At 42.7% G+C, this 72089-nt stretch overlaps 1 long non-coding RNA gene across 1 annotated transcript; it reads left to right on the top strand.

The window, feature by feature from the left end:
- The first annotated feature begins 12796 nt into the window (after positions 1-12796).
- LOC133388550 (uncharacterized) lies at positions 12797-46705 on the top strand. Its single transcript, XR_009763860.1, has 3 exons — positions 12797-12878; positions 44795-44925; positions 46490-46705. It is a non-coding gene; the product is annotated as an uncharacterized LOC133388550 (long non-coding RNA).
- The last annotated feature ends 25384 nt before the right edge of the window (positions 46706-72089 follow it).

Here is a 72089-nt window from a genome sequence, read left to right as displayed (position 1 = left end):
TGGTGTGAGAAGACGGTGTGTGGCTGCGGAGTGGATATGATGAGTCTTGAGGGCCAGACAGAGAAGCTTGGAGGGCTGCATTCGACCCCCAAGCCTGTGGTTTCCCACCCCTGTTGTAACACATCCTGAGCACTTGTTGTATGCTGCCTCAGGAAGTCTGAAGAGGTGTTTGCTACTGTCTTAAGCTTCTTTTTTTTCCAGTCTGTGCTGAGGAAAACAGACAAACAAACCAGAAATCCATTAGAGATAATTCTCTCCCCTCCTGCAGTTCATTTTCCTTCACCACCAACAAAAATCAATGCAAAGAGGATACTTTGCCTCTCCCGTCTATTCTTTTATAGCAAAGATGAAGCCTGTGGCCCCGTTTCTTGCTATTTACCAGAGGAGGTTTTTTTTAAGTAACTTTTCACACCTTTTAAATACATCAAAAGCAACTGGGAGAGTTATTGTTAGCACCTCTATTTTATTATTAAAGGACCAAACTGGAGGCTGGAATTTTAATTGACAGGTAGAACTTTCCAAAGCAGCAGGAGGTGATCTTATACTCCTTGTTTTTGCATTTTATCTTTATCTACCCAACATTTCCACGAGTCAGCATCAATCCCTGCAGGTGGATCAGGTTATCAGCTCTCAGAAGAGGCTCTTTGGCAAGGAGAATGCCTTAGTTTTCTATTTTATTTCTTAGGCTGCCTTCTCTAGCTGTGATGGGCCATTGGCATCAGTCTGAGGTGAGCTGGAAAACAGAAACTGGGGGATAAGCTGGTACCCAGGAGGACTGAAGAACAGTCAGGGCTGGAGGTCAAACCAGGAGACAGGACCAACAAATAACCAAAGATATCAAAGATATCAGAGCCTACCTAAATGGATCTAGTGGCCTGCCTGGGTGGGTGGAGTTAGTCCAACGCTGGAAACTTTTTCACAGAGAACTTGCAGTACATGGGGCAGCCCCTGATGCTAAGTTTTGCTTGACTTTGTTTCATCTCATGCCACAAACAAGAGAGATTTTAAGTTTGGTTGCCTTCAAGCTCTGCTTATAAAGGAGGCATCTTATGGCTAGCTGCTGTTGGCAACCAAATTCCAGACTAAATGGGTCTTTGGCTTGATTGAACAGGACATTGTATGTGTGTATGTGTGTATGCTCAAAGAATTAGGGGAGGAGCCATAACTCAGGGATACAGCATATGCTTCACATCTGGATGGTCTAATGCCCAGACAGCTGAAAAGGTCACAAATGGCCTTTGCCTGAGACCCAGCGCTGGCTTAATGGACCATGGGGTACTTGAGGAACACACACTTTGCCATTTTTAAGGTAATAGTTGTGTGCACAAATGGGCAGCCAGTCCTAGCTTTTGGAAACCCAGCGGCCAATGAACCAAGAACATAAATTCAGATTGGAAACCACTGAAATACCGACTAGAGGTATGATATTTTAGTGAAACTGAATAGAAAGAGTAGAGGGGCACATCGGGGCACATTACACAATAATTCTTAGAGTTATTACAAATCATAAGTTGTTCTGAAATTGTTTTTAATAAAATATCTCTCCCTGAACGCTGTTAGGTCTGGTTCTTTCTTTGGTTCTTTCATTCTTGCTTGCTTGCTTGCTTGCTATAGCAGGGTGTGGATCATAAGCAGCAGTTTTTGTTTTTGTTTTGCTTTTTAATTCATGTATTTACTGGTGGGTGGGCATGTTAATAACAATTTTGCTAGGCTAGTAACTTGTGTAAATGCTTTTGCAGTATTCACTCCCTGTTTGCTTATTTGAACCACTTTTGCCTCAGTCCAAATTAGGGTTGCCAGGTCAGAAGCATCCCAAAACCTGAGATTTTAGGGGCGGGCCCGAGTGATGTCATGGGACGGGCCCGAGTGATGTCACGGGGCGGGCCCAAGTGATGTCATTAAGCATGATACATTAAGCATCAATCACAGTTTCTTGGAGCGTACAATTAAAAAAAATCTGACTGGAAATTAAGCTAGACATCTTAGCTAAAAGATGGAGCCTGGGTAGGGAACATTTAATCTAGCCTACTTGCTTTTGGCAAGAAGGGTTTAAGTGCCTTCAGACCAGGCCAGTCACCAGAAGGTCACTGTAGGAAGAAAGGAGCCTGAGTAGATATAGTTTGGATTGTGCTGTTGGTAAACCTTAACTAGGGTTCCTCTGCAAAGACATCCATATCCAAGCAGGGTTGGCAACCCCCTACCTGGAATGCCCTGCCCTCACCTTTTAACGTGGCTGCTCCAAACTTCTTTACAGATTTGACCCTTCATTTCAGAAAGAGGTCTGAGAAATGAGTAAGAGTAAGAAGATTCTCTACCCTTTCTGTCTGCATAGATTTCATCATTTTTTCATCATGTCATCATTTCATTTGTATGCCACCTTTCAACATAAAATTGTGCTCAAGGCGGCTTACAGCAAGGTGAACAAAAATACATCTCAAAATCAATTGCTCTGGGCCAGGTGGGATGCAGTGGCATCTCATAGAGGACACCCTCCCCTTTCATGGGGTATATGATTTGTCCTGTCCCAGAGCAGATTTTGTGGTGGGCACCCCCAGTTACGTATTTTTTCTATGCGTTTTTGTCCATTTTGATTTTGCATAGGTACGCTTCGCCATGCCCTGCGCCCAGCAGAAGCTCTGGGCCAGGCGGGACGCAGTGGGATCTCGTAGAGGACACCCTCCCCTTTCCTGGGATATATGATTTGTCATGTCCCAGAGCAGAGTTTGGGGTGGACACCCCCAGTTACTTATTTTTTATGACATCATTATGTATTTATGATAATATCAGAAACCTGATGATTTTTATTGCATAAATGTATTGTTATTCTTGATGTGGAGAGTCCCCCGATCACAGTGATATATCATACAGGGTACTCCAACATATATTTTGGGGTTCAGAGACATGTTAAGTTTGGTTTGAAGTTGCTGTAGTTGTCAACTCTTCTTTTTTAGTGTTTTGAATTTTCAAGCAAATAAGGAACTGGGAACTAGGAGCCAACTTCAGCGTCGTATCAGTTAAATAGATTTAACAGTTGTGGGGCAGCTGACATTTTGGTGTATATTTCGGGAACCAGACCACCTAGAAACTTAATTTTTTAAAAAAATTGAAGATGAGAGTCCAGAGATTAAGGCGCATCAGCTGGAGAGCTGGAGGGACTCCCAAAAACCAGAGACTCCGGCCAAAAACCGGAGACCTGGTAACTCTAGTCCAAATGTCAGGGCTTGTACATGGTAGAGAGCCTTCTATGTGAAAGCCATTTGAATGGAAAAAATGGACACCCAGTAATTCACTTTGCAAATTCCTATACAAAATGACTGGATCCAAACCTCTTTGACTAACATGCTTATCAGAATTTAACTCTCCACCAGGTTTCATGCTTCTCCAAATGTTTAAATACATCAGTGTGTATTTCAATACATGCTTTTGAGAGAAAATATACATCTAGGGTTGAATCCATCTATGTTCCACTTAGAGTAGGCCCCTTGAAATTAATAACCTAAATTAGTCATGTCCATTAATTCCAATGGTCCTACACTGAGTAGGACTCATATTGGATATAAATACCCTTAAATACTATTTGAATAATGAGAGAGAAAAAGTTTGTATATGTATTTAAATGCATATATAAAAAATACAGAAATATATGTTTATATACATATTTTGCCAGGATCACAGATTACTGTGGGAATAGAATGGAATTATGGGTAAACACATGTGGAAGAGATACGTGGCAGTATGGTGTAGTGGTTAAAGTGTCAGACTAGGACCTGAAAGACCAGGGTTCGAATCCCCACACAGCAATGACTCTCACTGGGTGACCTTGGGCCAGTCACTGACTCTCAGCCTAACCTACCTCACAGGGTTGTTGTGGGGATTAAATGAGGAGGGGGAGAACCATGTTTGTACACCACCTTGAGCTCCTTGGAGAAAAGATGGGATGATGATGATGATAATAATAACAACAACAACAACAACAACAACAACAACAACAACAATAATAATAATAATAATAATAATAATAATAATAATAATAATAAATAGCAGCTTTGGTCATCCTTAGGTGGGCCAATGTTCTGATTCTGTGAAAGCCAGCCTCATATATTTATGGCCCTAGGTCAGCTTCTAGAAAGCCTGTCAGCTTTCTACAGCTCCCATCATCCTTCATCATTTGCCGTGCTAGCCAGGTTGATGGGAGCTGGTAGTCCAGAACACCCAGATGGTATCGGAATGAGGAAAGCAAGACGCCATATGACAACTATTGACCAAAGTTAAACACTTGCTTCAGTCTACAGGTGGAGAGCTTTAGTTTCAACTATGGCAGAACCATTGACAGATAAAACCTCCCTCAGGAGAAGTCCACAGACTGGGTAAATAAATTGTGAAGTGTCCATTGGGGTCTCTGCCTCAGGACACCTAACAAAATACTTTAAGGAAAAGCTGAATATGTGATCTGTCTTTTTCGATTTGACCTTGGCATCTGACACCTCCTTGGCAAGTTGGCCCTGGCAGATGAAGCTGTAGCCCATTGGGAAATGGGATTGATTTATTATGAAATTGATCTCGCTTCCAGTCCTGGCCTGATGGCAAGGCATTAGTGATAATGATATCCATTGCCTCAGCACTTTAAACACAGGCACACACACACACACAGCCAAAAGTCTTCCCAACAGTTCTTTACTGCTGTCAGTCTTTTCCAGAGATGACATACAGAATACATGATGACTTTCACAGCCCCAGAACTCTGTGCATTATGATTCACATTCTGGTTACTTCAGAGATTCCTCTACATCTGCATACAGACCAACCCTTTAAAGTGGATTCAAAGTACATCCCCCCCCAAAATCCTAGGAATTGTGGTTAACCCCTCACAGAGCTACAATTCCCAACACCCTTAATAAACCTCAGTTCCCAGGATTCTTTTTTTGGGAGGTTGCTTTGAATGTGCTTTGGTGTGTGTGTATGCAGTCTACATATGCTGCCTCGGGAAATAGGGAACCACAAGTGGGACCTGAAACCAAATGCTTCAGTGAGGAGTGCTTTTCTTCAAGGTTCCATCCCTGCCCTCTCCCAGAATACTCTGTTCCATTCGCCATCCCCGTAGTTTTCTGTATTCTACCCTCCTCCATCAATCAGCCAGCATGGCCAATGATTATGCTCAGTCCTCATAAGAACATAAGAAGAGCCTGCTGGATAAGGCCAGTGGCCCATCTAGTCCAGCATCCTGTTCTCACAGTGGCCAACCAGGTGCCTGGGGGAAGCCTGCAAGCAGGACCCGAGTGCAAGAACACTCTCCCCTCCTGAGGCTTACAGCAACTGGTTTTCAGAAGCATGCTGCCTCTGACTAGGGTGGCAGAGCACAGCCATCACGGCTAGTAGCCATTGATAGCCCTGTCCTCCATGAATTTGTCTAATCTTCTTTTAAAGCCATCCAAGCTGGTGGCCATTACTGCGTCTTGTGGGAGCAAATTCCATAGTTTGACTATGCACTGAGTAAAGAAGTACTTCCTTTTGTCTGTCCTGAATCTTCCAACATTCAGCTTCTTTGAATGTCCACGAGTTCTAGTATTATGAGAGAGGGAGAAGAACTTTTCTCTATCCACTTTCTCAATGCCATGCATAATTTTATACACTTTTATCATGTCTCCTCTGACCCGCCTTTTCTCTAAACTAAAAAGCCCCAAATGCTGCAACCTTTCCTCATTGGGCTGTTTTGCCCCCTCCAATAGAATTATTCTGCAAATCTTGGGGTTCCCTCCAGCCTGCTGATACTTCTCTCTTCTGGGTTGATGGTTCCATTTTGGCTACATAAAGATCCACACTTGGAGAATGATGATGACACGTCATTAGTGACAGCTCCGTCGTGGTACTCACACGCCTAAGAGGCCTCTCAAGCATTGAGCTTGGAAAAGTTACTTTTTTGAACTACAGCTCCCATCAGCCTAATCCAGTGGCCATGTTGCCTAGGGCTGATGGGAGTTGTAGTTCAAAAAAGTAACTTTTCCAAGCTCTGTAACTACATAGCTTAAGGTGGCTCAGCAAGGCATTTCTTTTTAGGTAGGCGTTTGGTTATTTGCCTATACGGACCTGTTGTTTCTGTATTATCATAATCTTCATCAACTGGCTAATGCTAGCAGGTATTCATCTAGTATTATGGTTCCAATTTTATGGGACCTGTATCCAGTTGAGGTCAGACATGTCCCTTCCTGTTGGACTTCCAGCACCTACTGAAGGCTTGTTTTAGTTCCAACTGGTGCACTGCTGAAAGATCACTGTGATTAAGCAGTATATAAATTGTTGAAATAAAGAAATAAAAAAAATAGTGTGCAATTGTATGTGGGGGGGTCACACCTTCTGGCCTCACCCTCACATCTTCAATGTCCTGTTGGCACAGAGGCCTACTCAGAGACATTTAAACACGCATAGGCTCCTCCTGCATGAGCTGTACCTTGCAACAATGAGGAATATGGATCACTCTTAGGACTTTAGATATGTTTGGTGTACACCAATGGAAGCAGGAAGCAGGCCCCTCTGCAAATGAGACCTTGAATAAATGGAGGTTGGGACATGGCCACAAAAGTGGAATCTCAATCTGCCCTCAATGCAATTAGTGACACATCAGAAAATGCATCTGCCTGGGGCTACTGTCTTACAGCAATCATGGTTTTATTGTTGTTTGCATTCTTTCGTTGCCTTTTTGAGCATTTTCTGAAAAGGCAGCATACAAACACTGTAAGCAAATGGCAGACCAATGATCCATTAGAATGAGAAACGCATCAGAAAGTGAAGCAACTGCTGATGTTGGATGGCTACTGTTGCATGCATTTAATCAGGGGAATCTGTTTGGGGCCACATACCAGTGGTAGGTGGGGCCACAGTCAAAGGTGGGCAAGGCTGTAGCCTTGGGTGGTAGAAGAGAGCCAAAGTTGGGTGGTACCATAAGAAGAGCAGTGTAACTGGATCAGGCCAAAGGCCCATCTAGTCTAGCATCCTGTTTTCACAGTGGTCAATTGGGTTGCCAGGTCAGAAGCATCCCAAACCTTGAGATTTCAGGGGCGGGCCCTAGTGATGTCATGGGAGCAGGCCCTAGTGATGTTATGGAGCAGGTCCAAGTGAAGTCACAGGGGTAGTCCCTAGTGATGTCATTAAGCATGATACTTAAGCATCAACCACAGTTGCTTAGAGCATAAAATTCAAAGAAAAACATTTCTCTGATTGGAAATTAAGATAGAAACCTTAGGTAAAAGATAGAGCGTGGATAGGGAACATTTAATCTAGCCTACTTGCTTCTGGCAAGAAGGGTTTAAGTGCCCTTAGGCCAGGCCAGTCACCAGAAGTCCATTGTAGGAAGAAAGGAGCCTAGTGTTGTGGAGATGTTAGATGGGAGCACTCAAGAAGAAAGATGAATGCCCCTGAAGGCTGCAATTCTAAACATATTTACTAAGGGACTAAGCCCCGTAGAACTCAATAGGGCTAACATCTGATTAAATATGGTTTGGATTGTGTTGTTGGTAAAGCTTGACAAGGGTTCCTCTGCAAAGATATCCATATCAAAGCAGGGTTTGCAACCCACTGCCTGGAATGCCCTGCCCCTACTGTTTAACATGGCTGCTCCAAACTTCTTTACAGAATTGATCCTTCACTTCACTTCAGAAAGAGGTTTGAGAAATGAGTAAGAGTAAGAAGATTCTCTACCCGTTTCTGCCTACCTTGTGGGCTGCTAGAAACTCACTTTGACAGCCAATCCAACTCCAGTGCGTAATAATTAACAGAGAGAAAACACACATGGTTTCATCTACCTTCACAGACAGCAGCTTGGGAACAACAATTAGATCCACACTTCCCAGTATGTGAATTCTCTTTTACCGCTACTGGGAAAGAAACAAACTGTCATGCAGTTAACATAGTGTATCATCAGTAGGTTTAAAGGAGTTGAGCTGAGCACATGGAACCACTGTTGTTGCTTTTATGGATGTAAGGGAGTGGAGTTAAAGATAAATGAAATGAAAAACAAAAACAAAAGACAGTGATGATTTCCTAAATGCAATACCATATCAACCACAACAAGATTCCTATGAGTAAGGCAGAAAACTCAGTGTCCCGCAACCAGTCAGGATTTCTAACCAACAACCAAAACTAAAAAAAAATCCCAGCAGCCAGTCAGCCAAGGTCACAGGAATCCCCACGCAGCACAACCTGACCCGGGGACTGCAGTTAGTGCAGAATGCTGCGGCACGATTGCTGACATGAATGAGACCCTATCAGCACATAATACTTCTCTGAAATCTGTACTGGTTGCCAATTTGCTACCAGGCCAAGTTCAAGGTGTGCTTTCCATGTTATGAGTGCCACATAGTATTTGTTCTGCTCTTGTAAGAAATCAGTTCTTTAGTGTGGCAGCATTAGGCAGATGACATTAGGCAGATACCTTCATTGTACTCTTTTCAGCACCTGCTAAAAACATTCTTGTTGAGGCAAGCCTACCCAGGCATGTAGACGCTTTTGTGTTTTTTATCTGTTTTTAACTCATTGTTGGTTTTATTTCATTGAATATTTTTAAATACCTGTCTTTATTTTGCCAATAATTTTATTTTAATTTCTTTTGTAAACCGCTTTGACATTTTTTACAATAAAGTGGTATATAAATAAATTAGATAAATAAATTTTGGAGTCACTGTGACCCTTGGGTCTCTTTCCACTTTTAGGAACAAAGGAATTTGCCTTATATCAACTCAGGCCATATGGTACCATCTAGCTCAGTACCGATTACATGGACTAGCATTGGCTCTCCATGTTTCCAGGCAATAGTCTCTTCCAGAGATTGAATTTTGGACTTTTGCATACAATGCACATGCACTAGCACTGAGCTACAGCCCTTCCCCTGTTTTAAAAAAGTATCTTTTAAAATTGTTCTTTTCAATTCATTAATGAATGCACATCATACCTAGGGCAGATCCACACCATTCATTTACAGCACATTCAACACACATTTGAAGCACATGAACCACACCACAGAATCATGGGAACTGTAGTTTGTTCAGGGTGGTGGGAACTATAAGTGTGAGGGGGGAACTACACTTCCCAGGATTCTTTAGGGGAGGTCATGAGCTTTAAATGCAAGTTGGATGTGCTTTACATGTATTGTGTGGATCTACTTAAAAAACTTTGCCTGCATGTAAATCGTTTTAATTATTTTTTTAAATGGAAATGAGCTATAAAGTATAGTGGGTGACCATGGGCTACTCACCATCTCTGAGCCTAATCTGTACATCAGGATGAAAACAACAGAGGGAAACCATGACCACCCCAAGGAAGAAGGGCACACTTAAAATGTAGAGGAAATAATAATGTACAACCATAGTGTGAAATCAGATACTTACTGGGACATAGTATGAAGAAATATTTATATAAGCATGACTGTCAAATATGTTTATTATTTACACTACCTATAAAGATATTTATAGTGCAATCCTATGTTTGTTTATTCAGAAGCAGGTCCTAATATATTCAATGGGACTTACTCAAACAGGGAAGCGTGCACAGAACTGCAATTTCAAGTGATAAGGAACTTCACTCACCCAGGCCAAAATTCAGGATCCTGCCACTTTAACCTGTTTTGCAACTGTTTATACTTGTTTTTATGGTTATTGGCTTTTAAGGGATTTATTTCTTGTTGTGAGCTGCCTTGTTTCCAATCACCAACACTACCTAAAAGGGTTGTTGGGAAGACTCCATACACACACACACATACACTGGAGACATAGAAATACATACACCTCCATATAATAGTTTATTGAAAAAACCAGTTGGTCATTGCAGAACATAAAAAAAAAATCAGTATTAATTTCCTACCTAATAAAAGCAGTAATACCTATGTAAGCCCTACCTAATTACTTTAAAAAATAGGAATCGAAGGAGAGAGAAAGGTTTACAACACAAACACAATCTTTTGCTATGTTCACTCAAAAGTCCCATTAATTTTCAGCACAATCCTAACCATGTCTACTCAGAAGTAAGTCCTATTGAATTCAATGGGGTTTACTCCAGGTATTGTGGGATTCCAGCTTTAGTCCCAGAAAAGTGAGTATTGGATTAAAGCTTCATATTGGGAAGATTTTCAAAACAGTGCCCTCTTCAGCAGCCCAGGAAAATTTAAACTTGTTTGACTCCTGCAAACAAGAGAGGAAAAGACTTCTGCTACTGCTGAAAGCTATATAATTACCCAGTTTATAAGATTTTTAGAGAAGCAGGAAAAACCAACAGTTTCTGGCCTTGCAATGGGGTCTAGCTACTGCCTGAAGGTCCACAAATCCCTTGTCAATCACAACCCTGACTTAACTTATTGGCTACAAACCTGAAAGGGTGGGGTTAGAGTAGCCAGCTAGGAGTTCATTTAACAGAAATTTGGGGGACGGCTGATGTTTTGGTTTACATCTTGTGAACCAGACCACTTTATTTTTAAAAAATGAAAGCTGAGAGTCCAGAGATTAAGGTGATCTCCAGTGATCTGGAGAGGACCCCAAAACTCCAGTCTATGGGCAAAAACCAGAGTTCTGGAAACTCTAGTGGTCAACCAGATGCTAACGGGAAGTGCACAAGCAGAACCTGAGTGCAACAGCAACTGTTCCCACTTGAGATTCCCAGAAACTGGTATTCTGAAGCATACTGCTTCCGACAGTGGATGTAGAACAAACCCATCATGTCTAGTGGCCATTGATAGCCTTATTCTTTATGAATTTGTCTACTTCTCTTTTAAAGCCATCCAAGTGGCCATCACTACCCCTTGAGGGAGATGCCTTTACCACTTGGAGCATTTTATGAAAAGGCAGCAGATAAAAGTTATGAACAAATGGTAGATGGATGATACATCAGTAAGAGAAACTCATCATCCCTTTTCTCTCTCTCTTGTGTAACTTCTTTCTCTCTTGTGCATGGATATGCTCTCTCTCTCTCTCTCTCTCTCTCTCTCTGTGATGCTGCCATTCCCCCCTCCTTGACAGCCACATGAAATTAGGCTAACAATACTGTGGCCATTCATATCTCTCAGACACACATAGACACAAACACACATACATCCTTTGTATGAAAACCTATTTTGGATCATGACCAATGGATGTTCATGGGTTTCCATTGCATGAGATTTTTGTGAGTTGTCAGAAAAAAACATGTAAACCACAGTTAAGTAGCCTTTTGTTTTCTTGGATTCCTGGAAACCTACACTTAGCATCCCTATTAGTTGCAATTATCTGGCTGTATTGATTGTCCTGTTAATGTTATCTGATGAACAAGGGCCATCTTTAGCCTGCAAGCTAATGCTGCCTTATGTCAGTTTTAATTTGAGCACCTCCAAATTGAAAGAGATCTTTGTGCAACCTCCTGGCTTTATCCCAGCCACTTAGCAGCATCCAGTGTAAATGAAGGGCATGTGCTGTGTGCCTCTTCTCATGTTTCTTGATAGACCTAGCTTGGCTGAAGCAACTGAGCATGTTTAACCCCAGTGCTGGTAATGTGAATTATACAAATTCACAATCATCTTATTTTTTGCTACAGTTGCAAAGCTGCTCAACAACTTGATCACTGTTGTTCATTTGGACCACTTTTATGATGCATTTAAAATTATTGCAATAATGAATGACAGACTGAGATCCAAATAGCCTTCCTTTCATGGAGGATGTACCAATCAGTAACCATGACAATAAATGCAATTTCCAGATTCAGAGGCACTATCCCTATGACTAGCAGATGCTGAGGGCAAACAGCAGTAGACAACTCTTTCCAATTTGCTCTCTGCTTGGAAACTTCCAAGGGGCATCTGTCTGCCCCTGTTGGAGACAGAATACTAGACTGCATGGGCCTTTGGACCAATCCAGCATGAGATGTTCTTAGTGGGGAATGGCACATGTGAGTTTCTCCCGCTTCTGAAATCAGCCATCAGGATCAATCTCGATCATCCCCATCTCAAAAAAAATAAAAATAAAATCAAAACTGGACAAGATGTATGAAAAAGGCAAACAGAATGATCAAGGGTTGGAGTAACTTCCCTACAAGGAAAGGCTAGATTTGCTGGGGCTTCTTATTTTGGAATAAAATATTATTTGCAGTGCAATTCTACCCATTTATTGTGTTCCCTGGGGCTTATTCTCTTGTGTGTTAAGGACTGCAGCCTGAGATTGAAGCCTAAGGTTCATAACATTATGGTAGTGGGCATAAAATGAAATGAGAAATGAAATGAGTCTCTCAGAACACTAGAAATCAGGACCATCTGATAGAATTGATTGGCAGTAGGTTCAGGACAGCCGAAAGAGAAACACTTCTTAACACAACACATCATTAACTTATGGAATTTGCCACCACAGTGACGGCCAATCATTTTAGTTTTCGTTTTTAAGGAGGGCGGTGGCAACTTTGTGAGGACAGGTCTTTCCCTAGCTCTTAGCCATGGGATTTAACCTTCATGTTCAGAGGTGGTGTGTTTCAGAATACCAGATGCTTTGGAAATCTATTGCCTGTTTTTTCATTTAATATGCTGGTAATATCTGGCACTGTAATTTTATTATTTTTATGCTGATAATGTTTCTATTTACACACCTCTCGTGTTATATATATAGAATATATGTATATTCTATTTTTTACGCTTAAAAGCAGGGGTGGCCCTCTAGAAGTTGCTAGATTTCAATTCCCATCATTCCTGACCATTAGCCATGTTGGCAGGGGCTGATGGGAACTGGAGTCCAACATTATCAGGGAAACCACAGGTTCCCCACCTTAGCATTAAAAGTATGATCAGCAAACCAATTAGGGCTTCTTGACCCACAGCTGTAACTTCTCATGACATGGGACGGAGGAAAGCAGCCTCTGCTGAACCTGTGCTGTTTTGAGAGGTAACATTTCTGTCAGAGAGAGAAAAAGCAGTAGCCTTTGTTTTTCTGGGCTCGTTGTGCAGAACTTTCTATATAACCCAAAAGAAGGATTCGTCATTTTGTTCTTGGCTTGTTGCCATTATATCACTTAATTGATTTTTTTCCCCTGGGAGTTTTCCTATTGCCATAGTAACCCTTATCAAATAGCTTTCCACCATCATCTCTGTCGCTTCCAGGGTGCCTTGTCAGGAGAAAGCTCTGCCTCTCCATGGTTTTTCTGGGTAAAGGTTAGCTGGTTTTTCATTTCCCGTTTTTCCTCCAAATTTCCTACTGTGAAGGTTAGGGGTAACATATATCTTATTTTCTTTGAAAAATCAAAATGGTTGGCCAACTCAAGGATTCAGTAGGATGCAGAGACTGAGGGCAGTTTACACTTGCTTGTGGTCAGCAGTGTAGTGGCAAATTCAGAAGTGCAGGGTCCGTTCATGATAATCACAGCCATGCCCCACCTCTTTTGCTGCTGAGTTAAGAATTAGTCCTTGTTAATGCTTTCTTCCATAACAGACATCCCTAGGAGCCAATCAGCATGGAAAGGAGCATGTTAGTTACTGAGAAGAGTCTTCTCAGTGGCTGCCTCACCACCTTTCACTCTGATTGACTCCAATCAGAAGGAAAGGTCAAAGAAGCATGTTAGAAGACTCTTCTCAGTAGCTAACACACTCCCATTTCATGCTGATTGGCTCATAGGATGCTGGAGACATTGGGACCCTGCTCCCAAAAAAGAAAGAATCTAAAGACCCCAGATGACTACATTCCTGCTTGTGGTCCTTTGGGAGTACATGAGACCACTGGCTGACCCATGGTCAGGTCAGGATCAGATTTAGGAACAGGAAATCAAAGTGACTGTCTCAGGCCCCAGATTTGGGGTGCATTGTGCCCAGGATGCATCCATCACAGGCTATCCACACAGAAGGTGAAACTAATAAATAAATAAATAAATAATAGTACAGGCAGTTGGTCTTCACTTGTAAAGTTATCCATACTGACTTGCATAGCCAATGGTGGCTTGGAATGGTACCATTGGGACTGGTAGGGTGGAAGGCAGGGAGACCAACAGTAGGTGGAGCTAAAGCCAATGACAGGCAGAGCCCACTAATTTTAGTTTTGTTCTTATACTCCTCCCTACTAAGTTCTACAAAGGCTTCCTAAGGAGGAAGAAGCTGACAGTGCCAGACCCTGTACTGGCTGTCATTGGGAAGGCAAGTGTCAGCTGGGTGAAGGCAGAGTGAGAGCGGTGAGGCAGTGCCCCATTTCTCCTACTGGAACAGCCTCCACTATGCACAGCCAGCATTGCATTAATGTTTGTTTTGTTTTGTTTTAATTACCAGGAAAATGTAAGGATTTTATAAGTCAGAGGTGGCATGCTTCTGAATACCAGTTGCTGGAAGCTGCAGGAGAAGCGACTGCTCTTGTGCTCAGGTCCTGCTTGCAAGCTTCCCATAGGGCTCTGGTGTGGCCACTGTGAGATCAGGATGCTGGACTAGATGGGCCATTGGCGTGATCCAGCAAGACTCTTCTTGTGTTCTTATGACGGGTAAATCAGGCATGCAAATTGTGCATCTATTTGTAGTTGTGGGTTATAAGTGCAATGTTGTGGGCTACAAATGTGATAAATAATAAGACATTCAAAATTTGAACAAACCAAGGGGGAGCACCAACAACATACCCCATCTGGGGTGGCATTTTCTTTCGAGCTGGTGCTGTGCCAGGAAGCACTTCTGCCAAAGCACCATATGTGTGAACTGGCACCTCCATGAGAGGGGTGTGTGATCATAGGAACACAGGAAGCTGCCTTATACCGAGTGACACCACTGGCCCATTTAGCTCAGTATTGTCAACACCAGCCTTTCCCAACTAGTGGGCCACCAGATGTTGTTGGACCACAACTCCCATCAGCCTCAGTCAGCATTGCCAATGGTCAGGAAAGATGGGAATTGTGGTCCAACAACATCTGGTGGCCCACTAGTTGGGAAAGGCTGGTCTACGCCAACTGGCAGAAGCTCTCCAGAGTTTCAAACCATAGACACTTCCAAGCTCTACCTGGAGATGCTGAGGATTGAACCTGGGACCTTCTGAATGCATAGCAGATGTTCTACCATTGAGCTACACTCCTTCCCAATGCATAATAAGGGTGTATGTTAACAGCGCCAGCCATGAATTATGGCCTGTCAGATGCTAGTCAACCCCTCTGTTTTTGCAGTCAGAGGCAGCAAAACCAGGAGGTATACTGAGCCCCTAGTCATGGCCAGCCCTACCATTAGGCAAAGTGAAGGGACTGCCTCAGGCATCAGATCCTGAGTGGCAGCAGCAATACTGCAAGCCCCCCCCCCCCAGCCATTCTTCTGTGCTGGAGGACAGACTTGTGTGCCTTATGCAGCCCAATGGTGAATGGTGCCCATAGGTGCCCACAAGGTGAAAGGTAGGGAGGTCAACAGGAAATGGATCCAGAGAGTCAATGACAGGCAGAACCAACTAAGGCCCCATCTGAACTATACATATGAAGAGGTATCATCCCACTTTAAACTGTCATGCCTTCCCCCAAGGAATCCTGGGAACTGTAGTTTGTTAAGGGTGCTAAAAGTTGTTAGGAAAACCCTCTTCCCCTCACAGAGATACAGTTCTCAGGATGGTTTAGCAGTTTAATCCCTCTTCCCAGGAACTCTGGGAATTATAGTTCTGTGAGGGGAATAGGAGTTTCTTAACAATTCTCAGCACCCTTCACAAAGTACAATTCTCGGGATTCTTCGGTGGCACCCTATGACTGTTTAAATGTATAGTGAAGATGGGGCCTAATTCTAGTTTTGTTCCAATCTTCTTCCCTGCTGAGTTCTAGAAGAGCAACTCCAAAGCCCAGGAAGAAGAAACTGACAGCCAGTGACACCTCCTGGGCTGGTTGTAAGTAAGAAGGCAGGGAGGTGGGGGATGCCTAAGGCAGAGGGAAGTTGGTGGGGCAGAGCCCCATTTGCCCCAATAGACCAGCTTTCACTCACGCAGCCTGTTTCCTGCCACCTCCAACCTGCTGTCTCAGGTGCAGCAGAGGACCCTGTCCCATCACCAGTGTTGAAGCGAGATTCAATGGCCTGTCCAGTTGAGTTCTCTATGTGGAATGGGGCCCATGTGTCTGCCATTTTGCTTTCACAACAGGCAGGAAAACGCCTTTGACAAGCCTGACCTCTACTGGGCCACCATCCAGGGCTCAACTTGACTTGTTCATCCCCTGCTCTAGTCCATGAAACAAAAATTGAAAGCTATTTTAGTAGGACAAGGACAACATTGTGCAAAGAGAGATATCCCCCTTCTTCTTCCCATTACTTATCCTTGCTTCCCCCCACCCCCCTTTTTTTTAGCAAAGTGGGGGGGAAGACACCAAGGTTTTCATCTTGAAAAGTCATCATTCAGCTTAACAGCAAGAGAACCAAATTGCCAAGTGCTTTGGTTCAGAAATAAGAAAAAAGGGAGGGAGAATCATCCAATGCCAAAACACAGCAAATGTGATTACACAAAGCCAAGAAGACCATAATTAGATCATTACCATGGAAACAACCTAATTACATGGGTAAGGCAGGAAGGCCCGAGTTGTAGATCTGAACAAAATTTTGCTGCTGTTTGACAGGGCAATTGCGTTATGTGGGTTCTTTCCTTTTTTCATCCCTTGCCTTGTATATGATGGAACTTCCTCAGAGACCGTCAAGTGTCTTGAATCAATAATTGTTTAAATGGCACTTCAGAGCAGGGGTGGGGGACCTTTATCAGCCCAAGGGCCACATCTCCTTCTAAGCAACCTGCTGGAGGCCACATGCTAATGGTGGATGGAGCAATGGTTGTAAATGTTACCTCTGTGCAGCAGGCTAGTTTCTACACATACTGACTTCTCTGTCCTCCAGGCAAGCAAGAGGCATTATCAGAGTTCAAGGACACATTCTAGGCTGGTGAAAACACTCCGGGAGCATGCACAGCAGGAGTGTGGCCTAGGGAGAAGAGAGGTGGCTGGGGAGGGACTATGGGCTGGAAAGAGTCCTGAGGGCCAAACAGAGGTCTGGAGGGCCACCCTCAGCTCCTAGGCCTGAGGTTCCCCATTCTTGCTTTTGTGTGAGCATTCAGGGGCTAAAACTGGTCAAGGGCAAGGAGCACACATGCAAACCTGCTGCTCCCAACATCCCTGTGTGCATTACCCAGGCCATTCAGTCTCTGATCTACCCCATATTGACAGAGGAAGGTCTGCCAGGGGCTCTTACTCATGTTTGCTTGAGCATGAGTAGAATGCGTTAGGTGATCGGGTTTATTTATTTATTTATTACATTTATACCCCTCCTTTCTTTTCATGATAGAAACCCAAGGCACCTTACATATGGTTCCCAGGTGGTCTCCCATCCAGGCACTGACCAGATTTGACCCTGCTTAGCTTCAGCAAGGACCTGGCCTCATGTGCCTTCAGACCAGAGCTGGGTTCCTTCCTTTATTGCTGGGAAATGATTAGGGTCCTACTTTATCACTGGGATATACCTCTTTCCTATCCACTGATTCACCATTCATGTCTGGAGGCAAAGGCTTGCACAGTCTAAAATGGCCCAGAATTCTGAGTTCTATAGCATGTATCCATTTGAAGGGTGGAGTTTTTTTGGTCTATGTTTTTGTTTACCGAATCTCCATTATTTTGGTATGTAAATACAAATGCAAATGGTGTGCAGATGGGATTGCCCAGCCCACACTCTTCCATGGGCTTTTGTACCTTTAAGAGTTACATATAAGGGGAAGTCACTGTTCCATACACTCTCTCTTCACACACAATACACACACACACACACAGTCACTACAGGCAAATAGACTTCTATTCCAAGGACCTCTCAAGCGTACAGAGTTCAACCTACAGCACTGCCTAAAACTGCTGGGCTCGAGCCCATGACTCTCCCATCTGACCAGCTCTATGCTCTGCTCCCTGCCTGACTCCAGTATGATAAGTTTTGAATCTCAAAGTTTACAATCTTAATTGTGTTTGTTATGGATAAGGATGGATTCAGAATTTTTCTAGAAGTTTGATTTTGGTGAGGTATCGTATCACTACATCTGAATATGAACTGCCCGCAGGATTTCTTGGTATGGATGTAATGCTGATGTTACTGGTATTGGATATGAATTGACCTGTTGGGATGTTTTATGCTCTTTTAATCTTTGGATATGTTTTAACTGAACTGCTAAATTGTTGAACTGTCAATATAGTGTATGACATTTTTATTATGCTAAGTGGCTGCTATTGTATTTAAATGGCTGGTTTTCTGTGACCTGCTTTGAGCACAATGTATTTGTGGAAATGGTAGTATATAAATAAACTATGACTATTGCTAAACTGGCTATGACTTAAATGCAAAAACTGCAGTGCTAAAATAGCTATAAATAAGGCTGAGCAAAATTGGCCCTACCATCCATTCACAGGTGACAAATTCGGGGCAGCCATTTTGGTTACTTTCCCAAGGGAGAGGGGAAAGTTTGTGAAAGTTTCAAGATGATGCTTACCGTTGCGCATTGGTGATTTCTTAACTTCCTGTCCCCTGCGGTGTTGTTACTCTCTGAAAAGAGAACATCAAAAATAGAAAGCATGTTAGGAAGCTGCTACCACAAAATGTTGAGTGTCAGGCCCGGTGCCAGCAAGCGGCCAGGTTGGGCACTGGCTGAGGGCCTCTGTGGTTGAGATGGGCCCCTAATGCTATAGCTAGGCAGATGTAGTTCCTGTCCCATGATTAGGATGGGGGAGAATATCCGTTAAATCAGACTTAGTACTGGATTTTGACTGAATCAGACAGTCCGCTGTCTTTTTGGGCCGGCACTGATTTCTTGCGGTGGGCCGCAGTTGTAATCGGCACGGCTTTTTCCCCAATCCCCCCCCCCAATTTTACATCATTATTTTTGTAATTACAATTGCTATTATACATTAACTTCCACAGATTTGTTGTTGTTGTTATGTTCCTTCAAGTCAATTATGACTTATGGCGACCCTATGAATTAGTGACCTCCAAGAGCATCTGTCATGAACTACCCTGTTCAGATCTCGTAAGTGCAGGTCTGTGGCTTCCTTTATGGAATCAATCCATCTTTTGTTTGGCCTTCCTCTTTTTCTACTCCCTTCTGTTTTTCCCAGCATTATTGTCTTTTCTAGTGAGTCATGTCTTATCATGATGTGTCCAAAGAATGATAACCTCAGTTTCATCATTTATGTTAAAATTTACATAATTTTTTTCACCACCACAAAAAAAACCCATAGTAGATCAAATCGGCAAGTGAAAAAACAAGTGGGAACAAAAAAAAGGCAGACCGGGATTGAATGATGGACTATCAGAATACAAGCGGATTGGAACTAGGTAGCGAACCCCATCCCTACCCGTGATCCACACTAACATCAGGTCACAGAGTGTGCACCTGACGCTGGCATGGATCACGGAGAGGGAGCCACCCTCCCAAGCAATATCCTGCCACTGGAGGCTGTCCAAGGCACTTCCCCTTTCAACATGTCAGTACACTGACACATGCTGGCACACTGACATGTCCAAGCCTATGTAAGCCCCTGGCGGTGACCAGCTGTAGTGCCTTCGTGGGCCCACTGTAGTCTGGTGCAGAGCCTGTTGAGTGTCTCCAGAACACTGTGGGATTTCCAGGCTCTACCAAAACATTTCCAATCCCCCCTTTCTTTAAATTTCTCCACCAAAAGCTTTGTCTAAGCACCACTAAATAGGAGCATAGGAAACTGCCTTATTTTCAGATCATTGTTCAATCTAGCTCAGTATTATCTACACTATTAGCAGCAACTTCTTCAGGGTTTCAGGGAGGAGTCTCTCCCAACACTTCCTAGAGATGCCAGGGATTGGACTTTGAAACTTCTACATGCAAGGCACGTGCTCTACCTCTGAGCTACCACCCAGCTCCACAATAAAACAACTAAAACTAGAGGTGAGCAAGCTAGCCACTGTTCACAGTGGATTGTCTTGGAAATAAGCTGAGCCACTCTCCCCAAATTGGGAAGAAGTTAGCCATTTCCAAGCCAGCAGCACATTGGCTTCGCCTATCACCCCCCAACCCCTTCCTTCTAATCGAGCCCCTTCACACCTTCCCAGCAGTAGCAAGCCCTCAAGGAGGAGGAAGAAGGGAGATGCCTGGGGTGATTTCTTGCCCAATCATAGAGTTGGAAGGGGCCTATAAGGCCATTGAGTCCAACCCCCCACTCAGTGCAGGAATCCAACTTAAAGCAGACCTGAGAGGTGGCTCTCTGGCTGCCTCTTGAAAGCCTCCAGTGTTGGAGAGCCCACCGACTCCCTAGATAATTGCGTCCATTATCGTTCTACTCTAACAGTTAGGACATTTGTCCTGATGTTCAGCCAAAATCTGGCTTCCCATAACTTGAGCCCATTATTTTATTTATTTATTTATTTATTAGGCTTATATCCCGCCCGACTAGTGATAGCTCTCTGGGCGGTGAACAGCAGAAAAATACAATAAATACAATAAGAAAAACAATACAGTGCAAAAATCCAATTAAGTTATATTAAGTTAAAAAATACAGTTAAAATGCTTTGGGAAAGAGGAAGGTTTTAACTTGGCGCCAAAAAGATGACAATGTCGGCACCAAGCGGACCTCCTCGGGGAGACTATTCCACAATTCGGGGGCCACCACTGAGAAGGCCCTAGATCTTGTCACAACCCTCCAGGCCTCAGTGTGAGTTGGAACCCGGAGGAGGGCCATGTCTTGCACTCTGGGATGATCGAGAAGAGATCCTGGCCCTCCTCTGTGTGACAATCTTTCAAATAGTTGATGAGTACTATCATATCTCCCCTCAGTTCATTCAGTATCATTCCCAGTTCTTTCAGTCTCTCCTCACAGGGCTTTGTTTCCAGTCCCCTGATCACCCTCATTGCCCTCTCCTGAACCTGTTCCAGTTTGTCTGCATCTTTCTTAAAGTGCAGCATCCAGAACTGTATGCAGTACTCAAGATGAGGCCTAACCAGTGCCAAATAGAGGGGAAATTATGCATCCAAAAATAGCCCAAGGAAATGTATTTTTCCCTAAGGGCTACTGACATTGGAGTAGCCCTTAGGAAAATGAAAGTTCCCAGGGGTTACTGTGGCCTGGCCCAATACACTGCCATGCAGGATAGTAGGTACAGGAGCGAACAGGGGGACTTGCCCTCCTTTACTCTCTCAGTGGCTTGCCACCTCTGGCATGCCACTGCTGGCAATGCTAGTAATGGGATAAGGGGAAAGAGTTTAAGGGAGCCGGATGGATCAAAGTGGGTGGGGTAGGGGTTGGATGGATATAAGGGTCATTAGGAAGGGCTGTAGCTCAGTGGTAGAGCGGATGCGTTGCATGCAGAAGGCCCCAGGTTCAATCCCTGGCACCTACAGGTAGGGCTGGGAGAGACTCTCTGCCTGAAACCTTGGAGAGCTGCCGCCGGTCTCCGAAGACAATGCTGCAATAGTATTGCCTGAATTTCTATAAGTCAGTTTCTTATGAACCATTCGCGTGACTTTCTCTAGCTTGGATTAGAATCCAAGGGGTGCTAATACTCACTGCTTCTTTAAGGTGAGCATTACATGACAGAGCTTGGAAACGTTACTTTTTTGAACTACAACTCGCATCAGCCCAATCCAGTGGCCATGCTGGCTGGGGCTGATGGGGTTGTAGTTCAAAAAAGTAACTTTTCCAAGCTCTGCATGACCATACATTAAGGTGAAGCATTTGGGGAAGGTGTGTAACTCAGTGGTAGAGCATCTGCCTTGCATGCAGAAGGTCCCAGCTCCAACCCCTGGTATCTTCAGGTAGGGCTGGAAGAGACCCCTGTCTGAAAACCTGGAGAGCCGCTACCCATTGATGTAGGCAATACTGAGCAAGATGGACTACAAGTATGACTCAGTACAAGGCAGCTTCCTGCATTCCTATGTATCCGCCTGTGAAATGTGTAATTCTGAGTTGGGAAATACAAGTTCTGGTGGCATCTGCAAATCCTAACCTATAAAGTTAACTCACTCGTATTTGGGAGATGGAGTGCACCGTTTGGGTGACCCTCACAGTAAACAAGGAGGGGGCCGTGGCTAATAATGGCCGGCTGCTGCACATACACATGGCAAACAGGAGCACATATGCATGCATTGCACACTTGTTGAATGAGGCCCACAAAGTTTGTTTATTTATTTATTTATTTATTTATTTATTTATTTATTTATGTATTGTATTGTATTGTATTGTATTGTATTGTATTGTATTGTATTTGTATACCACCCCATAGCCAAAGCTGTCTGGGTGGTTTACAGTAACTAAAAACATTAAAAACAAATATAGAAATTTAAAACACATATTTTTAAAAACAATTTAAAACACAATTTAAAAAATTGAAAACAATTTAAAAACACATGCTAAAATGCCTGGGAGAAGAGGAAAGTCTTGACCTGGCGCCGAAAAGATAACAGTGATGGTGCCAGGTGCACCTCGTCAGGGAGATCATTCCATAATTTGGGGGCCGCCACTGAGAAGACCCTCTCCCTTGTTGCCTCCCTCCGAGCTTCCCTCAGAGTAGGCACCCGGAGGAGGGCCTTAGATGTTGAGCATAGTGTATGGGTGGGTTTGTATCGGGAGAGGCATTCCATCAGGTATTGTGGTCCCAAGCCATGTAAGGCTTTATAGGTTAAAACCAGCACCTTGAATCGAGCTCAGGCAGCCAATGCAAGCAGGCCAGAATCAGTTTTATATGTTCGGACCGTCTGGTCCCTGTTACCAATCTGGCCGCTGCATTTTGCACAAGCTGCAGTTTCCGAACCATTTTCAAAGGCAGCCCCATGTAGAGTGCATTGCAGCAATCTAATTTGGAGGTTACCAGAGCATGGACAACTGAAGCCAGGTTATCCCTGCCCAGATAGGGGCGTAGCTGGGCCACCAGCCGAAGTTGGTAGAAGGCACTCTGTGCCACCGAGGCTACCTGAGCCTCAAGTGACAGAGATGGTTCTAGGAGAACCCCTAAGCTACGAACCTGCTCCTTCAGGAGGAGTGCAACCCCATCCAGGACAGGTTGGACATCCACCATCTGGTCAGAAGAACCACCCACTAGCAGCATCTCAGTCTTGTCTGGATTGAGCCTCAGTTTATTAGCCCTCATCCAGTCCATTGTCTCAGCCAGGCACCGGTTCAGCACATTGACAGCCTCACCTGAAGAAGATGAAAAGGAGAAATAGAGCTGCGTGTCCTCAACGTACTGATGGCAACGCACTCCAAAGCTCTGGATGACCGAACCCAACGGTTTCATGTAGATGTTGAACAGCATGGGGGACAGAACTGACCCCTGTTGAACCCTATACTGGGGAATCCAGGGTGCCAAGCAATGTTCCCCAAGCACCACCTTCTGGAACCGACCTGCCAAGTAGGAGTGGAACCACCGCCATGTATTCCGTCCCACTCCCAACTCAGCCAGTCTTCCCAGAAGGATACCATGGTCGATGGTATTGAAAGGCGCTGAGAGATCAAGAGAATCAACATGGTTTTCCCACACTAAAGAGGACATTTTCACCCATGTGAAGCAATGTTCAGACAGATCAATCTGACAACCGGCAACAGCTGTAGCTTGTTCAATCCATATCCTGTAGATGGTAACTGGTTTGAAATATAGGTGTGTTTTTAGCACAGCAGTGTTGGTGATTTGAAGGGGGTGGAAAGTAGAACAGGGAGCATCAGAACTAGGATTGTGCAGACAGGTTTTGCATGCTGAGCAAAACTGGAACATTCAGGCTTTTGCTGACTCCATGGAAAGGCTGAAAGTCAGGTTTGGCCAATGAGCTTTCTGTACTGAATGTAAAACATCTGTGGAAAATGACTTGTTTTGCAGGGGAAAACAATGGGGCAAACCCCACTAAATAGTGCCTTTTATATCATCTGTATTTCAGCAGACCAGAAGAGCTGCCTTGCTGAAATTATGTGTCAGAACTCACTAGCCCGGGGTCACCAACATGGACCCATGGGTTCAATGATGTTAAGGGTGCTGGAAATCATAGCTGTGTGAGGGGTCACCTAACAACTCTCATTAATGAACTACAGTTCCCAGGATGCTTTGGGGAAAGCCATGACTGTTGAAAGTGGCATAAGACTGCTTTAAACTTGTGGTGTCAATGTGACCTTAATAACATTTGTTTTAAATGTTTTATTAGCTTTATCTTTGTTGTTATGCATATTTGTTTTTAATCGGTTTGTGTATTTTAGTCGTGTTTTGTACAGTAGGGCCTCGCTTTAAGGCGTTCTGCTGATGCGGCAGCTTTCATTTTTAATTTAAAAGCTTTTTTTTCTCTTTTGCGACGTTTTGTGCCGTGGCCCATTAAAATCAATGGGGTTCTGCTTTATGGCATTTTCCGCTTTACGGCAGGGGTCTGGAATGGAACCCACCGTATAAGCAGGGCCCTACTGTATAGAATTGGACTTGTACACTGCTTGGTGAATTTTCTAAACAAATAAATAGCCCATTCATTGCATTGTCCCCCATCAATGGCTAGGCCACAGCTAAGATGAGAGAGGCATCACTCCAATTCACTTCCCAGTGAGTTTTAGGCTGAACCATAAATGGAACCTGTCCACAAAAGGAAAGCAAGGGGCAAGGAGTGATGAAGAATAAGAAGAAAGTGTGCTAAAAGTAAGAGACCAATTTGACATGCTTTCCTTTTAAAATAACCTTCATTGCTTCCATCTCCAGGCATGACTTCCACACAGTAATATTTGGGCATCCTATTTGATAATATGCTTCATATTGATTTTTCTCCCATACTCTCTGCTGACTGTACATTCTGAAGAAAGCATTGACCTGAAAGTCAAGGTTAAGTTCATGTTTCCTGAGTCGACAAAGCCGAGGGAGAAGGCTGGGAGAGAGGGCACATTTATCCTATGAGATAATCAAGAAAATATGAAAACAAAAACATTTCTCTGCATAGGTCATTGTTAAAGGGGGGGGGAGGAATCTGTGTTCAGGGTGGGGGAAGCAGTACTAGAGCAGAATTGTATTTTTGCCCAAACCTACATTATGACACATCAGAAATTGGCAGAGAGGCAGAAAATAAACTTTGAAGTTTGACATTTATTTTTTACTCTTTTTTTTGCTGTGCACCATTCTATCAAAAGCAGGAATCAGGCTCCAAAGGACCAAACTAGACCAAATATTAAATGTGTGTATGTGTGTTCAGTAACTGGTGTGTGTGGGGGAGTAGGTAGAGATTAGGATAGGGACCCCCCTCTCTCTTCCCCCTCCCCCCCTCTCTCTCACTCACTCACTCACTCACACACACACACACACACACACACACACACACACACACACACACACACACACACGCTACTAATTGCTCCAGGAAAGAAGATCCCTTTGTTTGTTTGTTTGTTTGTTTGACTGATTGGTCAATTTGTTGCTTGTTACCTGAAGGTCTCCAAGTGACTTACAACAGTCTTAAAAACAAAAACATCATACTATAAAAAGAAAACAATAGAGCAACAACAGCCACAGGAAGCTTTGCATCATACTAATAAAAGACATCATCTCAATCTATCAAATGCCTGGGGGGGGGAAGGTAAGTCTTTACCTGGCACTGAAAAGATCTCAGTGAAGGTGCCAGGTGGACCTCATTGGGGAGTGTGTTCCACAGATGGGGAGCCATAACTGAAAAGGACTTCCCCCTTGTCATCACTCTCTGAGCCTCCCTCAGAGAGGGGACCTGGAGAAGGGCCTCAGAAGAAGATTTGAGGGTCTGGGTAGCTTCATATGGGGCATTCCATTGGCACCAATGGACAGGGACAGTCTAGGAACAATTCACCTACCTACACTGCAAAACTGAGGAAGAACAACTGACTTACCTACACAGCCTACTGTACAGATGGACAAGTGGAAAAGCAGGTTCCACTGTGTACCCAGAGGTGACTAGTGTGGCATACCTGTTGATCCCAGAGCATACACACACTCACCAAAAAGCTCCATCCCCTGGGTAATGGGACCACTGTGATGCCCCTGTAAACGTAATACTGTAAATATGGTAGGTGCGGGTTTATTAGGGTATATGTGGTAAGTAGACTGAGTGACGGGGGGTACATGGGTTGGAATGTTGATGAGTGTTGTATGATGATTGGCTGAGCGCCTGGGTGTCTGAAGGTATAAATGAGAGGATGACAGTTTTGAGGGGAGTGCTGAGAGGAGTTTTTTGAGAGGGTAGTGGTTGGTTCTGGGTTTTGGAGGGGTGGGTTGGATTTAGGTGGGTAGTAAGGCAGGTTATTTATGACTAAGAAATATAAAGAGTAACACATCTTATGAAACCGCATGCATGTTGACTGAACCTTTAAGTAATCTTGTTATTCACTGTGTAAATAAACCAATAGTTCTGGGTTTACCAAAATGCCTGATCCTTGGCTGGGGATATCACAGACCAGATGGGTGGGCAGGGAATATACCTAGGTTGGGAAACAGTATTAATAGTGGCAGCAGTGAAGAGATAGTGTAACATCAGGAGGTATCCAAAACAACCCAGGGCTGTAATCTTTATAGGCATAAAGATACAGGGGGGTTGAGGCCTGTAACTCTGGCTCGGCACCAGACACAGCGTAGCAATATGCCAGGAGGAGACTAAGGCACAGTCTCAAGGCAATATTGTTTACAGAGAGTGTCAGGTGGTGGTGCCTAGCAGTGGGATCTTGAGAGATCTGTGCTAGGGCCAGTGAGAGAATCGTTCAGACACCAGGACACTGATGTGGGATCGTGACAGGGTGGTGACCACGGGTGGGGTCCTGACAACCATATGCAGAGGTTGTTTTCCTGATCTCAGAATTGGAGCTGTGCCTAAGGTTGGCCCAGGAACTGCAGCTAGCGCAAAATGCAGAGGTTCAACTAGTTTGGGGGGCAGATTATCACTATCATGTTGCGCCGCTGCTGAAATAATTGCGCTGGCTGCCAATTAGCTTCCGAGCTAAATTTATGTGCTGGTACTGCTGTACAGAGCCCTAAACAGCTTGGGATCAGGATACCTAAAATATCATCTCATCCTATATATGCCCAAATGATCACTGTGCTCTGCAGGAAATGATATCTTGCAGATTAGGCCTGTGCACTGGATTCTTCAGCCAAGGCCTGAGCCAAATCAGGCCTGTTCAGAGCCTAATCTCTCTCTCTCGGGTCCCTGTACAGAAGGCAGGTGAACGTGTAACAAATAATGTCTTCCACTTGGATGTTGGCCACAGATACAAACTCATAGTTATTCTTCCAAGATTGTTTATTTGAGCTAACAATCCTTGCCTACTACACCAATAAGGTATACCCAGATGTTTAAACCACACACCCCTTGCTGATTAATTGGGGTTACCTCACAAATTCTCGATAGAACCATGAATGCCATCAGACAGAGAAACTGTCCCTGCTGTTGTTTACACAGTCACGTGCTGGGGTCAGTGGTGTCACTAGGAGGGTGTGGGGGGTGCGGACCGCACCAGGTGACACCATCAGAGGGGGTGACTCTCAGCTTTAATTAAAAAAAATTAAGTTTCTAGGTGGTCCGGTTCTCGAAATATACATAAAAACATCAGCCGCCCCCCAGTGGCGTCACTAGGGGGTGCGGGGGGTGCGAACCACACCAGGTGACACCATCAGAGGGGGTGATTCTCAGCTTTAATTTAAAAAAAAAATTTTTTCTAGGTGGTCCGGTTCTCAAGATATACATAAAAACATCAGCCGCCCCCGTTAAATCTTTTTTTAAACTACTGTATAGCACTTCGTAGCTTTAACCCCGCCCGTTCAGGATTGCAACCAATCAGTGAAGTGTTTGTTTGACCTGTGGCAGTGTCTAGTAAACCTCATTGCAAGGCCAGAAAATGGTGGTTCCCCCCCCCCCGTTTATCTGAAAATCTCATAAATTGGGTAAGTATATATATTTCAGTTTTCCCCCCTCTTGTGTGTAGGAGTCAGATCCTGGGCAGTGTTTTCAAAACCTTCCCAATACTTGCTTTTGTGGGGGTAAAAGCATTGCTAATCCCATATCTCCAGAGTAAATCCCATTGAATACAATAGGATTTACTTTTGAGTAGACATGGTTATGAATGTGCTGAAAATCAATGGGACTTTGGAGTGAATGTAAAAAAGAATTGTGTTTGTGTTCTCTTTCTGTCCCCCCCTCCTCCAGTCCTATTTTAAAGCAAGTAGGCAGGGCTTACTTAGGTATTACAGTTTTTATTCTGTAGGAAACGAATACTGATTTTTTTAAAATGAATACTGATTTTTCTGCAATGACCAACTGGTTTGACAATAAACTATTATATGGGCTGTATGTATTTATACATCTGCAGTGTGTGTGTGTAGTCTTTCCAACAACCCTGTGAGGTAGGGCTGGAAACCAAGGCAGCTCACAACAAGAAATAAAGCCATTTAAAATCAATAACCATAAAGCAAGAATAAACAGTTGGAAAACAGCCTAAAGAGGCATGATTCTGAATTTTGGGTTGGGTGAATGAAGTTTATTTATTTATTATTTGATTTATATCCTGCCCTTCCTCCCAGTAGGAGCCCAGGGTGGCAAACAAAAGCACTAAAAGCACTTTAAAACATCATAAAAACAGACTTTAAAATATATTAAGACATCTTTGAAAACATTTTTTAAAAGCTTTAAAAAAACATTTTTTTTAAAAAAGGAAAAGGCTTAAAAACATATTAAAAAGCAATTCCACCACAGACTCAGACTGGAATAAGGTCTCAACTTAAAAGAACAAGTTGAAAGAACAAGTTCCTTATTACTTGAGGCTGTAGTTCTCTGCACACTTCCCAGTTTGAGTAAGCCCCATTGAATACATTGGGACTTGCTTCTGAGTAAACAAACATCGGATTGCACTATAAATATATTTACAGATTGTGTAATTCATAAACATATTTGAGAGTCATGTTTATATAAATATTTCTTCATACTGTGTCCCAATAAGTATCTGATTTCACACTATGGTTGTAGATGATTTTTTCCTCTACATTTTAAGCGTGCCCTTCTTCCTGAGGGTGGTCATGGTTCTCCATTATTTTCATCCTGAGGGGAGGATAGGCTGAGAGATGGTGAGTAGCACATTTAAGGTCTCTTCACCTCCCCCCCTTTGTATTTATTTTATATTTCTCCAATATCTTCCCCTGGCTGTTTTTATGTATTTTAAATATTTTTAGATTAAATAAATAGGAAATCATAATTGTGAACCTCCCTAAAAGCAATTTACCTATCCTTATGTTTTGACAAAGTGATGGTGTGAAGGCATGCTGGTAGAACAAGAGACCATGTTTGAGGCATGTTACAAGGTGTTTGAGGACTTTGTCACACATTACTTTTTGAGACCTGTAGATTCATGTTGGAAAGAACACGTACACGTATTGAATGGTGGCTTGGGTGCTGTTTTTTCAGTCTACGCTGTATGCGTAGGGAAGGTGATACATCATCTGGCAGCTAGCTTCATAACGTGAGAATGAAAAACATTTGGATCACCATTCACTTGTTTACTTTTCTCACTATTGAGACCACTTCATATATTACTTTTTCATACACAGAAATTTAATCTTTGTATAGGAAAAAGTATTTTGTAAAATGTGAAGGACAGTGGCTGCCCAGTCAGTATAACCACTGTACAAGATCTACTCAGCCACTGTAATTACCTTTTTGTTTTGAGTGCCCTTTTGTCTGGGTCTTGGTTCAGGTGTGTATCCAACTTTGATGTGCTTATGGAAGGGGTGTGCAAGTAGTGCCCCCCCAAGTGTGGAGGCTTGGACACACATTGTGTTATGGAAAACCAAACTCTGTGTGAAAGTACATATTTGGGAATGCCATCAGTGTAATCCTAAACACACATAATAAATGATGTCGAACTTGCACGTCACAAAATATATTACAGTCATGTCCATAAGCACCAGGAGGGTAGTCGACCAGGGGATCTTAGTCCCTCTGCTTTTTTGGGAGCAGGGTCCCTATGTCTCCAAGCATCCTACAGTCAGCATTAAAAGGGAGTGTGTTAGTCACTGAGAAGAGTCTTCTAATATGCTTCCTTGCCTTTTCTGCAGATTGGAGCCAATCAGAGTGAAAGGAGGTGAGTCAGCTACTGAGAAGACTCTTCTCAGTTGCTAACGCTCTCCACTTTCATGCTGATTGGCTCCTAGAGATGTTTGTTGTTGTGAGAGAATGCATTAGCAAAGATCTCATTCTTAATACAGGAGCAAAAAAGGGTGTATGTGGCTGTAACTATCATGAAGGGACCCTGCACTTCTGAATTTTCTACTAAACAACTGATAAATACCTATGTAACTTTGTGTCTGGAAACTTATTATTAAGAATGACTTTCCATAATTGTAAGGAGGTGTGTCCACACGCATGCATCCCAGGCACCTAAATGAGGGGAGAGAGCAGCATAGGGACATAAGCAGATGTCTTAGACCAGGGGTTCCCAAACTTTCCTTAAGAACATAAGAAGAGCCTGCTGGATCAGGCCAGTGGCCCATCTAGTCCAGCATCCTGTTCTCACAGTGGCCAACCAGGTGCCTGGGGGAAGCCCGCAAGCAGGACCCAAGTGCAAGAACACTCTCCCCTCCTGAGGCTTCCGGCAACTGGTTTTCAGAAGCATGCTGCCTCTGACTAGGGTGGCAGAGCACAGCCATCATGGCTAGTAGCCATTGATAGCCCTGTCCTCCATGAATTTGTCTAATCTTCTTTTAAAGCCATCCAAGCTGGTGGCCATTACTGCATCTTGTAGGAGCAAATTCCATAGTTTAACTATGCGCTGAGTAAAGAAGTACTTCCTTTTGTCTGTCCTGAATCTTCCAACATTCAGCTTCTTTGAATGTCCACGAGTTCTAGTATTATGAGAGAGGGAGAAGAACTTTTCTCTATCCACTTTCTCAATGCCATGCATAATTTTATACACTTCTATCATGTCTCCTCTGACCCGCCTTTTCTCTAAACTAAAAAGCCCCAAATGCTGCATTCTACACAGACCACTTGAAAATTGCTGACGGTCTGAAAGAATCTGAAAATTTACTATGGGCATATGCAAGATAATTAACTCCCATTAGTGATAAGAGCAAGAATTTGGGCTGTGCGTATGTTATTGTAATTTAAAGGTGTAATTTTAATTTTGCTAGTTGTTTGTGTCACTACTATTGCCATTACATTCAGTGATATACGGGAATTACGATTTACGAGTAACATTAGTACAACAAACATTACTAAGGATTCTGTATGGTCTGGTATGGGAGGAGGTCCATGAGTGTAACACCATGAGTTACCGCACCAGGTGACACCAACCCTAGTGACGCCACTGGCTGGGGTGAAGGATGGGTAAGTTAGGAGCTCCTAAATCAGCCAGGAATTGTAAGCTCTAATAAATGTTTATTCACCAACTGATTATGCTAACACTAATTGATTTAGCAAGCCTTCTGCAAGCCCATGCTCGGAGGTATCATGAACTAGAAACTTTCTTTTTTTTTTTTTTTACAATAATTTTTATTCAAATTTTCATAAAACATACAAAACAAAATCATAAAACATTCAAAGACAAAAAACAAAACAAAACAAAAATGATTAAACAAAAATAAAATAAAAATAAAATATTGACTTCCCATTTGTCACAGATCAAATCAGTTATAGGTCTACAATAACTAACAATCCTGTCTCTTAAATTATATTATAAAATCACTTTCCTCCAGTAGTTATCTTAATTAATCATCAAATCTCATAAACATTACTTTATTCTTTCCACAAAAAGTCAAAGAGAGGTTTCAATTCTTTAAGAAATATATCTATCAATTTTTCTCCAAATAAACATTTCCATTAATCCATCTCATCAAAATCTGTTAGGTCCAATAATTTCAATAGCCATTATTCCATTATCCCTATTAATTTCATCTTCCATCTTCAATAGTCCTGTTAAGTCCAGTAATTTCAGTGTCCAATCTTCCATTATCAGTATTCCATAATAATCTTGCTGTCATAGCCATAGTCATATAATAAGAGTCTGATGGGAATTTCCTCTATCCCAAATATTTTCTTGCCATCCATTCTGAATAAGTTGCTGAAGTACTGTTGTAAAGTCATATCTCTGTTCTTCTTTTTTACAAAATGCACTGGCTCATCTCTTGAGAGTTTTTCCATTGTCACATGGCTGCAGTTAATTCCATAGATTTTCACTATATCAAACTCCATCACGTCATTCCAGTCCAGAAGATTATCCAAGCCATTGATAACTTTATCTCTAATATCTTCATTAATTTCTTCAGAGATAACGTCTCTGATCTCATTCTCCTCTCTCACAGGATCCCCTATTTCTTTAAGCTCCTGCGTCATTTTGCTCAGTTCAATTTTCAGCTCCTTACTGCCCTGTCACAGGGTTTGTTTCATTATCTCAATCTCATCCATTATTTTCTGAAACATAATTACTTCCAGATTCTCAGCCACTTTCTTGATTGCCATTTTTAAAACCACGAAAACAAAGCAAAACAGAAGTAAAGAAGAACCACTTCTTATTTCAGCAGCAATTGGGTTAATATTCCAGGCTTGATGACATCACAATATAAACAGAGCAGCCTGCCTTATCTCTCTATGTTCAAGAATACAAAACAAATTTGGTTCCCAGCATCAAAACAGTTAGTGGCGTCGTGAAGAAGCAGATTCGTCGAAATAAAATAGACCAAAAAGAGAATAGTCCCAGACAATATAACATTCCTCGGAATAGAAATCCCTCTTCTGTTTATATCTTTAGAATGCACTTCCAGGACAGCTTTTTGCAACAGAAACAGAGCTGTTAATTTCGTGAATAACAGAGAAGAGTTATAGCTCACCCAGAAGTACTTCAAAGCCGATCAATCTGACAAATCTCCTTTTGCTGCAACAATTTAAACCAAGTAAGAAAAATAATAGAAAGAAGGGTGCTTGCCTGTTAGTCGGTTTTCTCTTTGAAGAAAAGATAAACGTATCGCATTAAACAGATAGAGCAAAAGTTGGAAGTCCGTCCGGCATTGTTGGCTGGACCTTTTCTCATAAATTAATGAAATCCAGTCCTCCCAACAAAAACAGGCTTTTGAGGTTGATCTCTACGTTTCTCCCTGCCCGGGAGAAACTTCATCAGTCAAAAAAAAAATGTTCTGACTGATTTATATCTGAATAAGCTTCTTTTGAGGCGGGAGCCCGTCTCAAAAGCAGGCACAAGCGAAGTCACCCTTCCCGGAAGTCGAACTAGAAACTTTCTTTAAAGATTCAGGACACATGCTTATGCCTGTGAAACTACTGAATTGTCAAACACGGGGGTTCGCAGATGCATGCGTCTAATGAACAGATAAGGCCAGACCATAAATCTGCCATGCAGAAGGAACCAGGGGGTCAGCCACCTTTTTTTACCGTTTGGGAAGCGCCAAAGGAGGCGGCAGAGAAATCCTTAAGGAAGTCCAAATGTCCAGAAACCAAGAGATCTGATCAGGCAGGGCAGGGTTCAAGGCACGGATTTAACAGGAGAGCTGGAGTAATGTCTGCAACAAGGCTTGATGTTGACTCTAGCAAGGAGCTGCCCTTTCCTTACAGCCTTTTGTACTCTGCATGCTGGCCCAGGTGCTTCCAGTCAGCCTGTGTTCTTGTGAGATCTCCTGCTCCTTAATCGTGCTGATTGCCTTTGTTGCTGCAACACCTGTTGGTGTCTTCTCTCTGCTGGGGAAGGGGCAGCCTCCTGGTCACTTCCTGATTCTGGCAGGCAGGCTCCCTCAGGGGTTTGTCTCTGGTCTGGTGAAGGGTCCTGGGCTGTCTCCCTGCTTGTCCCCTCTCCTGGGTCTGCAGTCTCCCATTCCTCTTCCTCCTCAGATGAGTCCTCTGAGGGGGTCATGACATGAATATGAACAAGCTACCATTCATAAACTGATGTTGTAATTTGTCAAGAGGCAAGTTTCTCAAGTCTGTCTGAATAGATTTTAGGGCCAAATCTAATCTCTAGTCTGTTCAAAGAAGAGTTTTCAGACTGCTGACACCCTTGAAAAAACACACACATCAGTACTCTCTTGAAAAACCACTGCAAATGTTTATTTCTAAACATCACAAAACCAGCAAGGGAAATATAGAAGGACTCTCCATATTTTTCCATTTGGAATATATTATTATTATTATTATTATTATTATTATTATTATTATTATTATTATTAGTATTAGTATTAGTATTAGTATTAGTATTAGTATTAGTATTAGTATTAGTATTAATATTATTACACGGCACGGGCCCACAATACCTGATGGAACGTCTCTCCCGATATGAACCTACCCGTACACTGCGCTCAACATCGAAGGCCCTCCTCCGGGTGCCTACTCAGAAAGATGCCCGGAAGGCGACTACAAGAAAGAGGGCCTTCTCGGTAGCAGCCCCCGAACTATGGAACACCCTTCCTGACGAGGTACGCCTGGCGCCTACTTTACTATCTTTTCGGCGCCAGGTGAAAACCTTCCTCTTTGCCCAGGCATTTTAATATTTTTAGTATTTTAGTATTTGTATTTAATGTTTGTAAAGATAGTTATATGTTTCATCTTTTTTTCCCTTTATTTATTTATTTATTTATTATTAAATTTGTTAGTCGCCCATCTGGCTGGTTGTCCAGCCACTCTGGGCGACGTACAAGATAAAACAGTATATAAAACAATTAAAATTTAAAAACAGTAGAAAACTAGCCCATCTCAAACGCCCGCCTAAAAGCCAAGTCTTCAGGGTCCTGCGGAAGCTCATTATAGACGGGGCATGGCGTAGGTCACTAGGGATAGAGTTCCAAAGGGCGGGGGCCACTATTGAGAAGGCCCTCTCTCGAGTCCTCACCAGCCTAGCTGTTTTGACTGGTGGGATCCAGAGAAGGCCCTCTGAGGTTGATCTTGTTGAGCAGCATCCCTGTCGATGCTGGAGGCGCTCCTTCAGATAGGCTGGGCCACAACCGTATAGGGTTTTAAAGGTTAAAACCAACACCTTGAATTGGGTTCGGTACACAACCGGTAACCAATGCAACTCCTTCAACACAGGAGTGATGTGATCTCTACGGCGGCTGCCTGCAATCAATGCGCCGCTGCATTCTGTACCAATTGTAACTTCCGAACCGTTTTCAAGGGTAACCCCACATAGAGCGCATTACAGTAGTCTAGGCGAGTGGTGATCAGGGCATGTACCACCGGTGGGAGCAGATGATTGGGAAGGTAGGGGCTTAGCCTCCGTATCAGATGGAGTTGATACAGAGCTGCCTGGCTTACAGCTGAAACTTGAGCCTCCATAGACAGCTGGGAGTCAAGAATGACCCCCAGGCTACGGACCTGGTCTTTCAAGGGCAATCTTACCTCATTAAGCACCAGGTCTATATCTCCCAACCTTCCCTTGTCTCCCACAAACAGCACCTCGGTTTTGTCAGGATTCAGCTTCAGCTTATTCCTTCCCATCCAGCCACTCACCGACTCCAGACACTTGGACAGGGTTTCCACAGCCAACCTTGGTGAAGATTTAAATGAGATATAGAGCTGCGTGTCATCCGCATACTGATGACATTGCAGCCCAAATCTCCTGATGATTTCTCCCAGCGGCTTTATATAGATGTTAAAGAGCATTGGAGAAAGGATAGAACCCTGTGGCACCCCACAAGTGAGGGGCCAGGGATCTGAAACCTCCTCCTCCAATGCTACTCTTTGGTATCTCCCAGAGAGGAAGGAATGGAACCACTGCAATACAGTGCCCCCAATACCTAACCTCTGCAGGCGGTCCAAGAGGATAGCATGGTCAATGGTATCAAAAGCCACTGAGAGATTGAGGAGGACAAGGAAGGTGCCTTCGCCTCTATCCCACGCCCTTCTCATATCATCTACCAAGGCGACCAAGTCTGTTTCAGTCCCATGTCCCGGTCTGAAGCCCGACTGAAATGGATCCAGATAATCCGCTTCTTCCAAGTGTGCTTGCAACTTTAATTTTGATTTGTATTTAATATGGGTTTATTATGTTAATCTCACTTTTGTTGTATGTTTAAATTGTTGATTTGATGATCAGGTGGTTTTTAAATTGAATGTAAATATATATATTTTTATCCAATGTACACCACCCAGAGAGCCTTGCTATGGGCGGTATAAAAATTGAAATAAATAAATAAATAAATAAAATTATTATTATTATTATTATTATTTGTGGGCAGAACCCTTGTGGGACAGAATGGAGAGTGTTACAGTAACTGCCCGAGAGCCAGTGTGGCGTAGTGGTTAAGATGCTAGACTACGACCTGGGAGACCATGGTTCGAATCCCCACACAGCCATGAAACAAACTGAGTGACCTTGGGCCAGTCACTGCCTCTTAGCCTCATGAAAACCTTATTCATAGGATCACCATAAGTCAGAATCGACTTGAAGGCAGTACATTTACATTACAGTAACTGCCACCACTCCCAATGGGCCTAGGTTAACCATCCTTGGTTTACACTAACACTTGTCCAGACATACTCTAGGAGAGGCATCCAGACTTCCAGTGGCTTACAGATATCAAGACCCACGGTGAGATCCAATGTAGGGCTAATTCCCTAGTTCCATCAGCACAAGGGTTTCCACGTGTGCAGTGGAGCTTCCCCCCTCTCTGTTCTTCCTCAACCCTTTGGAGTAGAATCGGGGAGGGCACAGGGTGTGCACGAGGAAAGAGGGGAACTTCTGTTGCACAAGCAGGAATTCTTGCACTGATGGAATGAGGGAGTTTCATACTTCCCTCAAAGGCTGAAACATCTAACCTCAGTTTATCACCAGAAAAACATTCCAGATGCTGCTTCTGAATCTTGTCTGTTCGGAAAAAATTTGTAGCTCATATAGCAGTGGAAAAATGAAACAGTTTCCATAAACCTTTTCTTCCTATTCTTTTTCTTGTTGCTGTTCCCGACAGGACACTATCTCATAAAGAGAGAATATGCCTGGTATGTTTTTGTTTTACTTTATCGCTTATGAAACCAGTGGAGATTTAATACCTTAGATTCTTGTGATGGGAATGAATTTCTGGGCTATATTTGGCTTCATACATTTTTCCCCCAGACTGTTAACTCCAAGCACAGAAGAGAGTTCAGCATTTAAGGGAGTGACATGCAATCCTTGCTCCTCTTGTAACCACAGTCATCTTGCCCTAGGCCTTAGAATAATAATAGGACTGGATTTTATTCAGTGGTTCATGATTTCCCAAGGAAAAATCTCTTTAGCAGCAATGCACTACTGACTCCTCACAGCCAACCTACAAGGTCAGTGTTGCACAGCTGTCTGCAGATCTGTCTTTGCTGCCACAAAGTATCAGTTGAAGCCTGGGCTATTGGTAAAGAAAGCATAGGCATGGGTGACTACCAATTAGGGATGGAAGGATGTGTCAGTTTTGGTTCTGTCCGCTTCTCATATTTCCAGTTGTAAATTCAGTTCTCCACATTTTTGCAGCAATTTGCAGATTTTGTTTTTTAAAATCCTAGTGAAAATTCTTCAGCATTTCAGTACAAATTTCTCCTAATAAAACAGATTTTTGCTGCAATTTTGAATGATGTACACATTTCTGCAAACAATTTCTCCTAACAGAATGCATTTTATATGTTATTTTCACTAATACAGCCCCTAACTGTTGCATTTTTGCAAGCATTCTTTGGTTGGAGAACTTACTGAAAAATTTGGATAAGTGTGAATTTTGATTCACCTATTGTTTTGTAAGAGAGCCAGTGTGGTGTAGTGGTTAAGGTGCTGGACTACAACCTGGGAGACCAGGGTCCAAATCACCACACAGCTATGAACCTTGGGCCAGTCACTGCCTCTCAGCCTCAGAAGAAGGCAATGGTAAACCCCCTCTGAATACTGCTTACCATGAAAAGCCTATTCATAGGGTCACCCATAAGTTGGGATCGACTTGAAGGCAGCCCATTTTCCATTGTTTTGGAAAGTCTGGGCTTGATAGATTTAGCTTTAAATGTGAAGCAAATTGAATTTCTCCCCCATCCTCTATATGCAGCAGTACTGACATTGCACTGCAGATGACCCAAGGCCAGCTGACGTTCTATGGAACCTTTTCCCCCCCTCACACACACATTGATGAGTTTCAACTTTGTTGCTCTTTTGTGTTATGGGTTGTCAGCATCCCTTAGGAAGACAGGTACAAGGCCCCAAGGCGTGGAGGTGACTGTCTGGTTTAGCATCCCATTGGTATCTAATGAAGAGTTTGATATTTGACTTGCCCTCAGTATTCCACCTGCAGCAACAGTCAACATAAATTTGAACTCCCCCCCCCCTCAGGGGAAAAAAAAAACAGGAGAAATTTGAGGAAACTCAAAAGATCATGAGTCAGTATTGCTTGCAAATTGGCCATGATGTTTGCAGCCATTGTTTGTTACAAATGCCCTAAACCCAGTTCTGGAGGTAGTCATCTGCCTTGCTTGTCTATCGTATGCCAAAAACCTAGCACACACTTTATTTCCTATCAGCTTTGTAAATTACAGGGCACTCAATGTACTCTACAGGAATTTTTTAATTGCTATCAGACTAACCCATGGGGTACCAAGTAGCCACTATGTGATTTACACAATATTAGGAGTTCTGAGTTCAAATTACACACACCCCACTAGCACGACAAATTGAAACTATACAAGCATAGGCCTCTTGGGTTGGTTTTTTCATAAGCCTGCCTCTCAAGGTACAGATTGGTCCATTTAACCAGGAAGTGGTCCAGGATACCTTTATCCAATGCTGAAAGTTTTCCCTATTAAAGAATGGGGTTCTAGGTCTCCAGTAATGTCAGTTCTCCCCCTTTTCCTGATGTCAGTAAGACACACAGATGTGACTGGAACAGTCCCATGTCAGGGGTGGACAGGGGGCATGTGTTTGATGCTGTCTAGGAACCAAGTGTCCTGAATAATGATGTTTATGAACTAGGTGTCTAAAGTACTTTTTACCATCCTGGGACAAACACATTTTGCTTTTCAACCATATGTTGAAGTAACTTATTCCATTTTATGTTTGAATGTCATGTGATTCTGATTTCCTAATTATAAACTTGGTTGTTGTTGTTTTTTTTAAAAATGCATTATTGTGCCTTTGGATTTATACCTTCTGTACCTACAACACACTTAAACTGCTCTGTTGTGCTTCCTGATATTTTGAAATAGATAGTTTGGGATTTTATATGAGATTTGAGGCATCCCCAAATACCTAAAGGGCAGCTAGAAAAGTATTAATTTCTGAGTTATTAGGTGCCCATTTGGAGTGGTCATAGTAATTTACTATCATTTGGGAGATTTATGTGACTTTTTAAATTGGGAACTGCTTGAGGGTGCAAAGAGAGAATTTAAATTGAAAAAAAACCCTTTGCTTCCCTGCTGGGTTTACACAAACTCCATCTAAGCCATATTTTCAGTGCACCAAACAGATGGTGTGATCTAGCCCAGAGTCATTTGCTTTCAGGGCCTAAGGCTAGTCATACAGTAAGCTTTTTCCAGACTGTTTCATAATGATTTATGGACCTAGTCTGCTCATGCATGGAGGACTCTGTAATTACAGAGGAAGTAAGTGGTAGGAAGACAGCCTGTTCTGGGCAGGGTTGCACTCCCTGGGAAGAAGCAGGTCCATAGATTGGGGGGATTCCAATATAGTCAGTGGAGGAGGCTCATGTGGCCTCAGTGGCTAGCAGTGCCTATTTCCAGCTCTGGCTGGGTCACCAGGTATGTTCACTTTTGGACAGAGATGATGTGGTCATTGTATTCCATGCTCTGATCACTTCCAGATTGGATTATTGCAAATGTACTCTACATGGGGCTGCCCCAGGCCTATAGCCAGGGAGGGGGAATGGGGCACCCCCCGAGCTGTGCTTCACTCACCCCTTAGGATTTTTGGGGGAAATTGTCTTCTTTTTAATTTGTGACATGATAGACAATAACAACCTCCATTTAAAGAATCATAACTTGTTTAAGAACGGCAGCAATTTAAGAATAGGACCCCCTGAAAAATTGAGTTAATAAGGCCGTTGGAAAAGCCCCCAAGATGTCTGCTCACTCAAGACTTTCCCTGACTGAGGGTGGATTTTTCATGATCATCATCACCCCATGATTACTTAAATGATCCTGAAAAGAAAAAAACAGCTGCTATAGTAACATGACCCCTGAAGAGTTAAACATTAGGACTTTGTATTGGGGGCTAAAGTTAGACTCTACCTCTTGGACTTTGCTTTGCTTTGCTTTTCAGTTTCAGTTGTGCTGTCTACCAAGCCAGCAATAAAGAAGCACGCATGCCTGCCTGCAGTAAGGAGTAAGGGTTGGTTAGTTCTGTAGTTATTATAATGAGTAGAGCAGAGTTGGGTGCTTATTGCTAAAGGGTGAAATACAAAGATAACTTAAAGTAATCTGAAAAAAATGGCTATGAAAAGTTACCCTTTATTCTTTTAAAATACTCACTATGCCTACAATCATAGTGGCTATCTTTTTCTTGATTACTTGATGGTAGGGATGGAAAGATCTGTCAGTTTCAGTTCTCTCAGTTTATCATTTTTTTCAATCTTAACTTGAGTTCTCCACATTTCTGCAGCAATTTTCAAGTTATTTTTTAAAACCTTCAGGAAATTTTTCCAGCATTTTAGTGTGAATTTCTCCAAATAAGCACATCTTGTAGGCTGTTTTGACTAATGTACACATTTTTGCAAGCCTTTTCTCAACATATAAAGCATTTTTGAATGTTATTTTCACTCATATATTCATTTTTTGCACACTTTCCAGCTCATATATGCATTTTTATAAACACGTTTGTTTGGCAAACTGCATTGCAAAATTTGGATAACTACGAATTTGGAAGGATGTCTGTGTTTCAGTTATAATGTTTTGGAAAGTGTGAACTTGATAAATTTGGCTTGAAATATGAACTGAATCAAAATTCTTGCCCATCCCTACTTGGTGGCAAAGAATGAAAACGCCCTAAAGGAACAGAAATACTGCTGTGTACATTACAGTTGGCTGGCTGGACACCTAGGCTGTAACTTTGGCCTAATTTCTGATTTTTCCAATATGTGTAGTTCAGCATGAGGCCTTTTCAGGGTTTCTGGAGTGAAAAATCAACCCAGCAACCAGTAAAAAAAATATCCAATTGCTCTCTACAGTTAGTTTCCAGTTGCTTTGTTTGTCGTTTATATAGCAGCCAGTTAAAAAGTATTCCTTTTATTGTCTAACAGGAAGGAAAAGCTAAAGGCCAGGAACAAGATTAGAAGGAGGGACTTTCAAGGAAGAGTTAACAAACACACCCTATAGTATTTATTTTCATTTTGCCCTTCCCTAAACTTGTAGTATTGATAAGTTTGTTTTTCACATGGAATCTAAAACTGAGATACCTAATGAAGCATCAAAGCCAAGCTCAGGAGCTCATTGTCTTTACAAAAGTAATTCAGTTCATGAAGAATCAGAACATAGGGACAGACCATAGGTGAAGGGGACTGTAGCTTGACTGTAGTCAAGCTTTTGAGTCTGGTATTCCTGGAAATCTTTCAAAAAAGGGTGTGACAATTCAACAGATTAAACTTCATTCATGTAAGTTAGCACACTCTCTGGATGGAGGAGGAGTGGTGCCTTTCCCTTCCCCTGGCCTGGCTCTCACATCCTCTCCACCAATGGGGGTGGAGAGGATTGGCTAGTGCTATGTGCCTCTCTCCCTACCCAAATGCCCCACCTAGAAATGTGGCTGCCCCACCTAACAAGGAAGGCTGGCAACAGGGCTGCCCTTGAAGATTTGGATACTTCAACTACTACATAATGCAAGAGCCAGATTACTGGGATGGGGTTCCATTTAGGATTCACATAACTCCTGTTCTAAAACAGCTGCATTAGTTGCCAGTTCATTTCCAGGCCCAATTCAAATTGCTCACTTTAGTGTTTAAAGCCCTAAATGACTTAGGCTGCAAATATCTGAAAATCCATCTCCTTTCCTACAGACCCTCTCAGGTGTTTTCATGGAATAAGAGGACAGGTCCTCTTGTGGATCAGGAATTGGTTAAGTAGCAGGAAACAGAGAATAGGAATAATGGGCAGTTCTCCCAGTGGAGGGCTATAGAAAGTGGAGTCCCTCAAGGATCAGTATTAGGACCCATACTTTTTAACTTGTTCATAAACAACAGACACTAAATTGCTCAGAGTTGTTAAAACAAAAAGGCATTGTGAAGAGCTCCAAAAGGACCCTTCCAAACTGGGAGGTAAAATGGCAAATGCAATGTAATGTGAGCAAGGCTGAAGTGATGCATGTTAGGGCAAAAAAACCCTTAATTTCACATATATGCTCATGGGGTCTGAACTGGCATGTGACTGACCAGGAATGAGACCTTGTGGTCATAGTGGATAGCTCGATGAAGATGTCTTATCCTTTAAATTGTCTTTACACCGCATGTGATGAATGTCAAGACTGTCTTTCCAAGTGACCAAATTTTGTTGTGACTTGCAATGAGCTAATGTCACCGGCTCTGGCAAGGCAAAACAGCCACTGATGAGGCCAGTTGCCCATTCTGCTGTGAAACAGCTGCCGTTGCCTGACCTCTGTCACACCTGGCATCAACTCTTTCCTGTGATTCGTTTGTGTTATTCCTACAAGCTTTTATTAAACAGACCTGGTTAATTTATAACCGTGTGCTTTGGCAGAGGAATGACCCCGGACATATTTTGTTACAAAGTTCAGTTGGGATTGATAAGAACAAAGAAGGAATTGTCACGCCCTGCACTATTCACTCCCAGGCTGTTATAGGCAGAATTAACAGGAACCAGGTGCCTTGAATTTCCAAGGACTAATTATATCTGCTGGGTTTTTTCTTCCCTTCTATGCAGTGGCATCATGAGGGGATGGTTTTTAAATAAAAACTTTAATCAAACAGCAAATATGGTTCCAATAACACACGTGGCATGAACAGAGTCTTCTTTCATGTAATTGATTTTCCTGCTTTGCTTGATTGTTTGTTTGTTGGATTTCCTACCCCCCCTTTGCCATAAAATCCCACGGCAGGTTATGACAATATAACCAATATGCCACCCTGGGCTCCTGCTAGGAGGAAGGGCGGGATATAAATCAAATAAAAAAATAAATAATAAAAAATGCAAGATCACAATCAGTGAAAACAATCGGAAGTGTCAAAAGCCGGAATAAAGAGGTGTGTCTTCAGTATACCATAATTACCATCATCATCATCTCACCTTTCCTCTGAGGACCTCCAGGCGGCATACATGGTTCTCCAACTCTTCAATTTATCCTCATAACAACCCTATAAGGTAGGTTAGTGACTGCCCCAAGGTTACACAGTGGGCTTCATGGTTGAGTGGGGATTTGAACCAAAATCTCCTAAATTCTAGTCCAACATTCTAACCAATAAACCACACTGGCTCATATGACAAAAGCTGTACAGTGAAGGTGCCTGATGTCTCTGTGGAGATAGAATCCTGCAAGTTAGGGGCTGCTGCAGAGAATGCCCTGTCCCAGGACACCACCCTCAAAGAAGTTCTTTCTTTTATGTGTCCTGAATCTTCCTACATTCAGCTTCGTTGGACATCCTGAGTTTCAGTGTTATGAGAGAGGGAGAAAAACTTTTCTCTATCCACTTTCTCCATGCCATGCGTAATTTTATACTCTTCTGTCATGTTGCATCTGACTCGCCTTTTATCTAAAGTAAAAAGCCCCAAATGCTGCAGCCTTCCTCATAGGGTAGTTGTTCCATCCCGTGATCATTGTGGTTGCCCTTTTCTGGGCTCTACAATATCCTTTTTGAGGTGAGGTGACCAGAACTGTACATAGTACTGTATTCCAAATGTGGCCGCACCATAGACTTATACAACAGCGTTATGATATCTGCAGTTTTATTTTCAGCACCTTTCCTAATGATCCCTAGCATAGAATTTGCCTTTTTCACAGCTGCCGCACACTGGGCATTCTCTGTGGCAGCCCCCCCCCCAATGTGGAACTCCCCACCCAAAGAGTTGTGCAAATTTGCATTCATTTCTTTTCAGCTTCTGCTGAAAACTTTAGAAAGGGGTGACTGATGTTTGGTACCCAGTATTCCAGGAGTGGGGAAACGTTTTCATTTTGAGGCTGAATTCCCTTCTGGATAATCTTCCAAGGGGCACACATCAGAGGAAAAAGTGAATAGAAAAATGGATGTAAATTGTACATTTCTACAGTAGGGTAGTTTATAAACACACACACACAGACACACCCCTCTCTCCTCCATCCAAAGAAGCAGGAGGCATTGTTAAGAGTTCATAGATGTATTCTAGCAAAAACACTTGGGGTTCAAAGTAAGGCCAGTGAGGGGTGTGGTCCATGGAGAGTTCCAAGGACCAGATAGAAAGGCCTGGAGGGCCACATTTGACCCACGGGCCTGAGCTTCCTCCCTCCTGCCATATTCCATGTATGATGTAATATTTATTTCTACCTGATATTGTTTTGAATTATTTTAAATTTGTTTTAATGGTTGTATTTTTATTTTGCTGTATGCCCCCCTGTGCTTGTGGGCAGGGCAGAAATGAATATGTAAATGGAGAAATATAACTACCCACTGTAGACTTTGGGTTCTCATAGAGATGAGTCTTATTCCTTCAGAGATCCCAGATAGATAGATGTTGTTATGTGCCTTCAAGTTGATTATGGCTTATGATGACCCTATGAATCAGTGACTTCCAATAGCATCTGTCATGAACCACCCTGTTCATATCTTGTAAGTTCAGGTCTGTGGTTTCCTTTATGGAATCAATCCATCTCCTGTTTGGTCTTCCTCTTTTTCTACTCCTTTCTGTTTTTCCCAGCATTATTGTCTTTTCTAGTGAATCATGTCTTCTCATGATGTGTCCAAAGTATGATAACCTCCGTTTCATCATTTTAGCTCGTACAACTCCGGACACTCCTTTCGCATCTGTGCTCATCAGCCTCTAGGCTTCCTTTCGGCTTTGACCCAGCTGCGTCATTCATCACAGCACTACTCGTACTTGTCCTTTGTTCTTCCCCAGTAGCTTGGTGAGTGCCTTCTGACCTGGGGGTCTCATCTTCCAGCACTATCTAGTGTTGCATTTTGGATACTCTGTTCACAGGGTTTTTATGGTAAGAGGGATAGATGGATGGATGGATGGATGGATGGATGGATGGATGGATGGATGGATGGATGGATGGATGGATGGATGGATGGATGGATGGATGGATGGATGGATGGATGGATGGATGGATGGATGGATGGATGGATGGATGGACAATGACTCACATTTGGCAAGTTGTGTGTGTATAAATGCCATGCTTTTGTTTTGTTATTTTCATGGGTCTGGAGGGAGCCATATCTAGGCAACTGTCCTATCAAGCCAAGGTTCAATTCACAATTCTTTTTCACACTAATTCTTTGTGAGGATTGACCTTCTCAGCCGGCCTCCAATAATGTGCAATTGAAGACTGAAGACAAAAGGAAGAACTCCCACACTGCATTGCTTCAATAAATGCTTTATAATCCCATAGCCAGCAACACTCAACACACCTACGTGCTCCTGAATAATCGATCATCACACAATTCTGCTGGAACCTAATCATCTGAGATAGCATTACCGATGCCCCTCAAATTCTCCCCCTTCCCCCAGTCTTTCATTTTGATTCCCCTCCAAAGCCACATACTTCACAATTCCTTTTGGTAACCCAGTATGAGCATTTATGAATTGCTGGTAACTGATCTGTTCCCCACCTTCCCTCCCCCTTCCTGATTTCCTCCTGCACACTCTTATGACAAATGATTGTGTCAGCAGAAGCACAATGCAGGTGACTAACCTCATAAAATGCAGTAAATGATTAATAAAAATCTCAAATAACAAAGGGTCCGTAGCAGCATCAGTTGGTAGCCTGTCAAAACTGATTGCTCTAAGCAGTCGGTCTGCCTTAAGGTGATACCAGTCAATGGCTCTAGGGAAAAGGCGGGGCGGGACAGAGAGAAATTCCAAACCAGGAGCCAACAAAGCGATTCATCACATGCACACACAGACCCACGCATGTATATCAGCACGCACAAGCAAGAACACTGAAATATTACCAAGTATAAAAGTTGCATTGTCATGAAAGGCAATGGGGAAGAAATTTGATTCAGTTTGGACTGAAAGGTGAACCTACCAAATTTGAGCTTTCCAAAACAATACGCAAACGGAAGCACAGCCATCCTTTGTAAATTGCACTTCTCTGAGTTTTGCAAGGCAGTTCTCCAGCCAGGTAATGCACAGAAAAATGCATAGGGTAAAGTGTGCATAAAAATGCCCATTTCAGTGAAAATAACATACAATCAAACAATATATTAGGGAAAAATGCTTGCACAAATGTGGATGTTAGTCAAAACTGCATATTTAAGTATAATTTTTAGGAGAAACTCACAGTAAAACCCTCATGAATTTTCATGAGGACTGTTAAAAAATCACAAATTGTTGTGGAAATGTGGAGAACTGAATTGGAAAAATGAGAAGCTTGAAGAATCAAAACTGACAGATTTGTCCATCCCTAATCATAATTAAGGTTGTTTCATTGTTACTTTCTATGACATTCTGTCTTTCCTTCACAGGAGCCTTTCCATATTTATACAACTGCTATGCAACTCCCATTCATTGTAGAAGATTGCAGAGTATACTCTAGAATGTGCATGGAACAGTGGCCAGGAGCATTAGGCCTTCCAGATATGGGGTCTGCAACAAAATGTTGCAATGTGGAGTGTTCCTCTTCAGGAGTCCTATCTGGTTTTCCTTTTTTCTCCCAGCAGTCAACATTCTGCGGAAACAAAGCATGCTGAGTCCTCAATAAACCCTTTTGAGGGGTCCTTTGGTTGTTTCCCCCCAGTAAAGTTGTTGTTCTTCTGCAAACCTTTATATTCCCTTGAGCCTGCTAATGCTTTCCTTATGTGCATGGATGGTACCATTTTGGCTACATAAACAACGGCACTCACATCCCGAACACTGGAAATAGAGGAAATTATGTTGCCCTTCATGAGAACTGGCTGTGTTAGTCAGCTGCAGCAAAAACAACAAACGATTCTTAAAGACTAATACATTTATTATGGGACTAGGGGGCTCACCTCTGCATGCGTCAGGGGTCAACCCCACCACCAAACCCCAGGGATGGCAAACCCAGGTACCTCGCCTCTCCAGGGCCCCCAGTTCTGCCAAGTGTTCTGCCACACCACCTCGCTCACCTGATGCCAGTCTACTTTGCACAACCACACTTGCTCACACTCCTCGGTTGTTCAAGTCAGTCAGTCACATCCCCACCTGCTCACCTCACTCATTCATTTGTTCACACACCTCATGGCCACCTGCCTTGCTCAGCCTCCTTGGTCACTCGTTCTCCTGCCCTGATTGGCCCAGCCATCACTATGGAATCCTGAAGCGTTCACACTGCAGTTCACAGCACCATCTGTCTGTGGCAACGCAAACTGCAGCATGATGACTTGCAGCATGAATGGTTCATATTGAAACTAGAAAAAACTCTCTAAGGTTTTTCAGGCATTTGACTACAGCACTCAAAAAGCCCAATGAATGGGGGGGGAGCAAGAAGGGGCTCACACATCCCTACCTGAGGAATGCATCAAAAACTCTCCCACATCACAAATTGCAGGATTAGTGTCAGACAATTTAGTTGTTATGCCACCTTTTACTACTTCTAACCTCATGTTCATAAAAACAAATCTTGGGAAAGGAGAGAGAAATATCAACGAGTTTACAATTATCCCAGAACTTCAGGGCAGACTGGAAATTGCTGTTAATGATCCAAAGTCTATCTACCCACATTGTGTTTCTAGGTAGTGGCAAAGTGGAAGAGGAAGATCTCCTGAGAAAGTGAATTAAAGATCTTTCCACAGGGGTTCATAAAATTTACAGTAATGCAGAGCTTCCACACGAGAAGGTAAAACTCCAAATCCAGAAAGCATCCCTGAGAAACAGTCATTGGCTAGAGTTTTCTCTGTGTACACAATTAAAGGGAAAAGCCAAATGAAGAAGTGAAGACAGAGCTGTTGCGATATCCTAGAGGGGTTCATCAGCTCTGTGTGTGGGATGAATAAGGTGAAGTGGGGTTACTGGGGGGAGGGGTCTTTCTCTCCTCCCAAGTCAAAGTGCAATGTCAATTACACCCACCCACCCTAAGTCAGATCAGGACCCCTGCAAAGCCTCGTCTCACTCTGTTACTCTTTTGTTTCTTTCATTTGTAACTCTCTGTGCTGTTCTGTCTCTATGTTTCTCTAGGTCCATGGGCTTTGCAAGAAGTGAGGCTCTCCAAAATGGTGTCTGTGGAGCACTGAAGAGCTCTGAATTGTTTTTTGTTAAAGCATAGCAGCAGACAACTTTCTTAAAAGATAAAAGCTTTATTTAAATGTTTTTTATCATATGTTGCTCTGCTTTAACAAAACAGAAAAACTCAGAGCCCTTCAGAACTCTTGAGGCAGAATTCTAGAGACTCAAATTGTAACGCCTTTTAGAGGTCCTGGAAACTAGGCCAGTATGAAGCTCAAAATTTTGAAAAATGTACAAGCAAGAATGCACACCATGTATCTACCTAGTAATTTTTATTAGGTAAGAAGGGCAAGAGCCAAACCCCCATTCCACTCCCCCCATAAGGGATTATGGAGGAAAGTGAGTTCCTTTTATGTCTCCCACAAAAAGTCCCTGGATCTGTTTGTCTGCAATTTGGCAGGCTTAATCCACTCTTGAGGGGCTCCTCTGTCTGCAAATTTTATCCACTTTGGCCCAATGGTGCAAACGTTATAGCGATTTTTCGATTCCCCATTATAGTGAGTGGGAAACAGAGGATCTTCAGAGTGGATCAGAACCTGAAACAGATCAAAATGGAGAGAGCACAGAGCATCTCAGAAACACCTTCGATTTTTTTAAAAATGTGGATACAAATACACAGTGAATCTTGGGTCCTGTGCACACCCAAATTGCTCTAGTTTTAACCAAAATTTGCATGACAGAGTCTGAGATTGAGGAGCATGCTTTTGTCCATGTTTTGATACAATTGGACACCATTTTGAATCAAGACGGCAAAATGAACCTTTCAAACCTGCACTGATTTTAACCACTGACTTCAAATCTACACTGATTTTTGTTGGTGGTGCTTTCATAGAATTTCCTAGCAACACCAAGTACAAGGCTGTTAGTGCAGCTTATTTTTATTTAATATAGTGTACATTTTCTATTTCAAATTCTATATTATCCTTTTCAAAGTTATGCCTTGAACAGGGGGAGGGGGGCGGAGAGAAAAGGATAGTTAGTAATTTGAAATATGTGAATAAATAGCTCGTAAGTGTCTAACATTTATCAATATGATTTTTAAATGATGGCCACATAAGAGAAGAAAATCCCTTCCTTTACTCCACCTTAAGCAAACAATTCTCTGCCTGGAGATCATTTTATTCCTTATTATTTTAATTATAGGTTTTCTGTAGTATAGAAATTATTGGAATGATGCTTATTTTTTCAAACAGAGGCTAGGACTTGCTCAGGTTTGCCCCAATTAACTGTTCAGGGGCTTCTCACGCATATACAGGGATCTTCCTGTGCTGTAGAAAGTTCCCACCTTTTTCTTCCTGGTAGGTCTTAACCAGTAGCAGATAGTGTGATGGGGTGCCGCCACTCACCTGACCTCTGGTCATTTGCATTGCTGCTGTGGTCTGAGAAGTGGTAGAGAGGTTAGCCTGGTGCAAACACACCGGTAGAACCAATGTGGTGCTTCTGGCCAATGTATTTGCATCATTCCTCCCTGTCTACCTCCCAGTAAGCAGCAGCAACGTGATTAACCAGAGATCAGATGAGTGGCAGCATTCCATCATGCTGGCTACTAGTGTTCTTAACAGTTGCATGACAAGTGGACATGCAACTGGTGAAGCTTTATTGTTTATTTCTAAAAAGTATTAGTCATATCCTTTGCAATTGATGCCATCAAATCAGGTGTCTGGGAAAAAAACCTTGTGGTAAGGGCAGCCCTGCCTTCTTGGTGCAGGCAGTGTCACTTGCTCAGCTCCCAAATCTGATGGGGGGGGGAAAAGATATTTTCCAGGGAAGGGTTGCTCTCCTAGACAACCAGAATCTGCACAGACAGAAACATGTAACAGTGTTATCAAAACTCTAAGAACTTTAAGTGCCTGATCTTTTTTCCTTCTCCCTCCCATCCCTTTGTCCTCATATGCCATGTCCTTTTAGACAGTCTGATTTTTATAAGTGGACCTGGGAGCCTTTTTGGCTAAAAGGTGCAGTATAAATACTTTAAATAAATTGTGGCATCCAAATTGATATTTAATAAAATAGTTGGTTAAGATAATAAAGCATTTCAATCAAAAACCAGAGGAGCAATCAGGAAAAAAAATCACTATCTCCAAGGCCAATCAAACAAACTGTACACTGGATTTGTGCAGGTTGCAGAACTGAGTTTTTCTTGGCACAGAATGTGCATTAACCTGACACAGAATTTATTATTTAATTATTTGTGTAGCACAGGCTATGTTCGGGCCTGGTTAAAAGGCAGGCGATTAATCCATGCAAAATGTGTAATTGGCTAACAGCCTTAACATGAACAGTTACTACACCAGTCCTTAATCAGTTTGATGACAAATGGGTACACTTTGTTAGAGGCCAAAGCATGACCACCACCTAATTTTCTGCTGTGAGTAATGAGACCTATTGCAAGACGGCAATGATTTTGGTCCCAATGACTGTGTATATCATCAGCTCACACGCCAGAACAAAATGGGCTGTCATGCTGATTTTCTCCTTCATCGGTACTTGTTTAAATTTTCCTTTTTATAATTTGCAACATTATCAGGGGCAAATTACCACTATTGATAACCCATTAGGAAATGAAATAAAAGGACAGCATTATTGACATCTCAATGAAGACCTGCTCAATCTGCTTTTGGTTCTTGGTGATTAGGCTCAGAGTATCCATTAAGGGTCGGACCCTGTAAGCGACGCTTGTTTTCAAAATGTTGTTATAATCAGCAGGTGTCGCAATCTTTTGACTGGGCTAGCTAAGAGGCCTGCACGGGCCCAGTGTCAACTCCAGCTGAGCGGGGGACCTGAGCTCTGTTGATGAGGCAACTGTGCTTCAAAGAGGTGGAATCCTACTGTAGGTCATCCTCACATTGTGAAAATGATCAGTAGTAAGAAGAGCCATGCTGTGCAAGAGCAATGGGATGTGTAGCTTAATATTTCCTCTGCTGACAGTGGTCAGCCAGAGCTTCATGTTTCACAAGCAGTGCATATTGGCTCAGGAAACTAATCTTCTCAAGATTACCTGAAAGATAGTTGTGGAATTAAAATTTTATGGGCCTCAAAATGTTAGCCCTTATAAATCCAGTCGATCGCTGCACTCTGCAGGTGATGGCCTCCTGCAGATAGCATCTTATCAGGAGGTCCATTCCACACAACATAGGATGCGGACCTTTAGTGTAGTGGCATTGACCCTTTGGAATTCCCTCCCTTTAAATATTAGACAGGCGCCATCTCTGTTATCTTTTCAGTGCCTATTGAAGACCTTCCTCTTTCAACAAGCCTTTTAAGCAATGTCTTTGTCCGTGCTGGAATTTCTTGTAAAGATGTTTTTAAAGGTGTGTTTTAAAATATTTTTTAAGATGTTTTGTTTTACTATGTTTTTAAAGATGGTTTGTTTTACTATGTTTTTAAAGTTGTTTTGTTTTAATATGTTTTTAAAGATGTTTTGTTTTAATATGTTTTACAGTATTTTGTTTTTATGATGTTTTAAAGTGATTTCGTATTTTTGTTTGCCGCCCTAGGCTCATTCTGGGAGGAAGGGCGGGATATAAATTGAATAAGATTGTCTGGGTAAGGTTATTCATGTTATCTGAGTCCAGATTTAGAGTCCAAGTCCCAAACCATCTAAACATGAGCATTGTTTAGTTCTCATGAATGTCTTCTCCTTTGACTCAAGAACATAAGAAAGATTAATAGCGCTGCTGGAACCTGGAATCCCCCATAGCCATAGGCTACTTTGATAAGTGGGTACCCACCTGTCAATCACCTGATATTACCATGATGTTTTCAACGGGAAGAAGGTTTATGGACACCACCAATCAGTTGATCAGCACCAATAAACCCACCTTGGAAATCCAAAGTGCAGCAAATCCCAGTGGGGTGTGCAGGCAGTGCCAATCAGCTGATCAGCAGTGGCTGCAAGCCCCAAATACAGCAGAAATCAGCTTGACCCAAGAGCTCCTACCAGGAACTGCTGAGTGGAACCAATCCCAGTGAGGTTTGTATTTCTTGCCAAATCTAACATGCGCTGAATACAAGCTCTGCTTGCCAAGGAACCATTGGGAGTGCTTTTTAAAGATGCCCATTGTGCCTTTTCAGCCATGTCTTTACCTGCCCTTCACATGACATTGCATATGATGTCATGTGTGGGGCAGGTGGGCGTGGCTTGGGGGAAATGGCCTGGCATATCAAAATAGGATAGCTGCTAAACATAAGTATATCTGCAGGCCAGAAGTTCCTCGCTGCTGCAATAGTTCTCAACTACTATATGTCCTGTAAGAAGTGGGGGCAGGACTGGGGTAAGCCAACATAGTGCCCTCCAGATGTTGTTTGACTCTAGCTTCCATGAACTCCAGCCTGCATCGCCAATGGTGAGGGATGACGGGAGGTGTACTCCAATGATATCTAGAGTGCTTCTCTATCCCTCCAACTGAGCAGTGGGGAAGCTTCTGAAATTTGATGGGGAGTGGGTTTTCCTCCTCTTCCTCTTCCTCCTCCTCCTTCCTTTCCATATCTTGAAATGATTTACATTGGTATTCATGGGCAGCCACACTAGTAGAATTTTTGGGTGGGCTAGTTACTACTTTGGACATATTTGCTAGTCTACCATTAAGTTGCTCTTCCTGGAAAAGATTATACAATTATTATTATTTTTTAAAAAGTCTTACTATTGAAGATAATATTGTCTATAAGAAATACTGGGAAAGTAAAAGGGGTGGGAAAATCTTCTCTAAAAAGCAGAGAGCATAGAAGACAGAGAATGACTCCTGTAATTCAGAGCTACCTTTCAGGAATGCCATGGGACTTGGCAGCAAACACCATCTGTCAGAGGCAGAAAGTGTAAATTTTAATCTTATTAGGGATTCTCAGCTTAGGTGAGGCAATAAAAGTCTCAGCCCTTGCCAGTCTGCTGTGTCTATCTGTACACAAAGGAGGGGATTGATTTTTGCTAAGTACATGATTCCCAGAGCATGTGGTGCTCACACTATTAAAATAAAACCAGGCAAATCGGCAACAACCAACAGGAACCGTTGCTGCAATTAACATGTCTCTGGAGAGCTGCAAAATGCTGTTTCAGATATCTTTTTCTGTCTTGTGATGGAAACAAAACATCTGACAATAAGATTAGCAGTCTCCTCTTCATTTTTTAACTCGGGGGGGGGGGTTTGCAAGCATTTTCAATGCCTTTCTCCTAACATTCTATGGAATGCAAATTGTAATATGATAAAATGCAATAGTAAGAAATGAAAGAAGCGTAAAACTATAATTAAAAACCACACAGCATCTAGCACAGCATCATACAATTGCCAAAGCAGGCAGAAAAATCGCTCAGTGGTCCACCACGGCCATTGCCATAGGGACATGGGATCCTGCCTTACACTGAGTCAGACCACTGGTCCATCTAGCTTTGCCTATACTGACTGGGTCTCCAGAGTTTCAGGCAGGGGACATTCTCAGCCCTACCTGGAGATGCGGGGGATTGAACCTGGGACCTTCTGCATGGAAGGCAGGTGCTCTACCACTGAGCCATGCCCCATCACTGAATTTTCAAATAGTCCGGGGGGGGGGAATTGAGAAGCACTGTTCTATCTGAAAGGCTGTCCAGTCCAAGTACATTGTAATGATAAAGAGCCCTACGAAAGGAGAGCAGGGGCCTTGAATTTGCCCATCAACAGCACTGGAGAGCAGTCTGTGCTGGCATGCAAGTCACTGGGTCTTTCCTACTATGGTGAGATGTAGGGATGGGATTAAACTGAAATCAGGGTAAGCAAAAGGATATCCCCCCCACCTCCTTGTCATCAGAGACCAAAGGGAATGGCTCAATGCCTTCTTAATTGCTCAAATCCTTCGTATTGCCAGGAGACTTCTCTCAAAACAAAGGCAAAACTCCCATTGACCTCCAGCCCCCTTGCAACAACAGCAGCAGCAGACGTGAATGCCATAAATCCACATATGTATTAAGCATAAGAACGTAAGAAGAGCCCTGCTTGATCAGAGCAAAAGTTCATCTTGTGCAGCATCCTCAGGCCAACCAGATGATCACTGTGGGGTTACACCATTTCCCAGCATGATAATCAGGAAGGCATGTCAATTCCCAGCTCTGTGTGTGTGTCACAGTACTGATCCCTGGCCTGATTAGCTCTGTATGCTCAAAGGAGGTTGGGTTAGGCGGCGTGTGTTTCTGAAAACACATCTTCTCATGCTCCATGTCAGTGAGGCAGTGGAATCTGCTCTGGGTTTTAGTCCACACTTGGAGCCACCAGCCACCACTGAGTCAAGCTTCTTTTAAAGCTGAGGGAAGTTTCAAAATCAGTTTGTAACAGGGCACGGGAGGCTGCCAGGCAAAAGAGGAAGAAGGTCGGATTCTACCAAGCATGGTCAAAATGGGAAGATTTCAATAACATAGGAAGTCATTTTATATCAAGCCCAGTATTTGTTCATCGAGGCCAGTACTGGCTGTTTTGACTGGCAGAAGCACTCCAAGGTTTTGGGCAGAGGCCTTTGACTTTTACCCCTCCTGCCATCTGATCCTTTAAACTGGAAAAGTGAGGGATTGAACTGAAGACCAGAAGGGACCGGGGGGGGGAGCAGTTACCCCTTTAGTTCAGTTTATTCCGGAGTGGACAATTCCTAAATCTATTCCCTTCAAACAAATTTGAGCAATGTCACTGGGTTTTAATCTGCTATGGATATTAAATGTAATGTGGATGAGAGCAGTTGTACAGTCTCCTCTAGTCACTTGCACCTGGGATGATCTGCCAGATTAGATTGTAAACCAGGAGACCAAGTCTATAAATCAGCGCAGGATTTGGCCAGTAGCCCCTGAGAGCTGTCTACAGCATGGATGAGCATCAGTTCTTCCAAACAAATACACTCACCTGCTAATTCTGCTGTCCTCTGTACACCAACCACACAGGCCAGTTCCTCCGTAACCTTTTACTTCCCCTGTGAAACACCCCACCTTTGCGCTGAAGGCTTTCCAGTGCCTCTTTAGCCCCTATCCCTCATCCCCCACTGTAACTAAGAATTAAGAATGTGTAACTGAAATTAGCACAGAGACTTCCACTGTTTAATAACCCTGGCTCCATGTTCCCCTTTCTTCTGTTGCCTTCCCTCTGTTGAATTTTAGATTGTGAGCTGGGCAGGGCAGGGACCTTTTTTCCTAGACTTTGTAAATTGCCTTTCACATTGGTGGTACAATAATAATGGAAACAGCAACCAACTTGTATTTCCCAGAATTGAGCTAAAACCATATTATGATTATTATCATCATCACCACCACCACCACCACCTTACATGCTCAGGGCCAGTGCGGAGGGCCCCTGCAGGACAGAGTTGCCCCTGAAGGGCCCCTCCTTAGATTGGGAGGGTAGCACTCCCTTTGTGCTATCTGCAGCAGTGTCAGGTCCTGACCCTGCCATGGATCATGGAGGGGGAGCTCCCAGACACTCCCCCAATACAGACAGTGTGAGCTTCAACAAGCCTGCATGCATACCCTACCTATCTATCAAGTCCCTGAAAATGCAGTGCACGCTGTGTGTGCCTGCCTGCCATCAACTAAGATAGCGGTGGGGGCTTCCCTAAAGGGCTGATGCCCTCACTGCCATCTTGGTTGATGGCAGGCATGTGCCCTCAGGTGGTCACCTGTGATGAGTGAGGATCACCTACAGGCAGTCAGACAGGAAGAGTAGTTTCACTGAAGTTAATAAATATGACTAGCTTAGGTTCATTTATTTTAGTGGGACTACTCTGAGTACAATTTAGTTGACTACAACTATAAATTTCTTTTGGGGCTATTGATGTGCCAAAGTGTTTGACACAGATGTGAGTAGACAGTCAAGGACAGTGACAGACATCTCTTTCCTTTATCCATCTCAGATATTCCTGTTTCCTGTCTGCTTATTAGTTAAATAAGTATTCACCAATAGGCAAAAAACCCTTGCAGTTTTAGAAAGTACCTATAGCCAACAGACATTTCTATCAAACTTTAAAAAGCAGCAAAATTGGGCAGCTATAATGCACCAGGGGAGCAGGAGACCTGACTTTCTCTCTGAGATATTGTACTGGCCGACACATTTGTCAAAATGCAAACACAATTTGGGTTGGTCTTTCACAGTCCAATCCACTTGCTGTGTAGCTTGGAAGAATTTGGTAACACGTGCCTCTGAGCGTATGCTGAGTGGTGGCAACACCTGAATCAGCCCAAATAACAGAAACAAGACATGTGCTGTGTTGATCTTATTTTAGCAGGAAGGAAGCACCAATATTAAGACAGTTGATATAGTTCTGTTAGTCACTTTTGATTTACTTTGCAATTTTAGTGAAGTTTCCTATAGTAAATCATTTTCTTTTCCTCATTTCAGCTCTGCTTTTTAATCCGGGAGGTAAGAAATAGGATCCTCTGCAAGTTTGCTGACAATGGATTGATCATTTGCATGCTTATTGAGTTTAATGGGATTTCCTCCCCTGCAATGCTTAGGACAGATGAAACTGACCATGTGGGATTGGGAAGGGGAGGAGGAGGGATGGGAGAAGAGCAGGAGGGGGATGGGAGCAGGCTGGATGGAGAGCAGAGGAGGATCTCAGGTTTGATTATTTGCATGCATAGTGAGTTCAGTCGGAATTACTGCCATTCAATCATGCTTAAAATAGCTGAAACTGACCATGGGGAGGGACGGCTGAAGTGGGCAGGGGAGGAAGAAGAAGGAAGAGGAGAGGGGAGGAAGAAGGGAGAGAAGAGGAGAGGGGAAGGAGAGGAAAGGCAGGTCTGATCATTTGCATGCTTATTGAGTTCAGTGGGATTTACTCCCATGCAATCATGGTTAGGATAGGTAAAACTGACCTTAGGGAAGGAGGAGGGAGGGGAGAGGGAAGGAGGAGGAGAGAGAAAGAGCGGTTTGGAAGGAGGAGGGAAGGGGCAAGAGGGAGGGGATAGGACAAAGGAGGAGGAGGGGACGGCAGGTTTGATCATTTGCATGCTTTTTGAGTTCAGTGGAATTTACTCCTGTGCAATCATACTTAGTATAGGTGAAACTGACCTGGAGGAGGAGCAGGGAGGGGAGGGGGAGAGGAAGAGATTGGCTGGATGGGCACTGAGTAGAGGGAAAGCCCCTTTCCTTTCCAAAAGGAAAACATTGTGAACAATATCATTCTTTTTCAGTGCTTCCCCCACCTTTTTATTCTACAGCAGGCACATGTAGCCTCCCACCCAAATGTATACCAAAGCTGTCCCTGGCCACATCCACACCAGACCTTTATTTCACTTTAGACAGCCATGGCTTCCCCCAAAGAATTCTGGGAAGTGTAGTTAGTGAAGGGTGCTGAGAGTTGCTAGCAGCTTCAATCAGAGCCCCTGACTGTTAAACCACTCTGGCCACTGGAGTTCTGTCAGGGGAATAGGAATCTCCTAACAACTCACAGCACCCTTCACAAACTACACCTTCCAGGATTCTTTGGGGGAAGCAATGACCGTCTAAAGTGAAATAAATGGCTAGTGTGGCTGTGGTCCCTCAATTAGCCAAGCCAAACAGCTGTGAATCTGGCTTTTAGAACACTGACAGTTGGTTCTTACTGAGCATGCCCATGCTTATCATTGACTCCAATGTTAAATTTCTTTAATTAAAAATCAGTCAGGCATTTTTTTAAATTTTAAACTGCAGAAGATGACGGTCAGAGTATGGGGCAAGGTCCTTAATAGCATTACAGCTACTCTGTGAACATGGCTGATTTTTAATGACTTTCAACAGATTACAACTCTGACAGAAAAAAGTCCAAAAGGAGTGTGGATTTCCCCCCTCTTTTTACACTTTGAACTCTCGATTTTCTCTGACTGTTTTGTGTATCACCATGAAAATTTAGAGGGTTGTTAAGGAAGCGTTTCTGAGTTCAGGACTATAAGTTTTGTGAGGTTTTGTTTTAACATGAGCGTATGGGGAGCAGCAGTATGGCATGGGGGTTATTAACATTGTGGAATGCGAAAAATCCATGCTGGCTATAATATACACTTTCGTGGATGTATAAATTGCAGGACAGTTCACATAAAACTAGGAGGGAGAAATTCAGTTCACTTTTCATTTTAATATGAAATAAACTGCACAAGTTGCACTTTCTGAAAGAATATGCAAACTGAAACACAATTATTTTTCAAAATTCCCACATCTCCGAATTTTTTGATGCAAAACTCCATCCAAATATGTGTGCAAAAATACATATTTGGGGGACTTGTGCATAGATATGCATATATTCATGAAGATTGCTTGCAAAAATGTGTATCTGAGGCAAAATTGAATAGAAAATGTGTATATTAGGAGAAATGCACACACAAAATTATTTCATGGGCTCTTTTTAAAAGACCAGTCTGCAAAGTGATGGAGAAATGTGGCAAATTAAACTTAAGACTGGAAAAATGAGATACTGAGAAAAACCAAAATTGGCACATTCATTCATCCCTACAAACAAATCTAATACAGTGCATGCATCATGGAAATAACAGCAATCAATACACCTGCAGATTTTTAAAAAAAGAATAAAATGGTTTCTTTAAGTTTAAAAGCCTGAGAAAATGTATTTATTTAGTTTACTTATAGCCCACCTTTCTTCCATCATGTAACTGAAATTGGTTCCCTGGGGTGGTCCCCAGGTGGTCTCCTATCCAAAAGCAAAATCAATGGAGTAGACAAGACTAACATGAGAAATAGAAAAGGTAGCACCTCTGAATTTTGAATCACTGTTCTCTGAATTTATCTGAAGGAGAACCAGCAGGGTCCCAAATGCGTTGGATCAATAAAACTCTTTCTTGTCTACCCAATTGTTTTTCACTTTTAATTCCTTTCTGGGGCTCCCATTTTGGCTGCACTTGGTCTCCTATCCAGACAGTGAATTGACCAAAACGTGCTTAGCTTTAGCAAGGTGGCTGCATCATGTACACTTAGATCCTTGTGAGTGCAGCTGATCCCAGGCAGGGTGTGCAGTTGCAGCTGATCAAAGCTGGTTACAAACCCTCCTTTCTGTAGAAATCGGCTCCACTCAGAAGCTCCCAATGGAGTTCGCATTTGGTGCCACATTTAATATACATTGTCAGGTGTGGGGAAGTGACCTTCACTTAGGGAAAATTAGGACCCCTGCCAGGACTAATCTGGCCCATGGGCCAAAGATTCCTTATGCTGGTCTTAGACAGTACCCTGAAAAGGTCTTCCCTTAGACCTGAAAATAGATCAATGTAGGCAGCAACTGGGGGCTGCTCTCCACATAAAAGCAGTAGCAGTCAATGGAGCAGGGCAATGGTGCTCACCTGACCTCCCATCACCAGCATCTCTATAGCTTACCATGAGGGGGAGGAGCAAGGTGGCAGCAAGGTTGGCATGGTGCAAACACATCAGCGAGAGCAGTGGATTGGCTCCACCAGTGTGTTTGCACTGCACTGACATCTCAGCCACCTCTCTCCTCCCCTTCTCCAGTCTGGTAAACTGCAAATATGCCAGTGATGGGAGGTCATGTAAATGCCATTGCCCTGCCAGCTGCCGCTGATTGTATGTGGAGACCAACTCAAATTTGGTTGGTCCAGAAGCTGCAGTCGGTGCAAAATGCAGTGGGCCAGCTGCTCACTGGGGCAGAATATTACCAACATGTTATCCTGCTGCTGAAAGAATTGCACTGGCTGCCCAGTACCTACAGGTCTACGTTCAAGGTGCTGGTTTGGGTGTATAAAGCCTTATACAGCTTGGGACCGGGTTACCTGGTTACTCATATACCCAGTCGATCACTGCACTCTACAGGTTAGGGCCTCCTGCAGATACCACCTTATCAGGAGGTCTCTTCCACACAACATAGGAACCAGGCTTTTAGTGTTGTAGCACCTACCCTTTGGAATTCCCTCCACTTAAATATTAGACAGGCACCATCTCTGTTGTCTTTTGGGGGCCTATTGAAGAACTTCCTCTTTCAAAAAGCCTTTTAAGTAGAGACCTCTATCCCAGTCTGTATCTGTATTAAAATTGTGTTATCATGCTTTAAAGATGTTTGTTTTTAAGATGTATTTCTTGTTTTATTGTTTGTTGTTTGCCACTCTTCCTTTGGGAGGAAGGGTGGGATATAAATTTAATTAAACAATAATACATTTACTATATGATTATTTAATATATTTAATATACGATGTCAGGTGTGGGAAAGGTGAGCTTAGCTTAATGAACATTATGACCCTTGCCAGGCCTAATGTGGCCCACAAGCCAAAGGTTAGACAGTACCCTGGAACACTGAAAACATATTAATGCAGGCAACATCTGGAGGCTGATCTCCACATAAAATACACTGATTTCTCAATACTTAATTCCATTGTCATCTGATGACTGAATGCTGACTGTTGTGTACAGGCTCCACTGAAAAAACATTGTGTTCACTTTCACATATCAAAGCTTCCACCTGTGGCATTGTACCTCTGATGGCCCCACTCACAGGTGGAAGTCACCACTTGATGTCACCATGATATCAAGTAATGAATCTGCATGTCTGAACCAGTCAGAAGGCCATGAGTCATATCAGACTGCCCATATGTTAGATGACCAAAAAGTTTACACACCACTTGTGTAATTTGCTTGCAGACTTTTGTTTCCTTGTTTACAGTCATTTGGCTTCGTGATCTGCAGCAAAACAATCTACTGGCTGTGTGTATGGCAAAGAAAAAATACAACGCTCACAATAAAGGCAAGCTGGCGCTGCTAACAGCTTGAAGGACAGAGGCTCTCAATGGAGAGGTTTAAAGCCCAGGCAAGATTAAGATGACACATCTGGCTGGATTGGGTCAACATGGCTGGCAGCAGGTGTCTCGATGGTCACTCTTCAGTTAACCGTTCAGTGCCTTTGTTTCTGTTCCATGCACCTCAATAAGTGGCAGACAGACTTCCCGCCTGTTGACCAGGGCATCACCCAAGGCAAATGGCTGTCATGCACCATAGCCTTCAGTGAGCCTATGGGAAAGAGAGCAATAAATCTCCTGTTTGTCTAGCAAGAGATGTCAGTGTTAGCTGCGTGGAAAGAGAACTAAAATTGTGGCGCTCCTTTCTGTTCAGCTGCCAGTCTTTCTTTGTCACCTTGCTTAACCTTTCCACATGCCCCTCCTCCTCCTCTGTCAAATAGGGATGCTGCCAATATGATCCTCATTTGGATTCCTCTGCGTATCTTAGACTTTGGAATTACCTGATCACTGAACAGACATCTGGGTTCTCTTCCACACATTCAGTGAATGCTTGTATGGCAAGGAGTAGGATTATGGGGAACAAGTGCTCTCCCTCCACACACACACATCCCTTATGTGTATTTGACAGAACATCTGCAGTGTGCCACCATGCATTCATACACTGCAGATATGTAGAAATGCACAAGCAACAAATCCATACATGGCAGCCAGACTACCAGAGCAGAGAGGATGAAGTCAGGAACAACTCCTTGCTCCAACCACTGCTGGCTACTATTTTTGTCATCAGCACTGCTCAGGAGGAGAAGGTTCAGCAGAGTGGGAGGATGGGAACAACCTAAGCCTTGGTACTTGAGACTGAGAGCTGGCTTTCAGGTTGCCTGGTACTGCTTCCAGGGATGAGCCCTGTCACAGATGGTGGCTGAATCCACATAGAGGCATCCCTAAAGAGGGGACCCAAAAATGCCATAGGGGAGGGGATTGACCCTGACATTTTTTTGGAGGGAGACCTGCTGTGTGGATGGGAGTCAGGCAATTGTGTTACATGTCCAAGTGAGAGTTGGGGACAGGCAATAGATGGCATTTCCCCGCTGGGTGTGACCCAGAGGGGAAGGTTACTTAAGGCTGTGGGTCCAGGGTGTGATTCCAGTTGCATACTGTGATTTTAACAATTGATTGATTTCTTCCACCCACCCTTCACCTTAAGGTCAGGGGATGGGGACAACAATATTTAAAAAATTAAAAAATACAATATCAACAACAGTTAAAACCAATCACAATCAGAATAATAGGGTGGATATGTATATTCAGGTGTCTTAGGCTATGTGAAAGAGGTTCATCTTCCCCATTCAATGGAAGCTACACAGTGAAGGTGCCCAATGCAACTCTGTGGGAAGGGAATTCCACAGCTAAAGGCCTGCCACAGAGGATACCCGCTCCCAGGCCACCATCTCCCCCAAAACTTCTAAGGGTGGTGGAACTACCAGGAGAACACCCACCGTCAATCTTAACACTTGAGAGAGTCTGTAAGGAAGCAGGCAGTCTTTCAGATATTTGGGTCTAAGTCACTTAAATGTTTTAAATGCTAATGCAGTTCAAAACTATTATGGTTCTAATTATTAGGGTGCTGGGTCGAAGAATGTACTGTGATGGGGGATGTTCAGGCCATGTGAGGAGAAGAGACCATAGACCTTTGAGGGTTGCAGCATCTTCTAGTCCATCCCTCAACCGTCAGAACTGGGGTGGCCACGCCAACTTGTCCTCGTACTTGGTGGTACAATTGTGAAGAGCTGTACCTCAGTGGCAGAGCATCTGCTTTGCGTACAGAAGGACCGAGGTTCAGTCCCCAGCATCACCAAGTAGAGCTTGTCCTGGACAGGTGCTGCTATTCAGTGTAGACAATGCTGAGCTAGATGGACCAATGGTTTGATTTGGTATAAGGCAGCTTACTGTGTCGCTACGATGAATGCCAGGTTGGACTACAATGAAACAAACCATGATTTGAACTTGGATGAAGGAGTTGACCCAGGTGCGTTACAGAGACCTGGATAGACTAGTTGATTAAGCTGGGTTTATGACCAAGCTTTGTCCACCCAGCACCAACATAGGTGCAAGGAGGGGAGTTGCCATCATCCATAAGTATACCATCTCTCTTGCCAGATAGCCAGTGCATTTGAGCAGTTGGTGCTAGAGCCTGTTCCTGCAGTTGGCCCCCTCTTTTAAGACCACACCCCACAATAGCCCTGATGTCACATCGCTCTATGGCTCTGTGATAAAAAGCTCCCAAGCATGGTTTGGAGCATGTTTGCCAGGTAAACCCATTAGGGCCCACTGATGGAAGAGAGCTCCACCAGAGGGCCTTTTGTCCAGAGCTTCTTCACACCTGGAGCCATCCCTGCTAGTCAGATATACCTGTGCCATGCAACTAGATTCCAAGCTAAGTCCCACCACAATGATGCAATAGGCTTTTTCACTTATTGCACTGAAGACAGGTACAAGCCATCCTACCAGCAGGAGCCGTTGAGGCTGAACAGGTGAGGCACCATTGCTCTCCCAGCTTCCAGCGAGTCACTGCCATTAACTGAGAGAAGAGGGGGTGAGGCATGGGGACCTCACCATGCCGTGTTCCCCATGCTTCGCCTTTCTCTCGGTTAGCAGCCATGACCCACCGTGTTTAAAAGCCGGGATAGCAAAGGTTCATCACCTGCACCACCTCACCAGCTGCTACTGATCTGTACACATGTGTTTGTGTGTAAAAGTGTATACTTGTTACATCAGGGGTGTTCTCACGTTCATTCAGCAATGGAACACTCTGTGTACCTGTGTAATAAATAGTTCAGCTGTACATTCATACAGTTATTCAGATGCAATGTTCAACGACTGTACCGTCCATGTACCCCTGTGTGGTTGGACTGTACAAAGCAACAAATGTGCACTCTTTCACACAAACACATGTACATGTGTAGAGACAGATTGTATCTCTGCTCAGCGTAATGTGTGAACAAGCTTATGCAGAAAATTGTATGAGTCTACAGCTCAACAGCATAGATTGCACACTCAGTAGGGATGGAAAGTTCTACCATTTTCAGTTCTCTCCATTTCTCATTTTTCCAATCTGAAATTCAGTTCTCCACATTTCTGCAGCATTCTGATTAAAAAAAATTCTCATGAAAATTTGTCAGCGTTTTAGTGCAAATTTCTCCTGGAGTACACCTTCCCCAATATAATGCACTGTCGTACATTACGCTCACTAATATATTCATTTTTATGCACACTTTCCCATAATATATGCATTTTGTCAACATTATTTAATTGGTGAACGGCACTGGAAAATTTGGAGAAGTGTGAATTTCGAAGGCTGGCTGTGTTTTGGTTCTCATATTGTTTCAGAAAGTGTGAATTTGATAGATTCGGCTTTAAAGGCAAACTGAATCTAATTTCTCCCCTATCCCTGAATGTAGCATGTGAACACTGTCTTATCTTTTCTGTCATGCTTCACTTATTGTTGTTGGGTTTATGTGTGGTCCTTTTCTACCAAAACCTGTATGCAAGTGCTTCTCGTTTCAATAAAAAAGATTCCTGAAGCAGATGGCTCAAAGCCCATTTAACCTATATAATCACAGCTGTTCTCACAAAGAATATAATCTGTGGCCATCAATCTCCACCAGGTTCAAGCCTTTCTCATTTCTTTTTTTTTTAAATCCCCATTCATTCCCATCACTGTCTTACATCATGATGTAAGTGAGGAACGATCACATTCCCCGTCAGTGTTTGCCCGTTGGTGGGTACCATCCTGGATTTTATACAACACAAGCTCTTACAGCAGCCTCTTAGTAATAATAGCTCCTTTATCAGGGTGTTGACTTGACTGATTCATTTACTTTTCCTTACTGCTGTTTTATCCTTCCAAAGGAATTTGCCATGCTTAATTAATCTTGGATCATGTAATATTTTAAGGAATTGCCATATAGATCATTGTAAATACAGGAGTTGCTTATAGCTTATGTCTATTTCCTGGAAGTGTTTCTTTGCAAGGTATAGAAGGAGGCAGGGGAAGCTATTAGCTGCTTGAAAAAAGAAGCTGATTCTATGTATTCATTGAAAAACAAAAACAAAAACCCAAGATGTTTAATTGATGCCATTTTTCTTCTGAAATAATTAAATTTGAATTCTTTCCTTTCATGAACTAGTATTTGGGTTTAAAGGGAAAATAAAATGGTTTCCAAGGCATTTCAGTGTCATGCAAAAGTCTCAAAAACAAGCAAGCATATCTAAAGTCCCACTCTATCATGAAAAATGAAAGAGTTTTTAAAATATTCCTTTTGATAAATATCAGGAAAAATGAAGCAGATATGCTCTTTAATGCAGGAATGGCATCATTGAGCCATTTGGGCTGGATGTGGGCCAATAAGTTGAGACTGAATCCTCAAAAGACAGAGGTGTTACGTGTCCAGAGTTCTCAAGTCCGGGAGGTGGGGAAATGGTCTGCTCTGGATGGGGTTGCAATCACCTGGAAGGATCAGGCCCATACATGTGGATGATCCTGGATTTAACCTTGTCACTGGAGGCTCAAGTGGCATCGTGACTAGGAATGTCTCTTTCCAGCTCCAGGTGGTTCTCCAGTTTCAGTCCCTTTTGGACAGAGATGATTTGGCCACTATACGCCATGCTCTTTTAACTTCCAGATTGGATTGTTGCAATGTACTCAGTCTATTAAATGCCTGGGGGGGGGATTAGTCTTTATCTGTTGCTGAAAAGATGTCAGCAAAGGCACCAGACAGACCTCACTGGGAAGAGCATTCCACAAACAGGGAACCACAACTGAAAAGGCCCTCTTCCTTGTCATCACTCTCCAAGCCTCTCTTGGAGAAGAGAGGCGGAGAAGGCTCTCAGAAGATCTAAGGGTCTAGGTAGGTTCCTATTAGGAGAGGTATTCCGGAAGATATTGGGATCCAAGTCGTAAAGCAGTTCTGCTGCCCTCAGAGGCTCAGGGGTGTGTGGGGCCTGGGAGAGAGTTGTGGAACTCCTCCTCACAAAGGTGTGTCTGGCAACTTCACTCTACAGTTTTTGGCAAATGCTGAAGACTCACTTATTTACTCTGGCCTTTGACACCCAAGATATATATTTTTTAAGATCCAGCCTATTTTTGTAATTGTAAATTGTTTTAAACTGTTTTTAATGTCTTTACATTTTTTTGGTTACTCACTCTGTGACCTTAGAGTGAAGGGCAGGTAAATAATAATAATAATCCCTGACCATTGACTATGCTGGCTGAGGTTGATGGAAGATGGAGTCCACTTTGTTGACAGAGGGTCTAACGGAGGGTTGGGGAACCTTTATGGCTACAAGGGCCAGATTCTTATTGGGATCTGCCTTGCAGGCCAAATTTGACAGGTGGATGGAGCCACCCACCTGTCAATCACATGGCATCATTATGACATCACATGAATGACAGGTGGGTGAAGCCACCCACCTGTCCTTTTCCAAATCTTCGCTCACTTCCTTTTAAGTCTCCATGATTGATGACTTCAAAGGGGAGGGAGAGATATTTGCAAAAGGCTTTAAGACAGCCGTCCTAAAGCCTTTGCAAAAGCCTCTTTGATGTAACTCTCATGTGTAAGTTTCTTCAAAGGACAGTTTTGCACTGGGCTTTAATCCCTACTCAGATGATGGTCAGGGATTAAATATTGCTGCCTTCACTGTGTGATCTTGTTCCCTGTTGGGATCAGGATTGTGCAGGCAATGCAGGATTAAACTATCTCCTCCCACCCATCAGCCCAATGTCCTGGTGATTGGTGGGTGAGCATGGCTTGGAGAAAATGCCTCATGGGCCAAATTGGACCCCCCCTTGGGGGCCATGGAGGCCAGATGCCCCCCCCATGTAATGTCTTCCCCATTCACTAGAAGTTAAGTCAGAGACGGGGAACCTGTGGGCCTTCAGATGTCATTGGACTCTTATCATCCCTGACTATTGGACACGCTGGTTGGGGCTGATGGAAGATGGAGTCCAACAGCACCTGGAGGGCCACAGGTTCTCCATCCCTGGGCAAAGAGGTCATGGATGGATGAAGCTCTCAGGAATCCACAGATCTCTTCTGCTGTTGCCCTTTCTGTGTTATAGGATAGAACATTATTTGGCAGTAAAGAATCTCTAAGTGTCACCCACTCAGGCTGCCCATTGGCTTCCCTTGTCCTGGAAAAACAATAAGAGGCAGGAGAGAACTGGGGCACGCATCCGGGATGTCACTGACAACCTGCCGAGGCTCATTGGGAACCAAGATATGTACCCCTTTCTCCTCATCCATGTGGGCACAACGACACGGCCAGAAACACCTTGGAACAGATCACCTCAGACTATGAGGCTCTAGGTAGGAAGGTCAAGGATTTTGGGGCGCAGGTGGTCTTCTCGTCAATTCTTCCCGTGAAGGATAGAGGACTACAAAGGGAAAGGAAGATACTGCAGGTCAACAACTGGTTACGCAGATGGTGTCGACGGGAGAGGTTTGGATTCTGGGACCATGGTCTAAGCTTCTTGGAGGGGGGACTGTTGGCAAGAGATGGGCTGCACCTCACGAGGACTGGGAAGAATCTCTTTGGCAGAAGTATGGCAAAACTCATCAAGAGGCCTTTAAACTAAAGCCTCTGGGGGATGGAGATGATAGCTTAAATACCGATCCAAAGACAGCGGGTTGTAAACGCAAGGATTTGAAGGGTACAGGAGACACTGGGAGAGAGAAAGGGATGCACGGCAAACCTCATGGTATATTAACGGAGGAATCCAATCAGGACAAAAGAGACTTCTGGTGTCTATATACCAATGCGCGGAGCTTGGGAAACAAGCAAGAGGAGCTTGAAGTCTTGTGTAAGATTTCTGTTTCATGCAACAACGCACACACTTCAACAGGGTTATGGGCCCAGATCCACAGCGCGTTACACAAGAATTGAAGTGTGTGCGTTGTTGCGTGAAACAGCATACATTACATTGGAGTTAAGTTGAGCAAGAAACATCACAGAGGCATTAGATCAGGTTAAGAGTCTTTACTACAAGACATTATGGCTTAAGGCTTTAAGATTACATGTAGAGTTGCTCCCCCCCCAGGAGAGAAGTTCTCAGTTCAAAGACATGACACAGAAGACTCAGCTCAACACATATAGCTGCTAGAACTCTCCCAGTCTATCTTGATGCTACCATGGCAACGGCCTTGGCTGTCCGTTCCCAGACATAACTCCTTCTAGCTACAGATTTCCAGACTTGCAGACTTGATGGAAAAATAAACTCAGTGACAGTACAGTTCAATGGTCAACAAGTGTATCAAGGCAAATATGACTTCATAGGGATAACAGAGACTTGGTGGGATGACTCCCATGATTGGAATATAGCCATTCAAGGATATAAACTCTACAGAAAGAATAGAAGCAACAGAAAAGGAGGCGGAGTAGCGTTATACGTCAACGACAAATACACCTCTATGGAAATCCAAGAGAGCGAACAAAGGGGTCCGGTTTGGGTAAAAATAAATGGAGAAACAAATAAAACCGACATGGTAGTAGGTGTCTACTACAGACCCCCGGCCAAGAAGAGGTGGTAGACGAGGCCTTTCTCAAACAAATCTCTGAAATCTCAAGGAGGCAAGAAGTAGTAGTGATGGGGGACTTCAACTACCCGGATATCTGCTGGGAGACAAACTCTGCGAAGCACAAAGCCTCCAACAAATTCCTGATGGACCTTGCTGATAATTTCCTCTTTCAAAAAGTAGAAGAAGGAACAAGGGGATCGGCAATCCTGGACCTAATCTTAACTAACAGGGACGAATTGGTCACGGGAATTAAAGCGGTCGGTACCTTGGGGGAAAGTGACCACGTAATGCTGGAATTCGTGATTCTGGGGAAAGCCAAAGAAGAATATAGTCAAATATGGACCTTAGATTTCAGGAAAGCCGATTTTAGCAAGCTCAGGGAAATGATGGGTAGGATCCTGTGGCTAGATAGACTAAAGAAAAAAGGAGCCCAAGAAGTGTGGGAGTTCATGAAGAAGGTATTACAAAAAGCGCAATCGCAAGCAATTCCAAAGAGGAAGAAAAATGGAAGACATTGGAAAAAGCCAATGTGGAGACTTCCCGGAAGTGAGTGCTCAGCTGGTGACTGTCTCTGAGAGATCTCTGCCTCAGAGGAAGCTTTTTTCAGTTTAAAAGCCAGCCAAGAGGAAACTTTGACTGGCTTAAATGTTCTCCAAGGTATAGGAGAACCGATCAGATTTTCCACAGGATTTAGTTGAGCTGTCGGCTGCTGGAATTGATCAGGAAATCCCTGAGATAAGAAGGCATGCCGATCGGCTGAAGATGGAGTCAGGACTTCCAGCAAGCTGTACTGGAAAAAAGCAAAGCGTTTTTTTTTTCTTCTTAAAAAAAACGTCCTTAACCAGCGAGCCTACTTCTGTCTAAATCTTATCATTTGGCTTAAATTACTACAATAAAAGGGATTTGTTTACGAATCAGCAACTGAGAAATCTGGGTGAGTCATACTTTTTCTCTTTTAAATATAATTAAGGAAGAAAGAAAATGTAAACAACTTATATATATATTTTTTACGACAAAAAGCTGGCCTGAATTTGGAGTTTTAAAGTTTAAAAACAGATGAGAGGTAATTATTATTTGATGGAAATATATTTTGGACTATTTTTCTCCTTGGACTATTTCTTTTTGGACGAATCTGCTGTTCATATATGTAACTAATCGCTTGGTGTTGTGAACCAGAATTGTTTTGCATTCCTGGACGTAGATAAGAACTGTGCTGTGCTGGCCGGACTATAATAACAGGCCTGGAATATTAACTCTTTTGTTGGTGGAGGAACAAAAAAAAGAAATAGACTGCCTCTAGGTTTTGGAACAGTGGTTAATATCAGAAATTAAAGGCTTCTTTCGAGAATGACAACTAAAAAAGCAACTAAGGCCCAGGAGCGAAGAGGTTCAATTGACCCACAGGAAGGGGCTATACCCCCAGATATGTTTCAAAAAATAATGGAAGGGATTAATGATATAAAACAGGAAATGAAAACTGAATTGATAGATATAAAAGACTATATTAAAACACAAGTGGATGAGATTAAAGGGACAATTGGGCAAATAAAGGAGGATGCAAAAAATACTAAAGAAAAGGTACAAATCTTGGAGAATAGAACAGATATATTAAATCTGGAATTAGAAAAAAAAACTTGGACTATATGGCTGTGACTGAAATGAGAAATAAAGAACATTGTTTGAGATTCCGTGCAATCCCTGAGGAAACAGGTGAAGACATCAGAGATAAAATTGTTAATGCTTTAGTAAAATTTCTGGATTTGAATGAAGATCAGATGAAATTTGAAATAGACAAAGTTTATAGAATTAATTCCAGATATGCAACAATGAAAAAAATTCCAAGAGATGTGCTTGTTCACTTTATAAAGAAGACGACCAGAGATATGGTATTACAACAACACTTTAAAAATACCTTTAAAATTGATGGTAAGGAAATACTGGTGATGAAAGAAATTCCTATTAGACTTTTACGTAAGAGAAAAGAATATGCTTTCTTTACAGAAAAACTTAAGCAATGCAAAATTCAATTTAGATGGGATGTTCCAGAAGGAGTGATTTTTACATTCAGACAACAGAAATATAGATTGAATACTGTTCAAAAAGCAAGGGACTTCTTGAGAAAAGCTTCAAAAGACATGGAAGAAGATAAACTCAAAGATATGGATATAATTCCTGGGAAACAAAGTCAACAAGAACATGCAGAGGAGGGGAAGGAAGATGATGGATTAAAAGGAGCATCAGGCACATTTTAAAATACACGCTTAAAGATGGATTACAAATATCTAACTTGGAATATAAATGGAACCAACACGGCGCAGAAGAGAAAGAAAGTGTTTCATTATTTGAAAAAATTAAAATTGGATATAATTTGTTTATAAGAAACTCATATTAAGAAGAAAGATTCCAAATATTTGATTTGTAAAAATTTGGGTGAAGAATTTATTTCGGCTGGACCAAAAAAAAAAAATGGAGTTGTTCTTTACATTAACCCACAATTGCTTCCTAAATTGGTATTACTGGATGATAGTGGTAGATTTGTGGGGGTTGAAATTACTTTACAGGGTACAAACATTTTGATAGTGGGTATTTATGCCCCCAATGAAGATAAAACAAGGTTTTACACAGGACTTATGGAAAAATTGTCAGAGTTTTCATATGATCATTGGTGCATCATGGGTGATTGGAATGGGGTAATCTCACCAAAAATTGATAGACTTTCTGAAAAAAATATTAAAGAGACACAGGGTAAATTACCGAAGATTTGCTTTGAACTGATGGAACATTTAGAATTGGTGGATACCTGGAGATATATAAATGATAATGCAAAGGAATTTACTTATTTTTCAGAAAGACATAAAACATTCTCGAGGATTGATATGATTTGGATGTCTAAAATTCTAGCGAAGGATATTTTTAAAATGGATATATTACCAAAAACTTTTTCGGACCACAATCCTGTGATATTAACTTTAAAAAAAAAAATCTTGGATTTAGATGGAGACTAAATGAATCTTTATTACAGAATGACAAAGTAGTACAAGAATGTAAGAAGAAATTAAAAGAGTTTTTTGAGCATAATTTACATAAAGGAACAAATGAAAATATCGTTTGGGATACAAGTAAGTCATTTATGAGGGGATATTTTATTAAATGTAACTCTGAATTAAAAAAAAGAAACAACAGAAAATGCAATTAATTTTGGAAGAAATAAAACAAAAAGAGGAAGAATTGAAAAAGAATCCAACTAAAGTTTCTATTGTAAATCAAATTAAAATGTTACAGAAGCAAGTATCAATGCTGACAGTTAGAGAAATTGAAAGGAAACTAAATTTTGCTAAACAAAGGACTTTTGAATTTGCAAATAAACTAGGGAAATGGTTAGCATATAAATTAAGAAAAGAACGTCAAAAATATTATTTTAAAGATACAAGAAGGAGATGAGACGCTGACAGATAATGTAAAAATCAAAAAGATTTTTCATCAATATTATTCAACATTGTACAAGTGTCAGGAAATTCCATCTGAAAAAATAGAAGAGTATATATCTAAACAGAATTTGCCTAAAATTACAGACTTTCAGAGACAAGCTATTAATGGCCCTATTACGTCAAGAGAGATATCTGAAGCTATAAACAAAAT

Source organism: Rhineura floridana, chromosome 7 (assembly GCF_030035675.1).
Source record: "Rhineura floridana isolate rRhiFlo1 chromosome 7, rRhiFlo1.hap2, whole genome shotgun sequence".
Classification (NCBI taxonomy): Eukaryota; Metazoa; Chordata; class Lepidosauria; order Squamata; family Rhineuridae; genus Rhineura; species Rhineura floridana.
The sequence above is the reverse complement of the archived record's forward strand: the minus strand, read 5'-3'. Positions and strand labels throughout refer to the sequence as shown.